General features: G+C 63.4%; 3 protein-coding genes across 3 annotated transcripts in view; 2 read left to right on the forward strand and 1 right to left on the reverse strand.

Moving 5' to 3' along the window:
• AIRE (autoimmune regulator) overlaps positions 1-5,092 on the forward strand; it is a 10,056-nt gene extending 4,964 nt beyond the window's left edge. Inside the window, exons 9-14 of the mRNA XM_026500636.3 lie at positions 621-720; positions 1,243-1,425; positions 2,001-2,119; positions 2,205-2,307; positions 3,978-4,046; positions 5,012-5,092. Of these exons, the coding sequence (XP_026356421.1) occupies positions 621-720; positions 1,243-1,425; positions 2,001-2,119; positions 2,205-2,307; positions 3,978-4,046; positions 5,012-5,092 (655 nt within the window). The remainder of the gene's footprint in view (positions 1-620; positions 721-1,242; positions 1,426-2,000; positions 2,120-2,204; positions 2,308-3,977; positions 4,047-5,011) is intronic.
• A 9,270-nt stretch (positions 5,093-14,362) lies between these two features.
• PFKL (phosphofructokinase, liver type) lies at positions 14,363-39,581 on the forward strand. Its single transcript, XM_026494551.4, has 22 exons — positions 14,363-14,506; positions 20,018-20,091; positions 22,989-23,066; positions 24,816-25,005; positions 25,576-25,741; positions 26,238-26,282; positions 26,535-26,643; positions 28,629-28,724; positions 29,603-29,695; positions 31,334-31,459; positions 31,753-31,817; positions 32,431-32,494; positions 33,759-33,905; positions 34,257-34,327; positions 34,836-34,923; positions 35,651-35,803; positions 37,196-37,360; positions 37,636-37,697; positions 37,955-38,066; positions 38,612-38,711; positions 38,806-38,911; positions 39,145-39,581. The coding sequence occupies exons 1-22, from the start codon at positions 14,422-14,424 to the stop codon at positions 39,290-39,292; spliced, it is 2,343 nt and encodes a 780-aa protein (XP_026350336.1). The 5' UTR covers positions 14,363-14,421; the 3' UTR covers positions 39,293-39,581.
• A 4,993-nt stretch (positions 39,582-44,574) lies between these two features.
• Positions 44,575-54,388, reverse strand: CFAP410 (cilia and flagella associated protein 410). The gene is given in 8 exon segments (XM_026494343.4): positions 44,575-44,750; positions 44,752-44,802; positions 46,900-46,990; positions 47,865-48,036; positions 48,928-49,157; positions 51,489-51,535; positions 52,898-52,916; positions 54,195-54,388. Coding segments are annotated over 8 exon segments (768 nt in total). The 5' UTR covers positions 54,272-54,388; the 3' UTR covers positions 44,575-44,669.
• Positions 54,389-57,611: the final 3,223 nt, after the last annotated feature.

A 57,611-nucleotide genomic window follows, 5' to 3' on the forward strand; every position in this document is an offset into this window, starting at 1 on the left:
TGCCACCAGCTCCCGCGGGTCACCCCAGCTGGAGGGGAAGAGCCTGGGGGGGAGAAGGGACCCCCCCCCATCCTAGCCCTGGCCCTCCTCAGCTCCCTGAGTGACCTTGACCAGGCCGCTTGTCTCTGAGCCCCAGATGCTTGTCACTAAAATGAGAGGTTTGGGCAGGGTCATCACTCAGCTCCGGCCACGGGGCTGTTGTCTTCCTTCTTGCTCTTGACCACGTCCTCTTCTGCTGGGCACCACCCTCCTATGGAAACATGGGTCTGGGAGGGATAAACACCACAGTTCAGAGAGGTCCCACTGATAGGGCAGGGCCCATGAGAGCCACACACAGGCCTCTCCAGGTTAGCAAGTGTCCGGGATTCTCGGGGCTCATCAGAGAAGCTCTCAGAGGGGACACTGACCAGGCTAGCGAGGGCCACCCCACCAGGGGTAAATTTCCCAATATCCTGGGCTCTCCTGCTGACTGGCCACTGTCCTGCCCGGGACTCAGTTTCCCCATCTGTAAAGGGAAAGGGGTGACTTGGAGGAGGAGGCCTCCCCTGCCCTATGTGTTTGGAAGCCTACTGTCCCTTCTGCTCGCCTTGCATGCCTCTGGCTGGTGACCACGCGAGCAGTGGGACCTGGAGGTGCTCCAGCTGCCTCCAGGGAAGAGCCCAGAGGGACCTGCCCCGGGCGGAGGAGCCCCAGCCCCAGGAGCCGCCTGCAGAGACGCCGGTACGCGCAGGCCCCCTCCAGGGCCCTCTGTGCAGCCTCCTGGCTGTTCCTGTCTGTCATAGAACCGTGCACCCCCCACGCCTGGCTGGGCCCCACCAGCTTGGCTTTCTACACTGGGAAGTGGCCCTTGCAGTGGCCCTGTTGCTTGGTGCTGACTTGGGGCCTCAGCTCTGTTGGTCCAGCACAGGGGATGCTCTTTGGCTACTGAGAACATTCTCTAAAAATGTCTGAAGCATTCTGTTGCAGCAAAGACTCGAATGATACAACACATGCCGGGGGTATACAATGAGCGCTCGCTGACAGCCTGCGAGGGCCACAGACACCCCGTCTCAAATGGGAAAGGCTCAAGGACCTTGCTGAGGACACAGAGCCGGGAATTGCACCCAAACCTTTCCAACTCAGTGTGGGGTTCCCTCCACACCAGCTCCCCTGGGGTCCCAGGGTCCCAGCGATCACTGACTCCCTGGATGGTGCTGTGCAAGTCCCCTGTGGCCTCTCCAAGCACTGACCCTCTGGTTCCAGGTCCTTCTGGAACTGAGGTTGGCAGGGGAAGAGGCGAAAGGACTGTCCAGAGAGCCCCCAGCTGGGATAGACTCTGCTGTCCCCTACAAGCACCTGCTGGCTCCGCCTTCGGCAGCCCCCTTGCCGGTGCTGGACCCCTCAGCCCTGCGCCCCCTCCTGTGTGTGGGCCCTGAGGGGCAGCAGGTGAGGGGGTGCTGGGGTCAGGGGGCTGTCTGCTGGGGGCTCAGGGTTTGCAGAGCAGCCGAATGGAGCTCTGACATGCAGGGGGCGGGGGGGGGGGTGGTAGCAATCCGATGGGGGGTCGGGGTCAGGGCTGAGGGAGGCCTTTGCCAAGAGCAGCCGGACTGGCAGTGGAGAGGGCGGCCCAGAGGCTGGCGCTGGGAGGGGCGCACCCAGAACAAGGGTGGAGGGCTGTGAAGAGCTGGGGCAGGGGAAGGAAGCTTCTGGAGGGATTCCGGCTGGAGTGATAGTCGTTACTGATCCTGAAACCCCTACCCCCCAGGCACCACAATAAGGGGGATGGCCCGTCATGTTGGGGAGTCCCGGTTCCCGGGAAGAGTCCCGCCTCTTCCGGGGGCGGTGCGGTTTTGGGGTCCCCTTGACCAGCTGTAAAGGGGGTGTGGGCCCCCAAGGGGGAGCAAGGTCTCTGGGGCTGCAGTCCAAACGTGCCGGGTGTCCCTGAGCTCCCAGGGGCCTGGCAGAGGGCGTGGGCGGTGCGCGCCTCTCCCCCTCACAGTCACCGCGCGGTTCCCCTCCAGGGCCCCGCGGGCGCGCGGTGCGGCGTGTGCGGGGACGGCACGGACGCGCTGCGGTGCGCTCACTGCGCCGCCGCCTTCCACTGGCGCTGCCACTTCCCGGGGGGCGCCGCCCGGCCAGGGTGAGTGCAGGCGGCTGGGGCGGCGGGCCTGGGCGGGACACCGCGGGCCGCCGGCTCCCCCAACACCCTCGCCCGCTGCGCGCAGGGCCGTCCCGCGCTGCCGATCCTGCTCCGGAGATGCCTCCGCGGCCCCCGAGGAGGGGGCGCCAGCCCCGAACCCCGCCCGAGCTGCGCCGGGACCTGCCAAGGTCAGTGCTGCCCGGGGAGGTTCGGACCCCGCGGGGTTGGGGTGGCCAGCACACCTCCAGGGACACTCCAGGTGCCAACTCCGCGGTGTGCACCAGTGAACCCCTTGTTCATTGTTTTTATACAATACAGTTGTTTAAATAGACTCCTTGATAACAGCATCTGTTTGAAAGGGAAACGCACTAAGCAATAGTGGATGAGATGAAAGTTGGATGCGCCTGTTTCGCCATGACCGAGCCCAGCCCCAAGTCCCCCTCTCCCGGTCCCCGCGGTGCACGTGCCCCTGGTGGGGTGGGGGTGAGGCGGAAGCAGCAAGAAGTTTCCACCCTGAGATGAGTCCGCACGCAGGACCGCCCAGTGCGAGCCGGCTCTGGACTGGGCTCCAGTCCTCCTGCAGTGGCTGGCTGGGACCTCTCCAGCCCTGTCCTGCCACAGCCGGAGAGCGCGAGCTCTCTGTGGTCACGTGTCTGCCTCCCCGCTGAGCCGCAGGGGTCCTGGGAACCTGGGGGGTGGGAGTCCTGTGTGCTCCTTCCGGAGCTGTGGAGCTGCGGGCGGGTACCTCTCGCCTGGCCTCTGGCAGCAGGGGCCTTCCTGACCATGTCCCTGCCCCCAGGACAACCGGTGAGGGCCCTGGGAGAGGTGATAAGTCCTACCCCCACCTGTGGCCCACCCTTCTCCCAGCCACACTGCGTACTCCCCCAAACACGATGCATGGGTACCAGGCCAGCCCAGGCACTGGGGGGCCAAGGCCCTGACCGTGAGGGGCTCCCGCGCACCCCCACGGCTTGGCCCACACCCGCCTGTGTGCAGGGTGCAGGGCCGCCTGGAAGCCTCCCGTCACCCCCACCCGTCTGCGCTGTGTGTGTTCCAGCCATCTGGGGGCACCCCTGCTCCCCGCCAGGGGGGGGTCCTTCCCTCCAGAAGATGCTTCCTCATTGACACCTTTTAAAAGCAAAACCCCTTTCTTGTCCTTGTGATGTGAAACGTAATGACCTTGGAGAGAGGCTCGTCCCAGCCCCCTCGGCCCCTCCCCTAGCCCCACCTTCCGCAGGTGCAGTCACAAGAATGTGGGTGCGGCCCTGGACGCTTTCCCGGCCTGCGCACCCCGGAGGCTGTGCCCCCCCTTGCCGCACCTGGGGCAGGGCTGCCTTCCAGGGTCTGTGACTTGCTGTTTTGAGCCACAACCTGCCAGTCTTCTGTGTGGTTTATTCCCTGCCCTGGCCCCTTACCCAGGGGCACCATGGGCCCTGGCAGTGTTTGTTGAATGGTTGGCATCGGACCAGGCACTTTCCTCTCCGGGCCTCAGTTTCCCCATCCATGACAGGGTCCCTTCTAGCTGGTTCTCTAAGCCGCCTGGCTTTCCCCGGAAGGCTGCATGTAGCGTGTGGGGGCAGTCAGGCCCGGGGGCCTCAGGGAACCAGCTTCCAGCGGGGCCAGGGCCCTGGCAGGAGCCCCAGGCGCGCTCGCGCCCACCCTGCCTGAGCCCAGCACCGTGGGAGGAGCAGAGTGTCAGGATTCGGATCCCCGGGCCCTGCCCAGGGCGGCACCCCACTGCCCTGACAGGAGTCCCTGCCCCCAGGCCCCCGTTGCCTCTGCAGGGAGTCCTGCTTCGTTTTGGTTGTCCCTAGCAGGGGTACGGAAGTTGGGCTGACCTCCCTTTCCTGGGCTCCAGGCGGGGGACGGTTCTGCTGGTCAGGAGCCGGTTCTGCACAGGGATGACCTGGAGTCCCTCCTAAGCGAGGTAATGCGTCACCCGCTTGGCCTTCTGCCTGCCCCTCCTCCACCAGCCCCCAAAGCAGCCGGCACCCAAGCCTCCGGAGCGGCCGGGAGCCCTTCTCTCTGGTGCGGGGGCGCCCAGGGCCACAGGCCCATGCTGGCCCCTCCCCGCACATGCAAGGGCCCCAGCACACAAAGGAGCCCAGAGGGCCACGCCCCCCTGCCCTTCCGGCTTCTAGCCCTGCGTGGAGGGCCTAGACCTCAGGGTGGGGGTGGGAGGGTGCAGAACCTCAGCACCAGACTGCTAAAGCCTGACGTCCCCTGAGGGTGGGGCGGGCGTCCCGGAGCCTCTCAGTGGACCGCCTTCAGTGGACCTCTCACGGCCCCCTAACAACCCACAATGTTCCACCCCAAGATGAACAGCTACATTCACTGGGGAGAAAAGGGGGCTTTTAGGGTTCCCGTCTTCTTTTGACAGGCAGTCAGACATGTGTCCTCCTTGGGCCATGGGGCCGTGCCCTGTGAGGGGGGCTGGGCACAGGTGCCTCCCACACAGTGCAGGTGTCTTTGGGGGGAACCCCAGGCCCCATAGCTCGGGCTGGGGTGGCCTCCATTGGAGAGGAGCAGACTCACCAGCCCCTTGTGGTGTGGTCGCCCCATTCTGTTGGAATATTTGGACTCCTCCTGACCCCTCCATCCTGTGGGAGCGTCAGACCCCTGAGCACAGTGCAGGAGAGAGCCCCGGAAGAAGGAGGCAGGATGGCCTCTGTGGCCATGGCCTGTGCTTACAGGATGCTATGACGGAGCACTGGATCAGGAGTCCTCCCTCGACTGGCATGTCTGGTGGTGCCTCGGGCCTCAGCTTCCCTACCTCTGAATAGGAGGGTCAGGATGCTTAGGATTCCAGGTGACCCTGGGGGCCAGGGTGTGCACACCTGTCCCCTGGAGGCTCTGGCAGGTGCCCAAGTCCTCTGCTCTGCTGTCTTGCAGCACTCCTTCGACGGCATCCTACAGTGGGCCATCCAGAGCATGTCCCGCCCCCTGGCCGAAGCGCCCACCTTCCCCTCCTGATCCAGGATGGCCGGGGCCTGTGGGGCAGCTCTGGGGGAGGGGAGGCCCCGTAGATGTGGCCTCGGCTGAAAGCGGACCCCCCTTCCCATCTGCGAATCAAAGATGCCAGTGAGCTCCCACTCGGGCTCATGGAGGCCTGCTCCGGACCCACCAGCAGGACACACTCCCCACCCCTGGAGGCCAGGTCAGGACCAAGGAAGACAGAAAGCTCCGGGTGTTGTCCACACTCCGCTCGTAGCCGTGGCTCGTCTTCCTGGACACACAAAGCGTTGCGTGTACTCGAATAAAAACCACTCCTGTGGGGTTTGACATGCTCTCCAGCAGCCGCGCTGGCGGGAAGGGAGATGTGCACACGCAGGAATGGCCCGAGAAGAGGACAGGGGCTCCTTTCTGTGCAGGCTCCCCTCCACCCACAGTGAGATCCAAGCCTGAGGTCGGGGCCTGCCCCCCTCCCCCGCCCCTCACAGGGCCTCCAGGGCCGAGCTTCCTTCTCTGTGGCCCGTCTGCCCCCACCTTGTTCAGCCGTCTCTCCAGGAGACCTCTGCGGTGGGGCTTCCAGATCGTGCATATTTGCCCAGGCGCGGGGGTCCGAGAGGGATATTCCAGCTGGAGGGACAGATCGCATGCAAGAGACTGGTGACCACTGTGAGGCAGGAAGCGGGACCGGGCCGGGGGCGGGAGAGTGCTGCGGGTGGAGGCGGAGGTGGCCGTTGTAGGGACAGACACCAGGTCAGGTGGTCGGGGTGCAGGGGGCCACAGGGACAGCACCACCCCTTACTCTCCTCACGGCGTATACCACGGTCAGATGCTGGCCCACGGCCGGGGTCCCGGGCCCAAGACCCTGTCTAGGGCCCAGCTGCTGGGTCAGGTGTGGTGGAAGGAGATGTCAGGGCTGTCAGAGCCCCCCACCCGCAGGGACCCCATGGTGGAACGCCCGCCCAGATGGTGGGGGAGGGGCCACAGGCCTTGCCGTGCGTGTGTGGGCAGCAGAGCTGGGACATGTGTGCTGACTTGGGACGGTGGCTTACATCCCCACCCCGGGGCAGCCCAGGCAGGGGGCAACGTCATAGGACTCATGGGGTCTGGCTGGCTCGCTCTGCTCCCCAGATACCTCCAGGGCCCCCTGGCCCACATGCGGGCTTCTTAGGCAGCCCCTTGGGAATGAGGCAGGAAGGGTGGGCCCACCCTGGAGAGCTGCGCTGTAGGGTCGGGCCAGGGCTGGGGAGGCCAGACCAACCCTCAGTGGCTGGGGTTAAGCATCCCGTGACCCTTGGTTGAGTGGCTTGTTCAAATGAGGATGTCCGCCAAGGTGGACATTGGTGTTTTGAGAGCAAGCGGACAGCTGGCCTGGCCAGGCCATGTGGGCAGCGGTGGGACAGACAGGGGGACAGCAGGGCCAGGAGGGGCGCCTGCCACGTGGATGCCCCTGAAGGGGGATCGCATTTCTGAATGGGGACAGAGAGAGATGGGTGTTGGGAGGGAGTGTCCACAAGCAGGCCCAGGCTCGCTCGCCCAGAGCAGGGTGGGAGCACAGAGGGGGAGCCCCCCTGACTCACAGCACCCTGCTTCCCGAGAGCTGTCTCTTCCCCCACCCATGGAGCGCCGCTGGACCCTGAGCCCAGCCAGTCTGGCCTGCACCCTTCACTAACCGGATGGAGTGGGGCGGGGCCTTGCACAGCTGGTGGGGTGACCGTGGGGCAGGGGTTGTGTCGGGGAGCTGATAGGGCAAACCCACGCGATGAGAATACCCTGTCCATCGGCGTCCACATCCCCCCCACCCCACTGAAAGCACCCCACCATGAATCCCTCTGCCACTGTGCACAGACGTGGCTGGCCTCCCTCTCAGCCCAGCGCAGCCCTGGCACCAGTGGGTCTCCCCCGGGGGCTCCGGGGGCTCCGGGGCCTGGAGACCCAGCTCGATCAGAATCCCTCTACAGACGGGTCCACGGAGGCCCCCCCGGGGGCTCAGGGCTCCCACTGGTGGCCCACCCTGGCTCATCTCCTTAAACTCGGGCTTCTCCTCCTGGGGACTTGAGCCCCTGAGGCCCTGAGCCCCCCTCATCCGACCACACTGTGGGCCACACAGCTTCGCGGGCGCCTCTGCCGGGGGGCACTTCCATCCTGGAGAGACGCGAGTCCTGTCTGCGGTGTGCGTGGCCGGAGGTGCAGAAGGACACCCGACCCCCGACCCCAGCCCCAGGGCAGGGACAGCAGAGGCCAGGACGGGGCTTGTGTGCCCATCTTCGGTCGCTCACTACTGGCCATGAGCCTGCATTCCTGTGGCCGTCGTGTGCCTCTGGCATCTCAGACAGGAGTAAACGACCAGAGTGGCCACCGTGTTCTGCGCATCCGGAGTGGACATCCCACCAGCTGTCACGCGTCTGCTTGCTCTGTCTGTCCTTCTGTGGGGTGGTAATCGGTCTTGCTCGTCTGGCACAGGAACGATGTCTGCCTCTGTTACAGCCTGAAGCCCGTGTCTGCCCCGCATGTGAGCGGGTCCGCGCTGCGTTGAGCCGGCCCTCACGCCCCACCACCCACCACCCTGGTTTCCCACTGGGTGCCTCAAACAGCAGACACTCAGTCCTGGGGCGGGACGCCCGTGGTGCAAGCGTCGGCAGGGCTGGGTCCTCCCGAGGGCCCTCTCCTGGGCGTGTGGACGCCGTCCTCTCCCTGTGTCCTCACCTGGTGGTCCCTCTGTGTGTGTCCTCATCTCCTTGTCTCATAGGGACCCCGGTCAGATTGGGTTAGGATGCACCCTCGTGACCTCATTTTAACCAAACACCCCTCTAAGAGCCTGTCTCCAAATGCCATCACATTCTGAGGTGCTGAGGGCCACCATCCATGGCTTGTCACCTGGACCACCCTCGGTGGGAGTCCTGGAGGGGGCTTGGCCCCAGTGCCCCCACCTCGGTGTTTCTGCTCCTCCATGCACCCTGAGGTGCCTCACCTGCTCCCTGGCCACAAATCCCACATTTGGGGCTGTGTTCGGACTTGAGCCCAACCTCTCAGCCCTGCTGCAGTGGTCCCCTCAAGAAGTCTCTTACCGTTGTTAGCGAGTGTCCTGGATACTGTGTCTCTAGCGGGGACACGCCTGGGCTGGAACAGCAACATCAGCTCTTCCAACCCGAAGACGCAGCAAAGGCCTGTGGACAGGCCAGCACTTGGTGGCACGCTCAGTTGTCACTGTCTCGGAGTCATTAACCATTTATGAGCAAGGGGTCTGAGTTTCATTTTGGGCCGGGCCCTGCAGCCCGTCCTGCCCTGTTTGGCAGACTGAATGGGCCGGGCTGGTTCCGGGTCAGGGACACGGCTCACTCATGGGTGAAGAGCTTGGTGCCTGCAGGCGTGCCTGGTGGGCTCAGAAAAAGGCAGTATTTCTGGACACAGTTAGACTCAAGATAGCGAAGCAGGGCTGGGGCTCCCGCCTGTGACCTGAACTGGGCGGGAACTCCCGCCTCATACACGCGCCCTGGGCAGGAACTCTGGAGTCACCCAGCAGTGAACCCGGTGCTTTGGAGACAGTTTTGAGGGACACCCCTCCGGGAGGGTCTCACAGGGGCCGCAGGGATGGGCCGCTCTGCTCCACCTACAGGATTTCTCCAGCTGCCCACCCACAACCCGCTCAAAGGTGCCCGATGACTGGCGAGTCCAGGTGATGTGCCCCAATCAGCCCAGCCAAAGCGCCTCAGGCCCCGGCGGAGACACACCGGCCAGAGGAAGCCCGTTCCCGCGTGTGATGAGGGCAGCTGCACCCTGTCCACGGAAGCCCCTCGTTCTTGCCCCACCGCCTCTCCGTCCCTCAGCGCGCACTCCCTCTGGACCTTTTGTCTAGTTACTTACTCACCGCCTGTCCCTCTAGACCATGTGTACCGGGGGCAGTCTGTGTCATAGACGGTGCCGAGACCAGGCTGCCCAGGGCCGGCGCGGGGCGGTGGGCAAATACTTGCAGAATTAGTGAATACGACTTTGAAAATGAGCCAAACATTCAGTATTCAGGGAATATCTTGAGAAATAGTGTTACAGCCATAGATTGGGATATTATCCAAAAAATAGAAATGCTGAGTACAAGCCTGGTTGGGAAACAGATGAGTATTAATTTAAATTAGATGTATTTACTTACACGTTTATATACTGATATTTGCATATATAATATTTATGTACACACACGTACGTATACAGAGTATGTGTACATATAAAGAGAGAAGGATATAGAGTATGTGTATAGGATATATACAAAAAGAGAACATACGTGTGCGCATGCATGTGTAAGTGTGTGTACACGCACAGGGAGAGAGAAACACCAGGAGGAAACACTGAACAATGACAGGTTGTTATATCAGGGATTATGGATAATTTTTCCTTTGTAAGTTGCTGTCATTCAGATTGCTTTTAAATAACTGTGAGAGTATGATTTCTGAAAGGCACATTCACTTCACGCCGGACACTCGAGCCCAGGGCTGGGAGCCCCCATGTGCGGGTGGACGCCCACCGCTGCCCCGAGCCCATGCCCGCCGATCTCAACAGAGCCTGTGAACAAGCGAGTGAATAAGTGAATGAGAGAGCACCGCCTTGCTCTCCCCATCTCAGCGTGGTGTTTCCTACCGCCGAGGTGGGACTCCCGCTACCCGTTCTCTGAACAGCCCTTGTGATGCCCACGGGAGCTGCCTTTACACAGAGAAGAGGGGCAGCCCCAGGATGAGGCAGAGCCCCTCCTCTCTTCATTCGGCTCCAGACAAGAGATGGGAAGATTCTTCTCTTGAGTCTGACCAGCCTAAAAACAGTGATCCTGGGGCATTGCAAGTGGCCCAGCAAGCTCACCCTACAAGGTTCAATGAGTGTAAGTCACCTGTCACAGAGGTTTCACTGCTTAATCACAGACAGTCAACATTCCCCAGACATTCTTCTAACATGAGGGAGAGCAAGACAAACAAAAAGATACAAAGTCGAGTGGATGAAAGAAGAGACTTGGAAAGGAGGAAAGAATGTTAAAAAAGTAAGTGAAACTAGCAAGATCCTTAGGGAGATGGGTCCTCTAATTTGAAACAAGAACAGGACTCTGTTAAAAGGAACATTCAGAGAATCAAAACCATGCCAGCAGAAGGGGCTCCTGGGTGGCTCAGTCGTTAAGTGTCTGCCTTCGGCTCAGGGCGTGATCCCGGCGTTCTGGGATCGAGCCCCACATCAGGCTCCTCCACTGGGAGACTGCTTCTTCCTCTCCCACTCCCCCTGCTTGTGTTCCCTCTCTCGCTGGCTGTCTCTGTCAAATAAATAAATAATCTTAAACAAACAAACAAACAAACAAGCCATGCCAGCAGAAACAGAGAACTTCACACAACATTGGGTATCAAGGGGAAGAAATCTCTCTGAAAGTAGAGCAGAAACGAGTTAGAAAATAGGAAAGTAACAGGGGCGCCTGGGTGGCACAGCGGTTAAGCGTCTGCCTTCGGCTCAGGGCGTGATCCCGGCATTATGGGATCGAGCCCCACATCAGGCTCCTCTGCTATGAGCCTGCTTCTTCCTCTCCCACTCCCCCTGCTTGTGTTCCCTCTCTCGCTGGCTGTCTCTCTCTCTGTCAAATAAATAAATAAAATCTTTAAAAAAAAAAAAAAAAAAGAAAATAGGAAAGTAACAATACACAGAGGTGAGCAGCCTGGGATCCAAGCTGTAAAGGGCGGGAGCTCCCAGAAGAGGGAAGGGGAGAGCAGAGTGGAAGAAGTCCTTGGTGAAACCATTCAAGAACTCGTCCCGGATGGAAAACACACACTGCTGCCCTGGGAGGACGCAGCATGCCCAGCCCAGCCGTGGGAAGCAGACGTGCTGAGGCACTGCATCATGGAACTCCACACCTGCGAAAGGAAGATTCTACAAGCTTCCAGAGAGAGAATATTGGGTCATGTGCAAAGGTGAGGGGCCAGAGTGGCTTTGACGTCTCAATGGCAACGCTGGAAGCCATGGAACAATGGAATGAATGTCCCTCCACAATTTGCAGGAAGATGCTTCCTAACCTAAAATGCTATATACAGCAAATCTCCATTTGGGTGTCAGGGAAGAGCAATGCCTGTTCAAACGTGGGTAGAGCCTCAAACATGCCTCCCGTGAGCACTTCATCAGGAAGCTCCTGGAGCACATGCCCCACCCAGATTTGGGAACTGGTGTACGTGACATGCACCAAGAACACTGATGGTGACCGAGGTCCTAGCATGACAGGTGTGCACCTGATGGTGATGGCCGCCATCCAGGGGCAGCAGGCCTCCGGGCACAGTTTGAGGGCTGTCATTCCCCAGAAAGACGTCCCTGCCATCATTCCGTCTTCATGGTCTGAGGGCGGACGGCCAGCTGAGTGGCCCAGATTGCTATCTGTGCCTGACTTGGTGTCACTATGACCGATGAGGCTCTTTTTTCCCTCTGTGATAATAGGAAGTATATATTTGTCCTTTTTCTCCCAGATTGCTGACACAAGAGCTCCTAAAGCCCTGGGGATTTCCTGATGTATAGGGCCAAGCGAGCACATTGCGTTACTCAAAACAACCCCTTTCAGCCACACCTGAGAATACGCCAACGAGGTGACTCTTGGAGGTCCGGGGACTGGTCACCAGAACGAACCAGTGATCAGAGTGGAGCTTTCAGCCACCCCGACCTTAGAGAGAGGCGAGGGGCAGGGATTGAGTTAATTACCAATGGTGACGGCTTAATCAATTGTGCTAACATGATGGAGCCCCCATAAAAACCCTAAGCACAGGGGTTTGGAGTGCTCCAGGGTTGGCGGAAACACCCACCTGCCGGGACAGAGGCGAATTCTAACTCCATGAGGACAGAACATTTCTGCACTTCGGACCCTTCTGGACCTTGCCCTATGGACCTCTTCACCTGCTTCGGAGAGCCAGAGGGGGCCCTCAGTCTGCTTGGCAGCAGGAAAACCAGTCCATTCTCCAATTATATGCCTGCCTAACGTCCAGGACCTTGCCCACACCACAGCCCTGCTGACGTGCCTTGCGCATGCCTCCCTGGGAGGGCCTGGCTGTGGCGTAAAAACACGTCAACACAATTTTTGATATCCATTTCCTCCAGAGGGGGAGCGTTACACCGCTCACCTTGAGCATGGGCTGAACTCGGCAACTTGTTTGTAATGAAGGGAACGTGCTGGAAGTGCCGTGTGTGACTCCTGAGGTTAGGTCATCGAAAGCACTGTGGCTTTGCCCTTCAATCTCTTTCTCTGGGGGAAGGCAGCACCATGTTTGAGGACACGGAAGCGGCCACGGCCACGTGTGGGTGCTATCCCAGAAGCAGCCCCCGAGCCCCAGTTGAGCCTACAGATGATCCAGCCACCCTCGTGGGAGATCCTGCACCGGAACCCCCAGCAAAGCCACTCTCTAAGCCCTCAGAAACCATGAGATTGTAAGTGGGTGTTGCTTTACAAGCCTCCACATTTGGGGGTACACGGCAACAGCATCTCACGATGCCCGCTCTCAGGGAGACCCGGAGAGCATTCCGTTGCTGCGAATCCAACAGTGGCAGCAGGGGCCTTTCCTTGCCCGGTGACCTTTGTGTTTGCCACTTGCAGCTAAACCATGTGTTTTTAAGCACACGCACGCACAGGCACACATACACATGTGTAAAACTAGAAGAAAAGCAAGAAAATGGTGAATGACGACACCGGCATATTGGTTACCCCCGAGGGAACATCCGGTGTCTAGTTCACACGCTACCCTGGACACAGCACTTGCTGCGTCCTTACTCTCTGTGGTTAAATAGGATGCACGGTCTGTGTTCACACCGCTCCCTGCTCCCGGCCCCCAGCCCCCCACCCCCTGCCAATCCCAAACCTCTACTCTTTCCCAATATTCCACACAATGGAATGGTGTTTTTTTTGGAAAAAATTTTAAATGTTGTTAATTACCCTCTTTATTCATTATTATCATCATTATTTATGATAAAAAGACCTAGCATAAGTTTTTTTTTTTTTTTTTTAAGATTTTATTTGTTTATTGGAGAGAAAGCATGCACTGGGGTGGGGGGGAGGGGTAGAGGGGAGGGAGAGGGAGAATCCCAAGCAGATTCCAGGCTAAGCATGGCGCCTGACATGGGGCTCAGTCCCACCACCCTGAGATCATGACCTGAGCTAAGACCAAGAGTCAGCTGCTCAGCCGACTGCGCCATGAGGCACCCCAGCCGGAGCTTTCAGGGTTCACTGCAGCACCGTGAGCGGGTGCCCTGCAGGACAGTGGAGCGTACTCATTCACCCTGCAGAACAGACCTCTGCCCCCCTTTGGCTAATACCTCCCGTTTCTCCCACCCCAGCAATGGAATATTTTCAGGCAAACCTTTTATCAGAACATAACACGTATAAAGAACCTGCACAAATCACAGGCGATCAGCATGCTGACTTTGCATAAAGCGAACAGGCCGCGTCTCCGCTCAGCTCGGGAGACAGAACGTTACCCGCATCCTGGGACTCCTCGAGGCTGTCTGGGCCTTCCCAGTCGCCAGTTCTGGGTCCGGGCTCCTGCGGGATGGGCACTTTTCTGGGGAGCCCTTGATTTGTTTCACAGGAATTCTGGGGACCAGCCTCCCTGAGGGCGGGGGCCAGGCTGTTCTGCTGTCCCTGCTTCTGGGGTCCTGGCTCACAAGAGGGGCTCCATCATTCCACCTGACTGACCCATGGACCAGGCAAGGTAGAGGCCATTATCGGGATCCAGGTCCCACCCCCCACGTGACGTTGGTGTGCAAGTTTTCCAAGGGTCCAGCACATACTCCCTGAAGCTGGTTTAAATGAACACGTGGAGGCTGGCTGGTTGTGCTCTAACCCCCCTCGGCATCTTCATCAGGCGGCCGCACCCGCTCGGTGGGCCCTTGGCTAAAACCTGACGGCCCTCTCTGGGTGCTGAGTAAGAGGGAGGGGTACTCGGGCTCCTGCAACCAACTTCTTGAAAAGCAAAGCTAAAACAGACAGGCGGGCCTACAGCTGCAGATACTTGGCGGGGCTCGGCAGGGGAGCGGCCGTCTGTAGCGCACTTGGAGAGCTTGGCTGCAGGTCGGGCTTAGTAGCCCCTGCACTGCTGGCACGGGCTGTCCATTACTGCGCCGCGTTTGCTGAACTGAAACAACGTGGCCCGGTGGGACCGAGGTCGCAGACTCCCTCGCGGTGGGGATGCCGCCCCGTGTCATCGGACCGGGGCCGGGAATCGCCTCGCGGCCGCACTGCCCGCCCCTGCCCGCGCCCCCGACCGGTGACCTCACACGTGGCGCGGGGCGGGGACAGCGGCGCGGGGCGGGCCCGGCGACAGTGCGCGGCCCCGGCGGGAGCGAGCGCGGCCCGTCTCGGCGCCGCCATGGCCACCGTGGACCTGGAGAAGCTGCGAATGTCCGGGGCCGGCAAGGCCATCGGCGTGCTGACCAGCGGCGGAGATGCTCAAGGTGGGCGGGGGCGCGGGGCCCATCGCTGGGCGGCGGGACGGGGGGGGGGGAACGGGGAAATCTGCCTGTCCCTGGGCCCCTCCGGCGCGCCCGCCCCCTCGGCCACGACCCGGGAGCTCGCGGCCGGCCGGCCCTGCGCTCCAGCCTGCGCCCCCAGTGCCGCTCCCCCGGCCGCATGCGGGCCCCTGTCCGCGCCGGTGCCCGCCCCCTCCCCGCCAGACGCGCCCCAGCCGCCGGCGGACGTGCCGCCGGCCACGGCCTCCGTGCCCCGCCCCCGGCCGCCCGGGGGTGTGTCTGCGCGGCCGCGGTGGCGGGACGCGCGCGCGTGGCGGCGTCACACCGGCGCCCTCGCCCCTCCGGTCGGCCCCGGAGCTCCCCGCGCCCCTTTCCGGGCAGCACGTGTCAGGACCCCGTTTCCTGGAGGTCACGCTGAACGGAGGTCGCCCGGGGCTGGGCAGGTTCCTTTCCGTAGGCCCGGGAGCCCTGCTCTTCCTGGTTTAGACACAGCTACCTGGGGCCGTCGTGCATCCCCAACCACCGTCTCCCAGCCTTCAGGCTGCGCCCCTTCCCTGCCCCGTCCTCCCTCCGGGCCGGCAGGGCTGGGAGTGGCAGACGGACCCAGAACAGCCCTTCTGTTTTGAGGCCTAGGTGGGGAAGAGGGCTGGATGGGAGGTGCGCTGGTTGGGGCTTGGGGAACTGTCTTGCGCTTGGACCTGTTCTCACCCCCTTTGTACAGGGGAAGCCAGCTTCCTGGTGGCCTGCTCCCCGGGGGCTCCCGCAGCAGGGGCCTGGCAGAGCTGGGCCAGTGTCTCTCCCCGCAGCCTGGTCTCTTCGTGACTGCTGCTCTCCAGTGCCTCTGGCCTGGGGTGGCCAGCGCAGCCATGCTGCGTACCCTGAGCCCCAGGAGCGACCTCAAGTAGACCAGAAGCAGGCTGCTGCAGGGACAGGTGGGGTTGGCCTCCTTCCAGGTCAGGAAGTGCAGACACACATGTCTGCTTCCATCTCAGGCCCCCGACTCCCCATTCCCCGTTCAGAAGCAGGGAAGAGGTAGGAGGAAGAGGCCTTCACGAGCCCAGGAGGGCCGAAAGAGCTGCTGTCCGCGTGCTGCCCCTGCACAGGGGCCCTCTTGCAATTTGTGCCGTGCCCTCTGGGCCTGGCGTGGCCGGCGGGCAGCGTGCCCTGCTGCACGTCCGCAGCCCCTGGTGGCCAGAGCCCTTGTTCGTGTTGGCTGGGCAGTGGCAGCTCCCTGGAGCACCCAGGGCAAGGGGAGCGGCCTTGGCAGGTGGCCCTGGGGAGGCATCGTCCCAGATCAGACCATGGGGAAGGCCAGGTGTAGGCGAGGGTAGGCACATCCCCAGACTCCCCAGCTCCTGCAGGCACAGCTGTCTCCACCTCACGCCCCCGTGCGCACAGAGGAGACTGCAGCACCTGAAGGGCTGGAGAGGGTGAAGCAGTGCGCACTTAGGAACGGTGCAAAGCCGTGTGGGTGGCATGACCCTGCCCTCTCCTGGCGCAGACCAGGCAGAGGATGGGGGGTCAGGGCGGTGGCTGAAGGGTCAGGAAGGAAGGGGTCTGGCCATCAGGGTGCTGCCAGTGCAGACAGGTGGGCCAGGTAAGAGCAAAACCTGTGTGAGCTGTGGGTCTCCACGTGGCCAGCGTGGCCCTGGAGTCTTGCCCAGAACGGGCTGTGCTTCTTAGATGTGGCTGGAATGTGGCTGAGCCCCGCTGCCTCGCGCCTTTCTCTGCAAGTGTCTTCACTTCCCAGGACCCCTGGCAGTTCAGCTCCTCTCTCTCACGTGGAGACAGGCTAACCTTGGAGCTGCCACGGAGGGTGACTGCACAACCTTCCCAGCTCGGGGCTCAGGGCCGATGCTGGAAGGAAGATGCAGGGCCAGCTGGTATTCTGGGGGAAAGCAGAGCCTTCCTGGTGTGTGATTCCTGCAGGCCCTGGGCTGGCTCGCCCTCTTGCCTGCTCTGCCTCCACGACCTGGCTCCCGAGGGTGGGTTCTCCGTTTAGGGGGCCCCGTTGCCTTCGGAAGAAAGGCTGAGCTCACGGGGACCCGATGACACGTGCCCTCCGGTGCGGGTGCCGGGCTGTGGGGTGCATTTCCTCCCGGATGCTAAGTCTGCATTTGTTGGGATGCGCGAAAACCACCCCCTCACAGAGCGGAGGGCCGACCTGTCATGACCTGCTTGCTGACTTGACCCAAGCACTTCCCTGGGCCGTGGTTTCCCCTTCAGTGAACAAAGGGGAGGGGGCAGAGCAGCCTCTGCAGCCTCACCCTTCCTGTCGTTCCCCCCTCCCCCCCCCAACGGGAAGGCAGCAGGGGGTGGACTTGGTGCAAAAGTAACAGAAGACCATGAAGTGGTGGGACCTGCCCCCCATCCCCACCCGGGCTCCCACTCTTGAGGCTCTGCAGGCGGTGCTGAGCTCACCCCCCGCCCGCACCGCCTGTTGTCCCAGCTGGGCTCCCAGCCTACAATTAAAGTGGTTCCTCTGAGCCCAGTGTCACTGCATGGCCACCACTTTCTCACACATTTGTTTTTCTGGGAGCGGATGAGGAAAAGTCACGTGAGGAACAGCCGCGTGGACTTCAGACAGCCCTTCGGTTGCTGTCTCCGTGGCCCATTGCAGGGTCGAGGGTCGAGGGTCAGAGCTCAGGGGTCGGGGGTGCTGGGGTGGTCGGGCAGCTGGGAGGCCGCAGCTCCTCTCCTGCCTGCTCTCCTGACCCTGCCCAGGGCCTGGGGCTTGTGGCTGCCGCCTAGGGTTTATTTTGAGAAAGAAAAGCAGATTAAAGGACAATGAAAAGGCTCTTTGAAGAAGCAGCTTACCGTGAGCTGTATAGGGGAAGCCAGCCCTCGCTGTCCTGAAATTCACGCTGTCCCACAACATGGTCTGAGGAGGGTAGCATGAGCCTGGGGCCCCTCTGCTGTCTGGGGCCCCTGACAAGCCCGCTGTCGGCTGGGGAGATGGTCATGACCCCGGGGCTGGCCTGCCCTGCGGCACACACAGCTGGGGGCGACCAGACAGACCTCTGGTCGGACGGTGGGCCTGGGTCCCTGGCTACTGCCCTCCCACTCCACCAGTCCCCACCTGTGCCCTCTGTCCTCACCTCCCGGGCCAGAGGTGGGGCTTGGACCTTGAGTCTGCAGTGGTCCAGAGTGGCCTTGCCCCAAGATAGGAGAGAGTGGAAAGCCTGGGCTGGCTGGGGCCCGGGGGCGGGGTGGGGGTGCAGGGGTGGGGGCGGGGGAGGCTTTGCTGCTATCTTATCTCCCTCCCCACCCCCACCGTGGGCTGGGCGCTGGGCTCCTGGGGCGTCGGGCTGGCGCGTGCGCTGCCCTCTGGGCTCCTGCCTGAACTTCATTCTCTGCAACCCGCTTCTCCCCCTTTGGGGGTCACGACACATTTATGATTTCTCCAGCAACGGGATTCTCTTGCTGAAGTCGAGAGTGTAAGCCCCGAGTGGCCAGCTCAGGTCCCGGCTGGCCTCTGTGCTCTGTCCCCGCGACGTCTACTGGGCCTGCCCCTGGAACCCCTGGCATCGGACCTCGGCAGCAGGACCCTTGGCAGCTGGGTGGGGACAAGGAGGGGTCGGGGTCCATCCTGCCACTGCCCTCCCCCATTGGGGCTCCAGCAGGTCCCCTGCACTCCCTGTGGGACCTCAGCTTCTCATCTGCGGGGACAGTGGCACATGCACCATCTGCTCTCCCGGGAGCCCCATGCTTTGAGCCCATGCATGGAGACGCTGTCTGCTGGGCCCCTGCTCAGTGCTCGGTGCAGCCCTGGTTGTCTGTGACCTGCTCTGTCCCCCTGGGCCCTGCCCTCCCAGCCTGCAGACCTGGGAGACTTGTGTCACCAGGGTAGAGGCCCAGAGTCCTCCCGTCGGGGTCCCCAGGTGCAGCACACGCGCGGTGAGGGACCCGGAGGCCATGCGTTCCTGCGGGACACCGGAGCCGATAGGCCCTGCCTCCTCCCCCAGCTCAGGGAGACCAGAGGGCGGGGGGGGGGGGGTGAGGGGGGTGCGGTCAGCCTTCCAGGGAGAAGGCTCCGTAAGCCTGCGACAGAGCACAGGATGTGCATGTGCGCTCCCAGGCCGGGCCTGCCAGGAAGGCAGGCAAGAGGAGCAGGTGGTGGTCCTCTGGGGGAGACAAACGTAGGGCACCTCTGCGATCTGGCCCTCCAGACCCAGCGTCAGAAGATAGGACCCAGCACGGGTGGCACTGGGGCCACTGACCAGGGTACATGACCTGGCGGCGGCTCTGCCGTCTGGCTGCTTGGAGGCTCGCTCCCTGGGCAAGGCCCTCCCGTCAGAAAGCAGCAGCAGGGGACCGCTGTGCAGGCCGCTGGCACGCCGTGTCTCTCACGGGGCCGCCCTGGAGGGCTTGGTTCAGGCCTGTCTCATGAGCACCTACTGTGTGCCATGTCCCCGAGGACAGGGCGGGGACCTCAAGCAGACACCTTTGCCCTCTGTGGGCTGCAGTCTCAGAAGCAGCCGTGAAGAAGGGGGCTGAGGCTCCTCCGGGCTTGGAGCGTTCCCGCACACTGCCCCTTCTCCTGCCCCGCGAGGGCTCGTCTTTCCAGGGTGGCTGCTAGGGCCTGGGGCTGGGCGACCTGCTGGCGTCTGGTGGCTTCTGTTGGCGTGTGTGGGCTGGAGGGCAGGTGCCGGAGCCCACCCGAGCTGCGCTGCCTGAGGCTGCCACTCCCCCCTGTAGCTGCTGGCCCTGGGGGGCACCGTCTTCTGTCCCACAGCGCCCTCCCTTGAGGGTGGGGGAGCACGGGGCTCAGGCCTCGGCCAGAGGGCACTGTCCGCAGTGTGCTTCCTGAGCTGCCCCTGGTGTCGTGGCCTGGGAGTCGGCCGCAGAGGGTGAGAGGTGGGTTTGGAAGGTGCTGCCCCCGCGGGCCCCCCTTTTCTTTTTTTTTTTTTTTAAAGATTTTATTTTTATTTATTTGACAGAGATAGAGACAGCCAGCGAGAGAGGGAACACAAGCAGGGGGAGTGGGAGAGGAAGAAGCAGGCTCACAGCAGAAGAGCCTGATGTGGGGCTCGATCCCATAACGCCGAGATCACGCCCTGAGCCAAAGGCAGACTCTTGACCGCTGTGCCACCCAGGCACCCCGTGGGCCCCCCTTTTCTATCTTGGGCCAAGCACTCAGCTCCTCATTCTCGTCCCCTGTGGGGCCAGGGTGGGGGCTCTGCTGAGCAGCCGGGGCTGCACGGGGAGCAGCGTGGAGCGGATGAGGCCGTAAAGGGCCTGGAACATTTGCACACGCCTGGTCCCAGGCTCAGGCCAACGCAGGCCGGGCGTGGGTGCTCCTGGTTTAACCCTAGGGGCACCTTATTTCTGAATGCTCAGAAGCTGAAGCAGCCCTGTGCTGGTTCACCCTGTGCCTGACCGGTCCCCCGGGGTTGGACCTCGAACTCCTGGCTCGGTGCCCCCTGAGCTGCAGGGGGGTCCCGGGTCCCAACACGTGTGTGCCTCCACTGATGGGTGTTGCCCCACCCCTCGCAGGTATGAATGCGGCTGTCAGAGCTGTGACGCGCATGGGCCTTTATGTGGGAGCCAAAGTCTTCCTCATCTACGAGGTAAGGTACGGGGTGGGGTCGCAGGCCCCCCACATGGCGGCTAGGTGGGCAGTGTGCCGGGGCCCGCGAGGTGGGGAGGGAGGACGGACACCTGACCGCTGCTCATGGTTCAGACAGCAGGGATGGGGACATGGAGGCCGGTCAGGACGTGATGGGCGGGGAGGGGCTGGGCCCCGGCTCTGGCGTGCGGGTGGGGAGCCCACCCTGGGTGCTTGTGGGGCCGGCCACGGCCCTTGAGGTGCAGGACGGGGGGGAAGCTGTGGCCCTCGGAGGCCCAGGACCTCATCCCCTCCCATTGTCCTTCCAGCCCCGTCCTCCTTGGACCCCAGCCCTCCTGCACCGTGCCGCACAGGGGTGATGGTGTCCGAAGTACCCACAATAACAGTGGGGCGACGGCATTCTCGCTGTCTTGTTCTGGCTGAATGCTGCCCCCTTAGCCTTGCCCCCCACCCCATCCCCGTTTCAGATTGAGGCTGACCTCCAGCCTGTGGGTTCCCGCACCCACACGTGGACACCAGCTCACACACACTTGTGCAATGTTGCCATGTGGGTTTTTGGCTGTTGTGTTACTTTGTTTTCACTTCTGACAGTCTGTAGCGAAGCCCAGTCTGCTTCCCCAGCTCCTCTTGCCTGAGGCTGTCCCTGTCCCGTCAGCCTGGCCCCAGGTCAGGCCGGTGTGCACCCGGCCCTTGGCTGCGGGGGATGTGTGACTGGATGAACCAGTGAGCAGGTGGGCAGGCCCCCCTCCCAGCAGGCTTGCAGAGTCTCAGGAGCTGGACAGGTGGGGCCCACACCTGGTAATGGTCTAGAATCTTCTAGGGGACAGGGGAAGAGTCTCCAGGGACTGGCTAGTTCCATGGGCAGGGAGGGGTGGGTCCCGCCCGGGCTCCCTGAGCTTACATACGTGTGCCGGCTGTGTCCTTCACCTCTGGGACCGTGACCTCTGTTTCTTCTGCTAAGCGGGGATGTTAGGGCACATGAGCTATTGCAACATCGTGAGTGAAAGCACTTTTCACAGTCCTGATACCCGGAGGGTCAGGAAGCGGGCCTGCTGACGCAGAATCGGCCCGGGCGCCAGCACCGGACCTCTGCGCTCAGAGGTGACACTGGGAGCTGCCGCAGGGCTGGGCCTGCGTGAGGGGCTGGAGAGGGAGAAGGGTTGGGGGGGTGCAGGGGGACACACCATGGGTAGAAGTATGCAAAGACATTCTAGAAGTTTCCAAGGCTAGGAAAGGAGGGCTGTGCCTGTCAGACTTCTACTCCAGCTGAGCTGACCGGCCACGGCCGGGTCCCCGGGGATGATGGATGGCAGTGGGGCAGGGGCCAGGCCGGCACTGTGCTTGGGCTCTGCGCCCAGTCCTGGGCGTCCGCAGACGGAGAGCTGCCTGTTTGTAGCTGCTTGCTTTGGGCAGTGTCTGCTGTGGGTTTTCAGGTCATTTTCTTGCTTTTTCTGGTGCCTGGGTTGGGGGGAGGGACTGGCTTGTGTCCTAGTAGCAGAAAATTCCTGAGGGAGGCGGGGAGGGGAGAGGGGAGAGGATCCCGACCAGACCTAAGCGGGAGAAAGCGGCCTGGTGGTCCCTCCGGTCCCCCTGCAGCCCCGAGAACCCTCATCTAGTTCCAGTTCCTGGCAGGGTAGGCACCTGCCCTCCCACCTCCACCGCCAGGAGTGGGAGCCTTTGCCCTGCCTGCCCCAGGGCCTTGCCACCCAGGACTCTGCAGGCCCAGGTGATGGACAACAAGGGTGAACTGGCCCAAGGGGCGGAGGCAGAGCGGGGGAGCAGATATCCAGAGCCAAGCCGGGCTCCCGCCCCAGGCAGGACAGTGGCTCATTCACTGCTTCACTGGCGGGGCTGGAAGGGCTGCAAGGAGGAGGCAGCCTTGCTCCTCTGCACGGTGGTGCCATGTCTTTTCACTGTTTATAAATGCACATGCTTTGTGTCCAGACTATATGAAGAACCCCTACAGTTAAGAAAGGGGTAGGCCACATGGTGGGAGAATGGGCAAAATGCTGGAACCCGCCTCCTCCAGAGGCCATCCAGGTGGCCTACGTTTTAGGGAAATTCCAGTTAGAACCACCTGCAGGGACCGACACACCCCCGGGAGGGAGACTGGCATGGCCCAGCACTGTGGGAGGCGAGCGCCCAGAAATCCCAGCCACGTTGCCGGTTGGCAGGGAGGTGGCCATGAGCACATGGGGCACTGTCAGCGGCTCACACACTCAGTGACTGTGGAGCCCCTGCTCGGACACTGTGTGTTCTTAACAGCATTATTTGTAAGCTTCAAGCTGGAGACTGCACAAACGTCCATCAGCAGTGGACAGATCGCAAGCCGGTGGGGCCGCCTGATGACTGTGGCACAGCAGCGGCCACGCACCCCTGCATGTGGCCGCGTGGGGCCCCGCAGACCCCGGGCTGGGCCAGACACAGAGCAGACACTCTGGCGTCTTTTCCACGTCCGGTCAGCACCCTTACGAGGCAGGACAGCAGCTTCCTTGGCGGGAGCCTCCTGGGCCGAGGGCCGCTGGGCGCTGGGCGCTGGGCGCTGGGCTGGTTGTGTTTCTGTCTCAGCGACCTGGCGCGTGTGCCTCGGGGACTCATCAAGCAGGGGCCTGCGAGCTCTGCCATATGCAAGCTCTGTAGTAAATAGGGTCCCAAGCCCTGCAGAAGGTCATCTGAAAGGGCCAGTGGGGGGCCCTGGGCCTCTCCCTCTGATAGCCCGTGACCGCTGGCCAAGCCCAGCTCTGTCACCCAAGGCCCTGGGCGTGGGTGAGCCTCGGCGGTCGGGACCCTTGGGCGGGCTTCCAGCCAGATGGGGTTTGGGCAGAATGTCCAAGTGCCCTGCTCGCAGCCGACAGTGCTGTGGGTGCCTGGCTCACGCCTGTCCCCCTCTGGTTTCAGGGCTATGAGGGTCTCGTGGAAGGAGGCGAGAACATCAAGCAGGCCAATTGGCTCAGTGTCTCCAACATCATCCAGCTGGTAAGGCCCGCGGTGGGGCGGCCCTTCGTGCCTGTGAGCGTGTGTATGCACACACGCACACACGCACACACACACACACACAGAAATACACACAAACACCGTCCCACAGCGGGCGGGCTCCAGGCTGACCCGGCCATGGGCTGCTCCGGGTCATGGGGACACGATGGCTCCAGGATGTCTCTGCTACGAGGTCACTCTCAGTCTTCAGTCGTCAGGATGGGTAGGGAGGACGAGACCCTTTCGGAAAGGTGTGCCACGGCCTCCGAGTGGCCTCTCCCACCCTCCCTCCGCCTGGTTTCCCCTCGGTCATCACGCTGTGCTTTCCAGTGACTGAGGCAGCCGGCAAGCTGGTGTCTTTCTCCAGCTTGCAGGGGGCAGGGGTGGAGCACCTTGCTCGGCCGGGCTTCTTAGGAGACGGGGTCTTGGAACCTCGCCTTCCCCCAGCGCCGGGTCGTGTGGGCACTTGTCACCTGTTTATCCTGGCCACCAGCTGATGCCCTGTTTGTTCAAGTGGCCGGTCATCACTGTAAGCCCCCAATGGGTCAGCGAGAGCAGTGGGGGGTGCCCAGGCACGGCCGACCCTGTGGGTGCTGCCCCCCCCTCCTGCCCAGGGCAGGCGTTCCTGATGGACCCCACTCCCCCAGGCGCCTGTGGGATAGGGCCACTTTGCTGTCCCTGTTCTGGTCAGTCCACTGGGACATGGATGACCCTCCTTCGTGGGCTTCACTAGACCCTCCCCACCGTGTCCTGGAGTGGGGCTGTGACCTGGTCACTACCTTGTCCTCCACCCCAGGGGGTCTAGGGAGGCGTCCCTCAGGCTGCAGACCCCGATCTCACCATTTGCTCTGCTCTACCCCTGTGTCTGAGGATGGTGGTGGCCTCTCTGTTCTGAGCGAGTGGCCCTGGCGAAGGGGCTTTGGGCCATGTCCTAAGCTGGGCCGTGAGGCAGCATGGAAGGTAGGCAGGTGCAGCGGCCCAGAAAGAGCTGGCGTTTGGGGAGGAGTGGGGAGCCCGAGCATGGAGGCAGGAGGAGGAGGAGGGGACAGAGGGGCAGGAGGGGCCCGGGGAGGAGAGCTGAGCATTTTCCTGAGGGCCACCGCGAGGCCCCCTGCCGTCCCCCCTCCCCGGCCCCGGAGGCGCTGTGGGGGGCAGAGGAGGGAGGATTTGGTCCCGGCCTCCAGGGTGGTGCCGCTGCGCCAGGCCCACTAAGTCTGGGGCCCGGGGCCCGGCCTAGCAGGTCTCACGAGCAGCGTGGCGGGACACAGCACTGTGCTGTCCAGGTCTGGCCGGAGCGCAGTGGGCTTGCGGGTGTGTGCCATGGGCCGCGTTCTCAGGGAGCCCCAGACCCAAGCTGGCCGGGGCCGAGCTGCTGAAGGCATGCTTCTCTGGCGGCTCAGGGAGCCGCCTGCGCTGGCGGCTGGCCTGTGTGCGTGCGTGTGCACGTGGGTGTGTATGTGTGCACACACACATGGGTATGTGCGTGCGTGTGCGTGCGTGTACGTGTGCACGCACATGGCAGGTTCCGGAGCCTTCTCTCTGCACCACCTTGTTTGAACTTCCTGAGCCTGACACGAGGGCATTCTTCTCCTCGTTGTAAGTGCAAGGAGGACCCCAAGAGGTGGGGACACCTCCCAGGCATCCAGAGAAGCCCCTGGACTCCTTTCTCTCTCTCGGGTCTGCGAGGTCCTCCGGTCCCGGGGTCCCCCTGGTGCCCCCGCGTACGCCAAGGCTCCCGTCTCGTCCGTGCAGGGTGGCACCGTCATCGGCAGCGCGCGCTGCAAGGCCTTCACCACTCGGGAGGGACGCCTGGCAGCGGCCTACAACCTCGTACAGCGTGGCATCACCAACCTGTGCGTCATCGGCGGGGACGGCAGCCTCACGGGCGCCAACATCTTCCGTAGCGAGTGGGGCAGCCTGCTGGAGGAGCTGGTGGGGGCAGGTGGGTCGGGGGCCCAGCGGGAACAGGCAGGACGAGGTCGTGGGGACCTGAGGATGTGGGATGCGTCTGGCCGCTGGCGGGGAGGAGTGGGCCTGGCCCAGCCCAAGGTCAGGGCATCCCTGGCCGTCTCCCGGAGCGCTAGGCGGGTGTGGCTAGTAGTGAGGACGTTGGTGTTTGAGCCCAAGGCCTCTGGGGACACAGCGTCAGGGACCCCCAGGCAGCTCCGTGCTCCTGGTGGTGGACAGCAGTTCCCGGGTGACATCCTGCACCGCGTGGACACGTCCTATCTGTAATTGAATCCCGGACATGGGTTAAGGACCTTGTCACATTGAAGATGCGGAGTCCCAGTGTTGCCAGTTGGAAACTGACCTCTTGGACCTGGAGAGGAGAGGTGCACTCTCCCAGGCTCCCCGGGAGTCTCTGGGGCTCAGCCTCTGCGGGTGAGCCGCCCCACCCCTGCTGTAGGACCTGGGGACTGAGCCTGGGACCTGCCGGGGCCCCACACCTGGGGACTGGGGGCCAAGGGAGCATGGCCGGCCGACGGGGCCTCAGGGCTGCTTCCTCTCCCAGGCAAGATCTCGGAGAGCACGGCACAGACGTACTCGCATCTGAGCATCGCGGGGCTGGTGGGCTCCATCGACAATGACTTCTGCGGCACTGACATGACCATCGGCACGGACTCGGCCCTGCACCGCATCATGGAGGTCATTGACGCCATCACCACCACTGCCCAGAGGTGAGCAAGGCTGTGAGCACCCCCCGACCAGGCAAGCGGCTCCCAGGGCTGAGGCCGCTGCTGCGCGGGGTCGGCAGGGACCCTAGCTTTGTATGCGGTCTTTGTTAGGCTGCCCGCCGGCCCCGGGGTAGGGGTGCACCCCTCAGGAGTCGCTCAGACTCCTGGCCAGGGACTGCCAGACCCAGGCAAGGTGAGTGGCCCTCAGCCGTGGGAGCAGATCCGTGGAAACCGGCCCAAAGGCTGGGGGTGAACCCGGGGCGGGGGGTGGCCTTTCGTGCAGAGACCCGGCCGCCCTGGGAGTGGGATGGGCTGTCTGTCCCTCGGCTGCTCCTGAGTCTGTTGGGTCGCCAGGGCATTTCCATGGCAGGGCTGGGGCCGTGGGCAGCGTGGCCCTGCTCCCGTGCCCCGAGGCTGCTTGTGCTAGGCCGGCCCGGGCCGTGCAGACAGCTCCCCGGGGTGCAGCACTGACGCCTTCCTCCCCGTTCCGTGTCCACAGCCACCAGAGGACCTTTGTGCTGGAGGTGATGGGACGGCACTGCGGGTAAGGGGGGCTGCCCTGGTCAGTGGAGGAGGGGCTGTTGGGGCGTAGCCGTGGGTTGTGGCCCCTCCACGGAGCCTGGAACGTAGCAGATGCTGACCTCATGCTGTAGAATTGAGAGTTCGGGGTGTGGCGAGGCCTGGTTTTGGGGCTGGATGTGGCTCAGAGCCGTACCTCCCATGAGCCAGGTTTGGATCGTGGTGCAGGGCTGCACCCCACCGCCCACTGTAGCCCCTGACCCTCCTGCTTTTCCAGGTACCTGGCGCTGGTGTCCGCCCTGGCCTCAGGGGCCGACTGGCTGTTCATTCCTGAGGCGCCCCCCGAGGATGGCTGGGAGAACTTCATGTGCGAGCGGCTGGGGGAGGTGAGTGCAGACGGCCTTCTTGCGGGGGTCCCTGGCGCGAGCCGCTTGGACGCACGGGGCCGGTGTCCCCCAGGGCGCATCCTTGGGCAGAGGAGGCAGAGGGGGCCGATGCTTGGGACGGTGCCCTGGGCTTAGCTCCTCGTGGTCAGTGCTGACGTGGGGAGTGGGCAGTGGGTCATGGTCATGCTGGCTTCCCGGGGGCCGAGGCCACTGAGCCTGAGCCAACGGAGGTGTCCCTTGAAGATGGGTGGATGGGACACGGGGCAGTGGCCCCAGAAGATGAGGCCCCCAGCGGGCCGTGGAGGCAGGAGAGGATGGAGAGGCAGCTGGGGGCTGAGGCCTTGTCTGGGGGATGAGCGGAGTGCCTGGAATGCAACTCTGGGCCCCTCAGGGTGGAGTCGGGGTGTTGATGCAGACCAGGCAGACACTGTGCTGGGGACCCCCAAGATGCCCCAGCCAGCACAGGTTGGCCCCCCGGCCAGGCCGGGGCTCAGCGGTGGACAAGAGGGCCCTGAGGTCGGGAGGGGGCCTTCAGATCAAGAGGCTGTGGTCTGGATTTAAGGTGGGGGTCCCTGAGATTGAGCCCCAAAGTTTACACTCAGGCTGGGGCTGCGCCCCCAGGGTAAGCACTGAGGCTGTCCAGAGGCTTGGCGCTTTCTTCAGTTCCGAAGCCCTGGGGCGTCAGTGCCCAGGCCCTCAGGCCTCTCGGGGACAGGTGGGTGGGCTTGGGGCTGGCGCTCAGTGTCCCTGTCCCCATGGGGTGGTGGCAGCATCAGTCCATCCGCTGCCCATGCGCCTGCCCGCCCCTTGCACTGCATCTGTGCCCAGGCCAGCGAGGCCAAGGGCAGGGCCACGTGGAGCCCAGCGGGCAGGGCTGCCCAGAGGCCATGTTCTGTCCTTGGGTGGAGTTCTTTCCTTCAGCGGGGGCCCCGTGGCCTTGACCATGTGGAGCGGGGCTTGGTAGCGTGGTCCCTGGCTGACCTTGGCCTTGGCTCACTTGCTGCGAACCTGGGGCTGGGCCTTTCTGGAAGTGGCCTGCACTCAGGGTCTTTCCTGCTCTGTGTGAGACCCTTGGACGCTCCCTCAGCTTCCCTGAGCCTCAGATTCCTCACCTGTGAGGTGCAGAGGTTACCCACTCTCCGCACCCCCCCCCCCCGGCTCTTCTCCATCTGCAGCCCTGTCTCAGATCATCTGCAGCAGTGTCCCCTCCCCCAGGCAGCCCTCCACTTCCACCTTGCCCTCCCACTGCACTGGGGCTCACAGGAGCTGCTCTGGCCCTCTTTCTCTCTGAGGCTCTTTGGATGCTGCGGGGCAAACACGGCTTGTGGGCCAGAGTGAATAGTTTGAATATTTTTGAATAAATAAATGACTGGAAAGGGCTTTCCCCAGAGAGCTTTGGGTTTGCGATGATTAGTCCTATCCAGGGCTGGTGCAGGTGGTCCCTTCGGCGCCACCTTCGACCCTCCATGGCCTGGGGAGGAGAGGGGGTCTCACTCCAGGGGTGTGGGGCATCCAGGAAGCCCTGGCTGGGGGCCAGCACTGTGAGGTCACCCCATTCTAAGGATAAGGAAACTGAGGCTCGGAGGTGACCTCAGGGTCCCAGGTTAGTCGCTGGCAGGGTGGGCTCGGATAGCTACATCGAGGGCCCCTCTGCCCCTCCGTCCCTGCCGGCAGCCCGAGTCCTGGGGAGGCCGCAGCGCCACGTGGCCTCCTGCCGTGACTGCTTTCACGGGAGCACCTGCACCAAATCCCCGCCGCACCATCTGCCGGTGCCCGCTCCCCTGCCGCACCCCACTCGCCAGCCCTCCTCCAGCCCCTCCCCACCCCCAGGAGGGGCAGCAGGGGCCCCTCCTCTCAGTCCACCCCTCACCCCTGCTCGTGTGGACGGTGGGCCCCTTGGCGTGGACCCCGGGACGTGTGTGGATTGCAGCATCGGGGGCGGGCGACCGCAGGCTGGCGGCTGAGCCCTGCGGTCTCTGACCTAGACTCGGAGCAGGGGGTCCCGACTTAACATCATCATCATCGCCGAGGGCGCCATTGACCGCAACGGGAAGCCCATCTCCTCCCGCTACGTGAAGGATGTGAGTTTTGGGGAGGGGGTTGGGTCACATGGGATGGGTGGGGCCTCGGTGGGGGCGGACACCCCTTTATCTCCAGTCCGCAAGTGCTCTTGCTGGGGCCCATGGACAGCAGGCTCCTGGAGCCTGCTTCCTCGTTCCCGATGATAGCCAGATGTGGGGTGGGCATGCCGGGGGACTCCCCGAGTGGGCTGGGCCCCCTCGTCTGTTGGGAGCCACCTACCCCCCCGGGTTCTAGTCTTTGTTCAGAATATGTTCCCTGCAGGGCAGGCCCACCCCCCATCCCCAAGGCCGAGTCCAGGCCCCACCAACATCATTGTGACAGGGCCCCGCCCCTGCTGTCCCCTTGGTGACAGTGACCCCCACCCAGTGCCGGACTCACAGCCGAATAACTGACTCTGTGGGGAGTCCTTCTTCCTGTGACCTCCACCCACTTGCTGTGCTCCACCCCAGGGCCCTGGGCCCCTGGCCTCCTGATAGGGCACAGCCCCGGGAGCCTCTGTGCCCTTTCTTAGGCTGTCCAGCCTGTGTGTCCCTAGTCAGGAGCCAGCCCGTCCACTGAGTCTGCACCGAGGGCCCAGAGTCATAGGCCTGGCGAAGCCTGACCCGATGGGTTAAACCATGACAAGCGGCGGCAGCCAGGACCCCAGGCTGCAGGGATGCCCACACTCACTCACACGGCCATGCACGTCCACACTCACTCACACGGCTGCACACGTCCACACTCACTGTGGGCCTGAATCCTGAGCTGGCTCTGCAGGGACCCCGGGGGAGCTGACACCCCAGCATCCCTGAGGATGGGGAGGGGCGAGGACCAGGGTGGGGGGCCCGTGGGGTGGGCACTGAACCCACGGGCCCCCTGACTCTCTCCCGACGAGCAGCTGGTTGTCCAGAGGCTGGGTTTCGACACGCGTGTGACTGTGCTGGGCCACGTGCAGAGGGGAGGGACCCCTTCGGCGTTCGACCGCATCCTGGTAGGTGGGGCCTGGCCCTGGCCCTGGGTGTGGCCCTGGGCTTGGGGGTGAGTGTGGTGGGCATTTCCTCGCCGCTGTCGCTCTCACAGAGGAGACCGACGCGTGGCCCATTTCTCTGCGTGGTGGGAAACGCGGGGCGGGGGTCCTGTGTCTTGATGGCATCCATCCCCGCTGCCTCAGCAACCTCGGCTCCCAGCCCCCTGGCAATGGCTTTCAGCAGGTCTCTAGGAAAGGGGGGGCTGCACAGAGGGCAAGGTGCACGGCTCAGCCCTTCTAGGGTCTGACGTCGGTTGGTTTTGAGTCCGGTTCCACAGCTCTTAGGGCCTGGGGGAGGCGCTGGGGCTGCAGAGGCCTGGAGTGTGGCCTCAGCGCCATCACCGTCCTCATCACTGCTGGGTCCCACCTGGTCCTCTGCCAAGTGGGAATCCTGTGCCACCAGTGGAGACAGGGTCTGGGGGTCCGGAAAGGCCCCACGGGGGGTAAAGTGCCCACCCAGGAGGGCTGGTCGCGCTGGGCCTGGGGCCTGCGGCGAGCTGCACCTGCCTTCCCCAGGAGGCCCCCAGGTGGTGTCCCCCCCCAGTCCCACACGGAGCAGCAGGGACACTGGTCCACCCGGCTGGGTGCTTTCTGCCCCCTCATCTGCAGGTGAGGCTGCAGGGGTGCGCTCAGGAGAGCCTCCTGAGGGCCAAGCACTGGCCTTCCACCGAGCCTGGGAGCAGAGGTGTGCGGGGACGGCTCTCAGTCTCCCCTCCCTGCAGGACAGCAGGCTGGGCTGCCAGTCTGTAGAAGCTGGTGGACGGCGCGAGACGCCTGGGTCGGAGACCGAGGATGGGCAGGGAGGCAGCATTCTGTGCTGGTCCCGAGCCCCGTGCCCACAGGGCCACTCCTGCACACGGCGGGCGGCACTGCAGGCGCGGAGCCTGAGCTCAGGGACCCCGGATCTCCCCAACGAGCTGTCTGTGCCGTGCTCCTGAGAGCACGGGAGCTTGCTTCCCCGGGTGTTCCTGACGCGGACCCGAGCAGTCGGTGCCTCCCCTCGCAAGGCGCAGACAGCCTCGGAGCCCAGGAGCACTGTCCGCGGGTGCAGCTGAGGCAGGGTGGCGCCCGCCTTGCTCGCTGGGCAGGCCACTGTGACCGCGGGCCTTGTTTTCTCGTGCACCATCTGTTCCCGTTGGCTGTGCCGGGGTCCGCCTGTGTGATCTGTCCCCAAGGAGGGCCGTTCCTGCGTGTTCTGGCTAGCCTGGCCCCTCAGCCCGTCTCCATAACACGGAGGCCCAAGCGAGAAGCCTTGTTATACCGGAAAGAGCCCTGGAAACAGGCTCCGGCTTCCACCTGCTGCTGTCAGGCTGTGACTGTGGGGGGGACGAGCCTGCCTCCCAGGGCTGTCCGAGCCCCCGGCAGTGCTCTTGTGAGTGGTGGTCATATGATGTCCTTTCTGGTGCCACCTGTTCTAGAAGCTTTGACCAGTGTGTGTGTGTTGGGGGCGGGGCCTTTGAAAGCTGAGGGTGAAGGGACGTTGGGTGCATGGCGTGGGGGCCGGCTCAGTGTGGCCCCAGAGCCGAGAAGGGTCATGCGCTCGTGGCTCAGGGAGGGGCTACACCTGCTTGAGACCGCCGGCCCGCCCCTCTCCCCGCTCAGAGCAGCAAGATGGGCATGGAGGCGGTCATGGCGCTGCTGGAGGCCACACCGGACACGCAGGCCTGCGTGGTCAGCCTCTCGGGGAACCAGTCCGTGCGGCTGCCCCTCATGGAGTGTGTGCAGGTGGTAAGTTCTGCCCTGCCCCAGGGGGCCAGGTGGGGCTCCCAAGAGAGGCAGCCCTGCTCTGCGCTGCTGGGTCCCGTTCCCCACAGGCCCACCTGTCCCTCCAGGGCCTCTCGGGGCCCCACCCAGTGGGCCTGCTGCACAGGTCCCTCCCACCCTGTCTCCCTGGGTCCTGCTGCTCCTGTTACCTGCGGCCACCTCCTGTCGTGGCCTCGGGGTATTGGAGGCTATGGGTCAGGCGGCCGCTGTGAGTGTGCACCAGGCCTCCTGCAGTCTGGGTTTCTTGTTTCGTTTAGACAAAGGAGGTGCAGAAGGCCATGGATGAGAAGAGGTTCGACGAGGCCATCCAGCTCCGCGGCAGGTGAGGGCCTCGCGGGGCCTGGAGCCGGAGCGGAGGTGTGTTCGGCGGGCCCACGGCAGACTCCCGCGTGGCTCGCACACGGCTGTGCCTGGAGATGTGGAGCTGCACGTCTTCTGAGACCCTTCCTGCTGAGTGTGTGGCCAAGCAGCATGGAGTGGAACAGCAGGAATGGGGGCTCAGCGGTCCCTGCGACTGGGAAGCTGGCGGGCTGTGGGCAGGAGCTGCCGTGCAGGGCGGAGCGGAGAGGCCGGCCCGGTGGGGTCGTCAGAAGGAAGCAGTGGGAGCAGGCCTGGCCTGGCGGCGCCGGCGCTGGGGGACTGGACCTGCAGCTCTGACTTCCCTAGCCCTGCCTCCTGCGCCCTCCGGGCCACCGACCCGGCACGGGCTGGGTGTGGGGCACTCGCTTTTGCTGAGGGGGCGAGTGGGCCCCGCGTTCTGCAGGGCTGTTCTGCCGCCCGGCGACGGTGCCCAGCCAGCGATTGTAGCCACAGAGTGGGGTGGCGGGCGGCGCCTGTGCCCAGCTTCTCCGTGGCTGAGCGGCAGGCCATGGGCTGTGCTGAGCGTGTGGCCGTGGGCTGTGGGCTGCATGATGCATGACCGGCTTCCTTTGCAGGAGCTTTGAGAACAACTGGAACATTTACAAGCTGCTTGCACACCAGAAGGTCTCCAAAGAGAAGGTGAGGTGGTGTGAGCCGTGGGACCCTCGGTCACTCACCGTCACCGCCTCGAGCCCGCCCCCGCTGCCGGGGGCTGCCCACCCGCGGGGTCAGGGTGCGCCCAGGAAGCAGGGAGCCCGGAGCTGGCCCAGGGAGCCCGGGGACCCTCCGTCTGTCGGGTCTGAGCTGTGAGCTGAGAGGCATGGCTGTCGCTTGACCAGCCCGCCCAAACAGCCGGCATCTGGGCCCGGGGGGGACCTTGGCCGCTTGCTGAGCCAACAGCTGAAGGAAATCGAGTCAGGCCCACAGGTTTAAGTCAGGACAGAGCAGATCGAGCTCTTATGAAATGTTCTAAAATAGCTGAAAGCCTCGTGAAAGGGGCTTTTTTCAAAATAAGGATGATAGCAGGACTTGTTTCTGAAACCCTGGGGCCAAGGGAAGGGTCCCACTGAGACCGTCCCGGACAGTGGGGTCCTGGCCGCCATTGGTCCCAGGAGCTAGTCAGGGATGGGCCGCACCCCCAGTCCGGCAGAGTGCTCTCCCCTCCTGGAACCGCTGCGGTGTGACCGCGTCTGGGGCGGCAGGGCTGTGTTCCCAGACCCGCTAGAGCCACGCTGCCTGGCAGAGCTGCTGGCCGGCCACATGTCACGGAGCACTCGGGACGCAGCTGCCCAGCACATGCTGGGCTCTGGGGACACGGTCTGGAAAGCGGGTCTGAGAGCCCATGGGGAGTTTCTCATGCTGATCCGAGGTTGAGGTGATATTTTGGTTTGTCACGTTAAACCAAACCTACTACTAAAACTACTGTCACCCGCTTCCTTGCACTTTATTAACGTGGCTCCTAGAGAGCTTCCGCGACATCCGTGGCCCCTTCGCTGTGCATCTGTGCTGCTCACCAGGCACTTGGGGCTCCGGCTGCCCTGAGCCCGGAGTGCGGGGTGATTGCTGGACGCTTCCAGACAGGCGCTGACTCTGGCTGCACCCGCACCGCCAAGCCGCGCTTGGCTGAGGGCCACCAAAGTCCTGCTGACGCCTTTGGCCAAGGCCCTGGCAGGTCATGAGCCGAGCTTGCTCCATGGCTCCTCTGGGTCTTGGCCACACACTCGTGGAAGTTGTAGGGCTGACATATGTCGTTCCTAGGGGAGTCCACTCGCGGGACAGTGCGGGCAGCCTCGAGACCCTGGGCCCGGTTCCGGAAGCTGCGCGCTCACTGACTCCCGTATGGGTCCGCTGGTTGCTCCCTGGCCCCGTGCTCACCTTCCTGTCCCCTTTGTCTTCTCTGAAGACCAACTTCTCCCTGGCCATCCTGAACGTGGGGGCCCCGGCGGCTGGCATGAACGCGGCGGTGCGCTCGGCGGTGCGGTCCGGCATCTCCCAGGGCCACACAGTGTATGTCGTGCATGATGGCTTCGAAGGCCTGGCCAAGGGTCAGGTAGGTGCGGCCATGCCGGCAGCGGGGACGTGGCCCGGCGCCTGCCGTGGTGGCGCGTGTGTGTCGTGGTGTGACCCACCCCCAGCTTGCTCACAGCGAACAAGGACCAGGGGCTCACGGTATGAGGTCCCAGGCGATGGCCCAGGTCAGGTCCACAAAGAAGGCAGATAATAGGCCCTCAGGAGAGGGGCCAGCCCCCGTGGCACCTACAGTGCACTGGTCAGCGCCCGGCACAGCCTCTGTCCCCTCTCGGATGTACTCGCACTGAGCACAGGGCTGTCACCTGAGGAAGAATGGGTGAGTGCCCCTGGCCTGTCCCCCTGAGGCTGCACCCTCCTCCCGCCCCCACAGGTACAAGAAGTTAGTTGGCATGACGTGGCTGGCTGGCTTGGCCGCGGCGGCTCCATGCTGGGGACCAAGAGGTGAGCTGCTGGCCGAGCGCCCTGGCTTGCTGGCCACCGTGGGCAGCTGGGGTGGGAAACCCAGAGAGCAGGCTCAGGAGGGGTGGGAGCTACAAGGGGACACCCACCCCGCGGCCCTGGACTGGGTCCCCGCTTCTGGCTGGTGGCCTGCCCAGAGCGGGCAGCAGACCTCCTGCCTGCCCCTTTGTGGCTGGGAGCTCGCTGAGGTCACCTGTGCAGAGGAAAGCTGCCCGGGTGGCCCCATGCCAGCGGAGAGCATCGTCTCGGGCAGGAAGTGGGCTTCCGGGCGGGCAGGAGGAGAGCACCCCACCCCACCCCTCGCCGGTGCTCAGGCCTCCCCGTCCCACTGCTGGCCCCACATGTCCGCTGGCACTGAGCCTCTGCCACCACCTCTGAAGGGAATCACACCCCGTCCAGGGCCCGCTGTCCCCGCGTCGGCTGCCGTGTGGACGCAGGTCCTTGCGGCCTGGCGTTCTGCCTGCGTTCATCCGGTCTGTGCCCACTGCAGGACGCTGCCCAAGAGCTACATGGAGAAAATCGTGGGAAACATCCGTACCCACAATATCCACGCCCTGCTGGTCATCGGTGGCTTTGAGGTGAGGGCCCTGCAGGGGACCAGGGCGGGGCGAGGACTCCGGAGTGTCTGCTCTGCTGGAAACCCCGTGTGCAGGGAAGTCCACGGGCCAGCCGGACGCATGGGGGCCACGGGGTTCAGTGTAGCTTCACAGAGTTTAATGATGCCGGCAACTGGGTGCTGGTGGGGGGGGCGCAGGGGGATGGAGGGGAGAGGCAGGTGAGGCGCCACGCCTCCTGGTGGGGGTGGGCAGCCTGGGGCGGCGAGTCCCATGGCCGCCTTGTGTGTTCCCTCGCTGCTCTGGCCTGTCCCCTTCCTGTGAGGTGGGGTCCCTGGTGCAGCTTGCGGCGGCGTTCTGAGCATCTCCGTCCACCCCTGGGGTGACACTGGTGCTCGGTCAGCCCCCGTAAATGACACCTCGTTCTTGCCCTTTCCCGGAGCGGGGGGCAGCCCCCTGCCACCTGCCCCAGTGGATGGGGTCACAGCAGGGTGGGCATCCTTCCTGTCCTTGGAGTCCGGCCTCCCTGGCTGACAGCGGCACAGCTAGCTGGGCGGGGTCCACCTGGTCACGGCCCGGGGGCGGGAGCAGGTGGGTCCCGGCACCCCACCCCAGGCACATGGCGGGTCAGCAGGGGAGGAGGGCCGAGGGCGCCTGGCCTGGGAGCCCGCTCCACCTGGTCCTGCCTCCTCCGGGTCCCAGCCCAGTGTGGCGGGCAGCCCTGAGCCCCTGCCCGCCCGTGTACCCCCAGGCCTATGAGGGGGTGCTGCAGCTGGTGGAGGCGCGCGGGCGCTACGAGGAGCTGTGCATTGTCATGTGCGTCATCCCCGCCACCATCAGCAACAACGTCCCGGGCACCGACTATAGCCTGGGTTCCGACACCGCCGTCAACGCCGCCATGGAGGTAGGACGCCAGGCCCCGCTGCCGCACTTGGGTAGGACATGGGCGGGCCTGGGGCGGCCCCGGGAGCAAGGGGCGCAGTGGCGAGCTCCCCGAGGGGCTGCCGCGGGGGGTGAGGCCTTGTGGGTAGCAGGCAGGGCTGTGGCTCTGGGGTCACCGTGGCGTGAGGACCTGGGCTGTCTGGGCCGGAACCGACGCAGCGGGGCTAATGCCCATGTGGACGGCAGGCCACGGTTCTGCCCAGCGAACAGCCACACGTGGACACGGGAGAGCCCAGGCCCCCGGCTGGGACATGGAAGGGTGGGTGCCCGTGTGGGGCTCATTGGGGGCCTCCCCATGGCTCTCCCACCCCGCCTGTGACCCCACGTGAGCCCACTGCCCCCAAGGGGTCAGCACCTCTGTGAGTGGGGGCCTCAGGAGCTGAACCTAGCAGCCTCTGCGTGATGCTAGAGAAAGGAGAAAATACGAGTAGGACAAATGAGACTTCGGGAGACCCCCCCCAATCTGCTGACCCGGAGACCCCATGATCGTACAGCCCCACCCCTCCCATCTCACTGGCTGTGGGCCGCCCGAGGCTCCTCTGAAACTGCCCCTGACCCTCCTGGGCACCAGCACGGCCCTGTTTTCTTTGTCTCGACGGGAAGAACGATGCTGTGTGTAGTTTACAGCTCGAATTCCTGGTGAAGTTGAACTTTTTTCTTTATTGCCAATTTGAGAGTTTTATGGAAAATCACCTTTTCCTGTTTTTGCCCGTTTTTCTCCCGGTGAGTTTGTTGTCTGCGAGTGCTGTTCACATATGTAGGGCATTGATCCTTCGGCAAACAGTGGAGCAGTTTCCTCCACTTGCCGGTTGTCTCTTACTTGGGGTTTAACCTTATGGCTCAGACCCCAGTAACCTGCTGGTCTCATTTCTCTTTTCTCAAGTCTTTAATGCTATAATTTCTTTTCAAACTCTGAACCTTTTGGGTTAGAACTATCCTGTGTCACATCATTGTTGGCATCTGCAGAATGTGGACTTCATGTCACCCGGTCCCCTGTTCCCGCGACCCTGCGGCAGCCAGAGTGTCGCTTGCCCGGTGACAGATGAGAAAATGAAGGCCCAGTGTTTCCCTGGCCTGACCTCAGAGCCTCTTAGCCCCATCCCTGGCCTGCACCCACCAGGTGCTGGAGACACCCTGCTGTCCCGCGGGCACACAGTGGCCCCGGGGGAAGACCCTGAGTCAGAGGGCTCTGTGCGGAGCACACAGGGAGGACCGTGACCCCCTGGGCACGGCGGGGCACGGGGCTGTCCTGGCCTCTGCCCCTCCACTGTCTGCTCCGGGGAGAGTCCTGGGTCCCCGGGCTGCAGTGGCCCCCTGTGGCCCAGGGAAGGCCCTGACCGCCCCCGTCCCGCAGAGCTGTGACCGCATCAAGCAGTCGGCCTCGGGGACTAAGCGCCGTGTGTTCATCGTGGAGACCATGGGGGGCTACTGCGGCTACCTGGCCACGGTGACCGGCATCGCGGTGGGCGCCGACGCCGCCTACGTCTTTGAGGACCCTTTCAATATCCAAGACTTAAAAGTGAGCTGAGCCCCCAGCCCGTCTCCCACTGCAGACCCCCCCAGCGGGGCACACACAGGAGCCGGCCTGGGGCCCACGCGGTCCCCCCACTCCGTGTCTGTGTTGTGGCCACCATGGCCTCCTGCCCCGTCAATGGGGCCCTGCCACGAGCTGCAGCCTGCAGGCTTCCCCGCGGCCCCCGGGTCACATGGGCTCCAGGGTGGGTCAGTCTGGGGGTTTCCTGCCCACACAGCCGGATGACTGCGGCTCACACTGCATGTCCCCCGCGCCCTCAGGCCAACGTGGAGCACATGACGGAGAAGATGAAGACGGAGATCCAGAGGGGCCTTGTGCTCCGGTGAGGCCGCCAGGCGAGCCTGGGCCAGCGGGAGGGGCTCTGCCTGAGCCACGCTGGGGCTTCAGGACCGGGCTGTGGGGCAGCTGGGCGGAGCCAGGCCTGACGGGCCTCGCCAGGGGCGGATGGGGCTGGGCTTTCACCAGGGGCGCCATGCCCTCATCCAGGACCGGTCTGTGGCCTGGCCCGGCGGGGGCTCTGTGTCCAGGACGAGAGCCCAGCCGGCTGCCACTTAACCCAGGCCTGGTCCCTCCTTGCAGAAACGAGAAGTGCCACGAACACTACACCACGGAGTTCCTGTATAACCTGTACTCCTCCGAGGGGAAGGGCGTGTTTGACTGTCGCACCAACGTCCTGGGCCACCTGCAGCAGGTCCGGGGTGGGCAGCGTGGGTTCTGGCCTCTGCCTCCATCTCTAGCTGGGCTGAGGGGTCCGGGAGGAGGTGGCAGGATGAGGGCCCCTTCCTGTGCACGGCCTCATGGGGCACGCGGTCGTGGGGCACCGCCGCCCCATGCTCATCACTCCTCAGTGCAGGTGAGGAGGGCGAGACTCCCGTCCTGCTGAGTCCTCAGCACTAGGAAGGGACAGGCCCGGTCCCCTCCCTTCTTGGCCTCCTGGTGGGCCTGCAGGGAGCCCGAGCTGTGTGGTTTCCCAGCCGGAGGGCTCCGCTCTGGGGGAGTACGTGCTCACCGGTGCTGGGCCGCGCCTGCCGGATGCGGGGGCCCACGGAGGCCAGCCTCTGGAGACGGTTCTCAGGCCGGATTGGGGTGGAGGAGGAGGGGACAGACTGGAAATACGGGGTGGGAAGGGATGGGCTGTCAGATGCTGCCCGGGAGGGCTCAGCTGAGGTCGCAGTGGGGCCAGGCTGCTGGGCTCCTGGCAGCACGCACCTGCCACCTCACCTGTGGCGTTTCCAGGGCGGGGCTCCGACCCCCTTTGACCGGAACTATGGGACCAAGCTCGGGGTGAAGGCCATGCTCTGGATGTCGGAGAAGCTGCGGGCGGTCTACCGCAATGGTGCGTGGCGGGGCGGGGTGGTGGCCCTGGGCCTGACCTCGCCCTCTGCCAGGCCCCGGGGTTCAGGGCTGCCAACGAGAGCCTGTGTCCACAGGGCGTGTGTTTGCCAACGCCCCCGATTCGGCCTGCGTCATCGGCCTGCAGAAGAAGGCGGTGGCCTTCAGCCCCGTCACCGAGCTCAAGAAGGACACGGACTTTGAGTGAGTGCCCCTGAAGAGAGGGGTGGACTGCCCTGAGCTCACAAGGCTGCCCCGTCCCCACGCCCAGGGCCATCCCCGTGCCTCCCTCACCCAGCTGGCCTGTGCCGAGCCTGTCCTGGGGGCAGGCGCGGGAGGGACGGGCCCGCTGCCACCGCCACCGCCACCGCCAGGCTGCACTCCAGGGCGGGGTCCCCAGGGGGCTGCCCCTGAGCCCTGCCCCCGCCCCGCCGCAGGCACCGCATGCCCCGGGAGCAGTGGTGGCTGAACCTGCGGCTCATGCTGAAGATGCTGGCGCATTACCGCATCAGCATGGCCGACTACGTGTCCGGGGAGCTGGAGCACGTCACCCGCCGCAGCCTCAGCATCGACAAGGGCTTCTGAAGCCGCGGCCGCACCCGCCTCTCCCGGCCCCTCTCCTCCCTCCCTGGAGCCTGCGGGCGGGCGGGGGGCTGGGCGGGGGCTGCACGGGGGCTGCGGCCCCCTCGGTCTGGCTGCACCCCCGCTGCCTCCTGGGCTCTCCTCCAACACGGAGCCCCCTGGACACCCACCTCCTGGCCCCGGGGGCGTGGGGGCACCCGTGTGGTGGTGCCCTGCACGCTCCTGTGTGCGCTGGCCACCGTGCAGTGCCGAGCTTGCCACCTTTTCTAGAAATAAAATCACGCTGACTGTGGAGTGCGGCCAGTCTCTGGACACAGGCCCTGTGGAGCCTCCCAGGAGGCTGGGCGGTCGCTGGGAGCCCCCGACCTGCACACACGGGCCTGGCCTCCCCCAGTCTCAGGAGGGTCTCTGAGCCTGGTTCCAGGCTCTGAGTCTAACACTGCCTGGACTGGGGTCTCAGAAACAGCAAAGATCCTGGGGCAAGTGGCTGCTCTCGGCGAGCACTGCAGGGAGACCCTGGTGGGGGGAGGGCGATGGGGGAGGCCGTCAGAAACACCACCCCTGGGAGCCGAGGGCCAGTCCGCCACCAGTTGTGGGGGTGACACAGAGCCTTGCTTGGCAGTGTGGTGGTGACACCAGGGTCCCCAGGAGGACGAGCTGAACCTCAACCCAGCTGCCCTCTCCGAGGGACCCTGTCCGTCCTGCGCTCGCTGCACAGTCCACTTCTGTTCCCACCGTGGTTACCTGGGCACTCGGTCCCAGGCTGCTCCTGGCCTGCGCTCCTGCCCTCAGCACCTGCGGACGCTCAGGGGGAGGGTCTGGGACCCATGAGGTTTTGTGGAGCCCCTGGCCTTGGACGCTCACAGGCCACATCGGGGGCTCCTGGCAGGGGTCTCCTGGTTGGGCCTAGGGACCAGGCTGGGGCCCTCTGTCCCTCCAGCTGTCTTCACGTCTCCAAGAGCTTGCCAGGGTGCCTCGGTCACTCCAGGGGAGCAGCAGGCATGGTGGGGGCCCAGGCCAGGGGACCACACCCTCCTCACTGCGTGCGCCCCAGAGCCTGAGGGCCCCTCTGGTCTACTCTGCCTGCCATGAGTGTGGGCGCTCCTGGGGCAGGGCGAGGAGGGGACAGTTCCCCAAGGAGAGGGTCCCAAGTGTCTGAACCTTGAGACCAGGGACCAGTTCTGAGTCCCAGAAAGCTGAGTGGCGGCCCGAGATAGCTGGAAGCGGCCTCTGCGTTTCCCACCGTGTGTGTGCGTGGGCCTCTGAGCATGACCCCGGAAGGCTCTGGACAAATGCTGGAGGCATCTGTGTCCGACAGTACGGACGCTGTGTGGAGTCTGCTCGGGAGGACACACAGCCAAAGGCTTGATGTGTCTGCCTGTGAGCCCGGTGCGCACAACGTGGATGGAAGGGAGCCCACGGCAGGTCCCTGCTGTGCGGAGATGGGGGCGGGCATGCAGCGGGCCATGCCCGGGACGGGGCTGCTGGCAGGTGGCAGGGGCTCCGGGGTAGGCTGGAGTTCCCAAGGACTCTGTCCCCACAAGGAGACTGTGCTGGTTTCCTGAGAGCCACCGCAAACAGCATGTTCCAACACCCCCATCTGTGACCTCACAGCTCAGGAGTGTGCGCACAGCCGGGTCCTTGGCTCACCAACGGCCGTGACTGAGGCGTCCACCAGTCATGGGCTCCCCTGGACCTCAGGCCCTTCTGAGCTGCCTGGTGGCAGAATTCCGGGGGGCAGCAGTGGGCGTCTGCTGCTTCTAGTCTCTGAGCTCAGGGAAAGAAGGCCCAAGCCCTCTTCAGCCCTAATTGGTTGGTACCTGTAAAGGAGGGCTGAGGGGGCTCCCTGATTAGGCCAGGCCCACCCAGACCAATCTCCCCTCTGATTAACTCAGGGAGCTGGTTAGAGACCTTAAGTACCTCTCTGAAGCTCCTTCACCTTGGCCATATATGCAGGGTATCCATCATATTCACGGAGCCCCCGACTTGGGGGTGGGGGTCATAAGGGGCGTGCACACCAGGGGTCTGGGACCTTGGGGCCACCTGAGAATCCCACAGACAGCAAGTCCCGGCCTCAGTTGCAGGAAAGTGTGTGCCGAGGGGGTTCTCAGAACAGGGTGGGGGGTGAAACCAAACACAGGCCTCGGGAGCGTGGCTGGGGAACGGGGTGCTGTCAGCCCCAGGAACGTGGTGAGCAAGGGAGTGGGCATTGCTCTCTGGCTGCCTGAGGCGGGCGCAGGGTGCTGGGAAGGGCCGGTGGGGTCTGCTGCAGCGTGGGCGCTGGGCAGGTGTCCACACAGTCCAGAGAGCAGAGCCGTAATTCCCCCTGCCTTGTGAAGCAGCCCCACCCCCACGGCTCCCCAGCCCCTGTTCAGCCCCCTGGGCTGAGGCTGGCCTGCTGGGAAGCAGGGGGAGCGCCTGAACCCAGGGCCAGCTCTGCACCTGGACGGCTGTCCCCAAGGTGCAGGGCGGCCCTGGAGGGCAGCTCCCCGAAGCCCCTGTCCCTCGTGTGGAGGAGGGTGCCGTCCCCCCCCAGCTCCCTGAGCCCCTGGCTGCCGGAGGCTCTGGGACCAGGTGACCACAAACGCATCCTTCCTCCGTCATTCCCGCATCCTGTGCCGTTATGCACAGACGATCTCAGGCCCTGGAGAATACGAGTACTTCTAGGAGCTTTGCAGGGAATGAAGCCCATGAGTAAATCTTACTGGGTAACGGGACCCCGAGAAGCACCCGCCAAAGCAGGAGGCCTGTGTCTGGCAGCCTGAACACTTCCTACAATTCTGCTGCTGACAGGGTCTGGGGAGCGCTGGGAAGCGTTTCTGGGAAACCGCCCAGAGGCTCGTGCACACAGGTGTGCTCACGGCAGGAGCCGTAGGAGAGGCTCTCCCGAGGGCCTGCATGCCGGGAGGGGGTGGGCAGCAGCAGGCATCAGGGCGCCGTCCCAGCCCCCCAACCAGGCCCCCCCAGTGTGCTCGGTCTGCCGGCTCAGTAAAGACGCTCACCACGGGGATCCACGGCTGTTGGGCACGTGCGCGCAGCGTAGTGAACCGCAGTGTCCCGGTTTTCCTGCTTGAGGACATCCTGAAGGGAGGGGTGATGTGGACGCTACACCAGCGGCCTGGGTAGTGTTCACAGGTTTCTCCCAACCCTGTCCCCACCCCCGCACCCCCCGCCAGCCCCTGGGGAGGGGAGGGCACAGGTGGGGCTCCCCGGGTGAGAACCGTGGCCACCAGCCCCCGGAGAGTGCCGCCGCGACGGGCAGCTCAGCCCTTTACACACAAGCAGTATTCCTCCTCACACGAAACCTGACAGCCCTGCAGGACTTGAACAGCCAACCTCCCGGGAAACGTCTAAGATCCGGCTACGTGATGTGGGAGCACAGCACCCTGCAAGTGTGGGGTCCATGTGCCCACGCTGGTCACGGCCTGGCCGAGCGCGCACTAGAAATGCAGGGGTGCGGGTGGCGTGGGCCAGCAAAGTCCCCTTGCAGGACGTGGATGCCCAGCTCCGCTCGACTCCGCGCGGCCACTGTGGGGTCCACTCCCAGCCAGGCCAGCGCTCCCTCAGCTGGACAGAACTCCCCAAATGTGTGCTGACAGCCCATTTCACAAGCCCGGGCTGCCCCCAGGCTCTGGCGGGGCCCCCCAGGACCCCGGGCTCCCCAGGGCACCCCTGGAGCCCGTGTGTCTGTTCTTGGAGAATGCCAGCAGCAAAGACCCCTGGTCTAGTCTCTAATTTCCCCAACTGATTTGACTCGAGAACCCCCATGGGGGACCAGTGAGCATTTCTCAGCCCCCTATGGGGGGACGGAGGCCTCCGTGGACGCCTTCTTGGAGCACAAGCACCGGAGAGAACCACCGGCCACCCGGAAGATTGCTTCCCCAGCCTGGTCCTCCTGCACATCGCCCCCAGTCACCAAGATCAAAGGACACCTCGAAGTGCATCTTCCCCCAAACTCAGAGCTCCCTGGACACCCTGTGGGAGCAGAGGCGGGAGGGTCTCTGGCTCAGCAGAGCTGTGGGGTGCTCGGGGCCCAAGGTCCCCAACTGGGGTGCAGCTGGTGATGGTGCAGGCTGGAAGTCGGTGTGAGCCCCGCCAGGTGGGTGGGAAGGGCGGGCATTCTCAATTTGACAGAAGCACCCCCAGCTCGCTCTAACAGAATGCTTTATTGAGAGTCCGACAACTGTCCACATGTGCAGCAGAGAGCGCACGGTGGCTCTGCGGCCACTCCTCCCGGACGCCCCCACGCGGTGACGCCTTGCCTCTGCTCGTGCACCACAGACTGCAGAGAACCAGAGACGCCCCAGACAGAAACCCCCGCCAGGCACCCAGCGGCTGCTTTGGGCCCCGGGCAGTTTGAAACCCACTGGCCTGAGTGCAGCCTCCCCTTCAAGGGGAGCGCCGTCTCCCGGGCACTGTCGCCCCGTCTGGATGCTTGCACACGGCGCGCAAGTCACCCCTCTGCTTGCACAGTGACGGACATGTTACAGAGACTGGGTCCCCATCACCCGGAGTGGGGGCGGAGGGCACCTCCTCTCTTGTCCCAGCCACATCAGCACCAGCGGCTACGGGCTCAGACACCACGCCGCTCCCCGGACCGTGGAGGCATCGTCAGCTGCTGGGGGGGCACTAGGAAGGCCCCCCAGCCTGCAGCACTACCAGTCAGGGCCTGTGCGTCAGAGCAAGGCCCGCGGCCCTCCGCACGGGTGTCTTCCCCCACCCAGCTGCCTCTCCCTCGGCTGCACCTGGATCCGACCGCCCCAGGCCTCTCCCCGCCCTCCCCACAACCCTCTGCACCCTGCGGGCTCTTGAAGCGGCAGAGAGAAGAGGAAGGTGCGTTCTCCAACCCTGCTGGTCCCACAAAATGCCCCCGTGGCAGCCGGCAGCGGTGGGGGCCGGCTGATGCGAAACCGCTCTGAGGGCTGCACCATTCTGGAAGTCGGCCGTGGCGGACAGTCTACCCCACAACTGGGTCAGAGAACTGACAGGGGAAACCCACGTGAGCAACCGCCCTCACCTTCACAACGACATCAAGGTCACGTCTGTCCCCAGGAAACGCCTGCTTCCAGATCGGACTTGGAAAGATATTTATTAGGGACCGTGGCAGCCAAGCCCAGGTTGCCCCCTGCGCAGGCCAGCATGCACCTGGGCCCCGCGGGGGAGGCACCCAGCAAGGTGGCCGACGCCCTTCCTGCTTTTGCTGGGGCGCCCTCCACACTGAGGGCTTGGCTTCCTCAGGCGGGCCTGAGCTTCCTGGGACACAGCCCGCATGTCCGGACTCGGCTGGGGTCCAGAGGAGGCGTGGCTGTGGCAGGGACCCACATCTCCGGGTGCTTGGGCACGGGGTCGCGGGAGGAAGGCGTGGCAGCCCAAGTGGCGGTCACTCCACGTCCTCCTGCAGCTCCTGCCTGTGCAGGGCCTGGAGCCGGCTGACCACAGTCTGGTGCACGGCCTCCAGCCCCCTCGGCGTCCAGCTCCCGCAGCAGCAGCAGGACGGCGGTCAGCACGTTGCTCTGGGGGCAGAGAGTCACTGGCTGAGCGCCCCCACCCTGACGGGGATATCATGGCGAGTGGCCTGCCAGGCAACCCAGGGCAGAACGGACAGAGACTCAGGCAGACGGAGCTGCAGCTGAATGCAGGGACTGCCCAGAGAGGCTAAGCAACTGGCCCTCCGTCACACAGCAGGGATGAGAAGGGGCTGAGTGGCCCAGGACAGCGCTCAGGAACATGCGATCATACACACACACACACACACACACACACACACGTGCATGCGCTTATGCGTGTTAATGCATGTGCATGGGGTTTTTGTCTGCACTGGAGCAAGAGAGGACTGTGCACGTGGGAGCCACTCGAGCTGGCTCTTCTCGTGAGGTGACAGGAGAGCTGGGTGTGAGCTGGGGCACACAGCAGCAATGTGACATCTGCTCAGAAGGTCACACCGGGGCTTGGCAACAGAGCCCCTGCCCACCCCCACAAGCGCTAACCCCCAAGGGTACTGCTCCCCCCCACACCCCTACACCGGGGTGGCCTCCCTGGCCATCTACATCCTCCCACTCAGGCTTGCAGGACTTCCGTGGGAGGACTGAGCCACATTCCACATTCAATGTAGAGCCAGGGCCTTCCTTTCTGTGGCTGGAAGCAGCTGTGCCCGCTCCAGTGGGTTCGACGATTTTCGGTTTGCGTGTATGGCAGGCACCGAGCTGGATCAGTGACTCAATTCTCGGGGCCACCCCCCCACCCCTGGTGCTCTGCAGAGGAGGGAGCTTCGGGCCTCGCCCTGCCGGCAGAGGCTGACCTGCTCCAGGGGCTGTGTAGGGGGGCGCCTCCTGAAAGGTGCTGGGGAAGCATGTGCACGGACCTTGCAGGGGACGGTGACCTGTGCAGGGAACGGGCCACAGGCCCAGTTACCCGCGCCGAGACTGGCCTGCAGCCTGCAGTCACTTCCGTCAGCAGCTCTCGGGGGACGCTTTTCCCAGAGGGCAGGCTGGCCCTCCCCAAGGACAGGGCCTCCGTCCATCCCCCTCCGTGCCTCCCACAAGCTTTTCAAGTTCCTCAAGGGGGTGCTGGCAGCTCCCAGGCCCAACTGTGGAGCCCTTCCCACGTGAGTCTCACTGGTCCCATGGCTCTAGTCGGGCCCTGCAGCCGGGGGTTGGGAGCAGGCTTTGTGGGTCACGGGCCTCCCTCACCGACGCCGGCTCTGCTCAGGCCGCCCCCCTCCCATCAGGAGGCAAAGTCCCCACTGGGCCAAGCTAATGGTGGTGACACCGTTCTTCTGGCCAACGACTGGCTCACACTCAGGACGTAAGCAATTCCAGCTGATGAAGCCAGTCCTGCTGGCTGGGGGGTCCACAGGGAATCTGCTCTTCCTGTTCCATGAGATCACACATGGGAAGAAACGGCCCCTGTCCTCTTGGGTGTGAGGCAGGATCAGACAGCCAACCCAGTGACCAGGAGGGAACAAGCCCCAGGACAGACCAGAATATGACATAGGAGGCAGACACTTGGAAAGGTCCAGCATCTTTGACAGAGCTGCCCACATAACCCACTTCTTGAACCTGTTACTCCTTAGGGACCAACAGGAGCCACAGTGCCACGGAAACTGCCCCGCCACGACAGGGAGGCCTCCCCGGCAGCAGCGCCCCACTGCAGCGTCAGGTGCCCCCGGAGCCACCTTCCCGCCCCCGGGCCAGATGCCGGGAGGACCCAGGCTTCCTCCTGCAGCTCAGCCTGCTCGGCCTGCACGGTCCAGCCCCCACGTGCTGCGCCGAGCTGCTTGTGGGCTGCGGGGTGGGGGGTGTCTCCTCTCTCCCCAGGCCGCTACTGCTCTGTACCCAGGGCGGACCCAGGCCCGTGCTGCGCCGAGTTGCCTGCAGGCTGCGGGGTGGGGGGTGTCTCCTCTCTCCCCGGGCCGTTACTTCTCTGCTGGCGCGGACGCCTCCTCTAGTGCATCACTTCCAGTGCAGGTCAGAGCCAGCTTCCCACCCTCTGGGGCCCGGCTCGGTAAGTCCCTGGGTGTCCGCAGCCTGTCCCCCCGACCCGCACTCTCCACGTTCTGGGCAGAGGGAGTGGCGGCCGCCTCCAGCCAGGGCTGTCTGCATCACACTCACCCTGTTCTTGGGACTGCTCGCGGCGTCCCTCTGGGAGAAGGAAGGAAACCGGTCCCGGGAATGTGGCTTCAGACCGAGCTGGCTCTGGACGCTGCAGGTAGGAGGGGGAGCACAGGGCGGGTGAGGCCTGACCTGCTCGGGGCCCCGTCTCTGACCCCAGAGCCTCAAAGCACAGTGAGGAAGGCAAACCGCCGCTTGGTGACGATGCTTCTGGAGGAAGGGAGCACTGCACAAGCAGGCGGGATGAGGGATTTCTGGCCTAGCACATCTCTCTCTGGCCCCCCAGGGGCCCCCTCGCTGCAACTGTGCTCCCACCAGGGTTGGGGGCACTGAACACACAAATGGGAACGCAGAGCGGTGGGCAGCACCCGGACGGCCTCCTGCACTGGCGGCAAACAGAACAGCTGGCTTGGCCGCCAAGCAGATGCAGCCTCACAGCTCCACTGGGCTCGACTATTTCTACAACATTCCCTGTGCTCCACAGCCGCTCAGAAACATCCATGAGAGTCTGCAGCCTGCCCCCAGAGGCTGCTTCAGCCACGTCTGCAGTGCTGTGGGCAGGGAGGGCCCCTCCTCGGGGCCACACACTCCTCCCTGCCCCATGGCAGCTCAACTGGCCACGGCCACGTGGCTTTCCCAAGGGGGACTGCAGTGCTGGGCCCAGCAGTGCCCACAGGCCCGCTGGCCCACGTCACCCGCCCCACCTCCAGCCATGTGGGCCAGCTCCATACCCACACAAGCCCCAGCTCCTGCTCTAGCCACAAGGGCCAGCTCCATACCCACACAAGCCCCGGGCCCTGAGCCTTCCAGACGCAGAGCTGAAAGCGGGCTGGGGGTGACTGAGAGCCACAGACGGCAAAGAACCACCGTGGGCAGCTCCTTTCCCTCCATCCCCAGGAAGGTCCACCGACTCCACAGGAGGACCCCAGGGACAGGCCGTCAGCCCCCGCCCCTGCCAAGCTCACCTGGTCTCCTCCTCGCCACAGCTCAGCGAGGCCTGCTGGGTCCCAGCAGCGGTGTCCATGGCGCTCAGGGCGTAGGACAGCTCAGGCCCGCCGTTCCCCGTGCCCTCTCCGCTGGGGGCTGTGACCTCCTCTCCCTCCATCAATGCGCGGGACAGCTCCTCCTCGGTCACAGCTTCAGAGTGGGGGGGGCAACAGCATGAGAGCAGACTCGCCCCCACAGAAGCCCCCCGGACCGCGGTTCTGCCATCGCGGTCACACCCGGCACATCTGCTGTAGACGAAAGGCGTGCGTCTGTCCGCAAGGCTGGCCAGCCCCTTGAGAGCAGGGCCGGGATCCGCCTGTCACCTCCCTGTCCTGGCACATGCTGAACATATCTGAATTCCAGCCCCCACTACAAGCAAGTGTTCATAAAATGCCGAATTAAGGCTAGTGTTAAAAAGGAACAGAGTACACAATGTGAGTCTGTTTCACTCCCATATGGCTTCATTTCTCTGTGCTAACTTACATTACACCTGTTTTCTGGGGGAAAGAGCTGTGCACGCGTGACCAGGGCCAGGGACTGGCGCAGCGATGCCAGTGGCCTCGCAGAACCCAGCACAGCCCCTGGAGAACAGGTGGGGAAGGAGTGGGTCAGAGCTGCAGGAAGGCGCCCTTGGGCCTCCAACAGGAAGAGGCAAACAGCAGGGGACCAGCGCTGGGAGGGCAGGGGGCCACGGGGGCGCCCTGACCTGCGCAGGGCCACAGGGGCCAGCACGGACGTTGCCAGCCCGCCCGGACCCGCTCACACGCTCACCAGGCCACTCGAAGTGTCTGGAGCAGAGTCCTGAGCAGGAACAAAGCAGAGGCGGCAACCGTGTGTCCAGACAGGAGGCGGGTGAGGAGTGCGAGGCCCACCCGAGATCCCGCGCCCTGCGTGGGGCCGTGCCCGGGGCATCACTATCCGGTCACACTCTTGAAACGAGGAGCAGCCCGGGGACTCCCCGCGCAGAAACCATAGGGCGGGCGCCCCTGCGCATCTGGAAGGACCAGGAACGCGCAGGGTGTGGGCGGCGCTGACGCCTACCCTGATTGTCCAGTTTCTGCAGGTGCGGCAGGTTGCGCAGGACGGTCATGCGGTAGAGGTGGGGGTCGGTGCCACAGCACGGGTTCTCCGCCAGCCAGAGCACGCGCAGGCGCGGCAGGCCCTTGAGGTAGAAGAGCTCCGCCAGGCTGGGGATGCGGTTCTTCCGCAGATAGAGCTCGCTCAGCTGCCGGCACTGGCTCACCGGCTCCAGCGTGGACACGCTGTTGACGCTGCACGGGGACGGCACAGTTAGCACCCTGCCGCTGAGGGCGGCACCCCTCCACACCACGCCTCTCGGCTCAGCTGCGAACACGGGGGAAGAGCACCCCGGGTCGGGCCCATTCTGCCGTCTCCTTGGAAGGGGGTCAGAACCGGCAGGAGCGAGTCAAGGTCAACAAGACCCCCCTCCCCCCCGCCCCGGGGCCAAGGAGACAGTGTAAGGACGGAAAGCCCCTCAGGAGGGAAACATGAGCTGCGTCCTGGCCTCCTGCTCAGCTCGGGCCTCGTGGGGTCAACTGGAAATTGGAGGTCTCAGTTTCCCTCGCGGGATGGGAAACCAGCCACCAAGGAACGTCCCTGTGCCCCGACGTCGGCAGTGGCCGGAAGAACCCACAGCAAGCAAGCTCCACGTCAGGCAGAACTGAGCGCCCAACCTCCCCAACCCCACGCTTAGGGAGAAACAGACTATGTGGGTTTAAATTTTGCTCCTCAGAACTGTGAACACTCCAAGACAGAAAATCGTCCGGGCCTCCAGGCAGAGACCCTCCAGGTTTACACGGACACAAGCAGAAACCGTCCCACCTCCACGAAGGCAGAAGGACCGCAAACGCGTGCTCAGCTCGAGGGCAGGTGCCCAGGACTGCGATGCCCGGTGGGAGCCCGCACAGGCCGGGACAGTCCTCCTCTGCAGCCCTGAGGACACTGAGGCCCCCTGCACGCTGGAGGGCATGGCGGGGGGGGGGGGCACTCCAAGCAACACTGCCCGAGGGGCCAGACCTATCTAGACCATTCTTTGCTGGAGGCTGCACTGGTGTGGGCAGCCACGTCCGAATTCCTCCCTAGGGACGGCACTGCAGCGGTGGCCCCACTTACTAATGCGGTTGCCAGTCTGCAGCACTGCGCTCGGCACGCAGCTTGCTTCACTCGAGAGCCGGGCATGCAGTGGGCACCCAGAGCAGGACTTAGGCTTTGCCATCTCCAAGTCTGAGGAAGCTGTCCGAGGCACAGGCTGGGGTGTAACGTGAAGGCCCGAGCCTGCGCCCAGCCTGCTGTCCTCTGGCTGGTCCACTGGGCTAACTGTCGCTGCATGAGTATGTGTCCCCCCAAACTCCTATGGGGAAACCTAACCCCTAAGGTGATGGGGTTTGGAGGGGCCGGGGAGCCCTCATCCTGCACCAGTGTCCTCACGGAAGAGCCCCCGAGCTCCCTCGCCCTTCCCCCACGCAAGGCCCCAGTGGGAAGAGGGCTCCCCAGACACTGAAAATGCCAACACCTTCACCTTCGACTTGCAGCTCCAGGTACTCGAGACACAACGTCTACCGTCCACAGGCTGCCCGGTCTGCAGGATTCTGTGACAGCGGCCAGAACAGAAGGAAACAGCCCACCTACAGGCGAGGCTCTGAGACCCAAGGGAAGTGACTGCACCCCAGGAAAGGACTTGGCGCCCTGCGTTCACGCAGCGATCTACACGGGTTCCAACGCAGCCAGCCACACGGGCACGGGGCACCTGAGCTCCGTCAACAACACTGGGCCTCCCGTCCTTTCTCTGAGCTGTGAGCATGACAGATCCTGCAGCGCGGGGAGGCCCAGCGACTTGCCCCAAATCACTCCAAGCAGGGCGGAGCCAGGGCTCTGGCTACACCTATTTTCAGGAATGAAAGGCAATCCTTTTACTCGTCAGGGAAGGCTCTCTGGGCTCAAATCTCAGCGTCACTGATAATCCTAACAAGTCAGTGACACACAGACAGCTGACACGTGCATGCTCGCCAAGCGCTCTGTTTCCCTGCCTGCACCCACTCCTCGCTGCCCGCATGTGGGCAGGTGCTGGTACTATGTCCGTATTACAGAGAGGGAAACCGAGGCCCAGAGAGCTGAGCCTTACCCAAGGTGGAAGAGCCAGCAAATGGCAAGCAGTGGCGACTCCCAGGTTCCCTCCTTCAGTCCCCAGGGGGCAGGAGGGAGTTCAAGGGCAGAGGACGATGCTCCCTCCCCCGACTCTCCAAACTGTCCAGCTGCCAGAAATCCTAACGGCCGCATTTGGTTCGTGCACGGTTTCCCGAGTCTGTTAAGATGCCAACGCCCCCGGCAGAGGTAGCTATCATCAACGAAAGACCATGGGACACAGAGACATGGGCAGAGCTCCTGGCAGCGCCACAACCAGACAGCAGAAGTGGTGGGGGCGCTGGGGGCAGACATGGCCGCCATCACGTGGGGGCTGTTACCCACGATCGCAGTGGGAGTGGGCAAGGACACAGCAGCGTGCTCGAGCGGGACAGCCAGGCACCCCTGCAGACGGGCAGGCAGACCAGCCCCGTGACAGAGCACAGCAGGCACACACGTACCTGAGGGTGATCACTTCCAGGCTGGGCATCTCCCGGCAGATGGAGACCTAGGAAGGAAGGAGGCTGATGGGGCGCACTCCGCCGGGCACTCCCTGCCAGCCCAGCGCAGACCCGGGGTGCGCCACACACGGCCCCGCCTCCCCCGCCGAAGCAGAGCCGCGCCCGCGCCTCACTGGGGCTGCCACACACAAGAGCACGCGGGCTCCGCATGATACTCAGCTTACTGCACTGTCCTCGGGTTCCCGCCACCCGAAGCAGAAACATGCGCACTCTCTCGCTGCCATCAAACGCAGCCGGAATCCCTACCCTCGATGCCCTCAGAAGACGTTCAGGTAAGGGGACCTCTGTGGCCGCTAGGCTGGACAGAGAACCTTTGTCTTGCTGTCCCTGAGGCACAGGAGAGGGCTTGGCCAACAGAGCTGGGCCAAAAGAGAGACGGGATTGAGACTGGATCTCATACCATTTTAATACTGTCAATTCAGGGGAACAGACCAACAAGGTGCTTGGCTTGGTCCACAATGGCTCCCTAACCTGTGAGGCCCATGGCGGGGCCGTCCCCAAGTGTCTCTGCACCTGCCACGCCAGGCATCGAGCCAGACGAGGCCCTTGACCTCAACAGGCTCACGCTCTCCTCAGAATGCTTCACACGTGCAAAGGATTTGTTTTCTGTTACGGTGGCACTTTTGCTTTTTTAGGGTTGTTTTTGGCTGCTTGGACAGGCTGCATTTTGGTTACAGCAGGAGGTGGAGTCAAGCCCAGTGTCTCAGCAGCATTTCTGGCTCTGGTTTCAAGGAAAGGTACAGTTCGAGTGACAAAAGTAAAGAAAGAAAGAAGACAGGTACACGATCCCTGTCTAAGTCAGGGACATTCATTCTAGGAGCGAGAGAAAGGGAAAGAAATCTGTTCACAGACCCACAGCTCAGTGCAGGGCTCTTCTCCCTGACCCCCATCCTGGGCCCCATCCCCTCCTGCCACGCCCTGGAGGTGGCGGGGAGCACACCACTGGATCCCAGCAAGAGCAGGAGCTGGAAGTGAGCAGCCTCAGTGACCCGCAGCCCAGGAACCCGTGAGAAAAGCCTCCCAGCACAGCACACTTCTCCTGAAGTAAGGCTGGCCCTCTGGCATCCCTCCCCAGCTGAACTTTGGATCTGCTCCCTCCTCCGTGACACCTGGGACATGCAGCCTTTCGTTGGCAGGAGAACACTTGAAGGAACTCGGAAAGAAACCTGGGCATTTGGAATATCTCTTTCCTTCGTCGTTCCACATTACAGAACTGCTAAATGAACCAAGTACCAGATTAGCGGCTGAACTGAATGTGCGCAGTTCTGCAAATTTAGCGATCCTCTTGGGGGGGCAGGATACAACTTTGGGACCAGAGAGCATTAGGAGATGACCAGTGTAATACTTACATCTGTGAGGCGGCTGCCCCTAGGGAAAGGAAAGACATACGTACTTTAATTTTGTTAAAGTTGAGTAAAAAAATATTAGAAACAAAAATTCCAAAAATTAATGACAAACGTCTACAAACTAAAACTCTATGATATCAATGACAAAGTCAGGGACAGCCTGTCCAGATGACAGACAAAGGTGTCAAAACTTGTTGCAGGACTATTTGCAACAAAACTCTCTATGCTCAGGGCTCGAGGGACGCTTCTCAGACTGCGGAGTGGGAGAGCCAGTCCACTTGGAGGACACAAAGATCCACTCATTCCCAGGCTGTGGCGAGGCGCGACAATGTCCCTCACTGATGTAAGTGAACAAGCAAGTCCTTGTGAGGGGCCAAGTTCAAAGGCTGAACATGCAGCTCACGAAACAAACGCTGGAGAGCCTGCATCAGGGCCCTTGTCTCTCCCTGATCAGACAAAGCCTGGCCGCCTCATGCAAAACAAAGAGCAGCTTTATTGGGAACAAGTGTCAGGGCCAAATGTCAGAAGTGCCACAGGCAGAGCTCTCTGCAGTCCATCTGCCGACACTTCCCGGGAGGAAGGCCGGGCTCAGGACTGAGCTCCCCACACCCCAGCTCCACTGCCCAGTGTACAGGGATGCGTGAAGCCTTGAGTCCCCAGTGAACACCTGTAGATCTTTCAGGAGTTCCTGAAGTGCGTCCGTCCTTCCTTGGCCCAGCGAGACCTGGCCGCAGACCCACAAGCTCCTGTATCCTGTCCTGTCGCCTCCCCCAGACAGTGAGGCACCTGGGGACAGCCCCTCCCCGGCAGGACTCAGTTACAGAAATGTTACTCTGGAGTCTCAGTTCTCTATCTTCCCCACTAGGACCCGTGCTAATCACCTCCATCTCCCACCTTATTAGTAGGCTTGGCTCCCAATGACCCGCAATGTCAGAAAACAGACCCTTCCAGAAGGGAACCGTTTGCCTCACTAATGCTATCTAGAAGGCCGACAGGGAGACTTCTAGACAATCCCCACTGTTTCAAGCAAAGACAGCATGTTTGGAGCCTGCGTCTGAAACACAACCCAGAGCGGGTAAACATTCTGGAATGATCTTTGGCAATGGCCACCTGGGTTTGTGCAGCACGTCCCGCCGGCTGTGGGGCCCTGGCGCCTGCTCCCTTCCACCCCGAACCGCCCTGTGGCTCCTCCGCAGGCCCTTCCCGCCCCCCAGCCCAGAGCGGAGGTGCGGGTCCGGGGCCGCTCCACCCGGGCGCGAGCGCCGGGCGGCGGGGACGGCCCCGGCCTCTGGGTCCTTACCAGCAGTTGAGCTTCCGCACGCTGTGCAGCTCCGAGGCCTTGGCCCGGGACAGGACCATCTTCCGAGTCAGCTTCATGGCGGAGCGCCGCTGGGAACCGAGGCCCCCGCCCGGCCCCGCCCCCGCCCCAGACCCCGACACGGACCCAGACCCACCGCCAGCTAGGCAGGAGGCTCTCCGCTCCTCGGCGGCCGTCTCCAGGGGGCGGTGCCCGCGTCGTCAGGGGCGGGTCCTGCGAGCCCATTGGTCACCCGTGAGGGGCCGGAGCGGCGCGAGCGCAGTGAGGCCACTAAAGCTTGCGCTCCGAGCGTTGGCTCCGCCCCTCCTGCTCCGCCCCGCCCCGCCCCGCCCCTCGGGCTGTGCGCCTAGTCCTGCGCATGTGCAGCGTGGGGACCGGCCTCGACGCGGTTCTCCTGCGACGGGGTGAGGAACTTCTTCCCGACCGAGCTCCCGAGCCCCCGAGCCCCCGAGCCCCCGAGCCCCCGCAGTCCCGAGCTCCCCAGCCCCGATCCCTCGAGGACCCCAGCCCCCAGCCTTTGAGCCCCCGAGCACCGAACCCCCAAGCCTGGAGGATAGAGGTGACAGTTTCTTGACTCCCTGAGTAACCGCGATTTAAACTGTTGGATAAACTATCGGGGACAGTCCTAGGGCTGTGTGGATTCCCTCCCTCCCCTTGAACATTTAAGGAAAGGTGGCCTTTCAAGTATTAAGCCTTTTAGAAATCAAAGGTTATCAGGGGTGCAGATTACATTGACAAGCATTTGGGATCTCGGAGCTGGTAGACGTGACAAGACCCCGCTTGAGTCGTCCTCCTCTGATAGCTTTTCCACTAAGCCCCTTCCCGCCTGTGGCCTGCCCAGCCCAGTCTCAGCAAAGCCTGCTGAGTTGCCCCCACCCCTGATGTCTGATCACCCCCACTAGCTGATTAAGTTCCTCATCCCCCAAGTGGGGTCTGATCATCCTGGCGTGCCTTTAGCAAGACGCCCTCCCCGTGACATCTCAGTACTTTTCCATCCACTGGCCCCCCAACCCTGCTCCTTGGCTGTAAACCCCACTTGTCCTCTTTGTATTTGGAGTCGAAGCCAGCCTCTCTCCCTTATTGCAGTAGTCTTGAGTAAAGTCTGCCTTACCATTTGAAGGGGTGTCAGAATAATGTTTTCTTGAACAGAGGTCAGACAGAGGTTTCTTTCCCAGGGCACTTGAGATTGGTGGAGGATCAGGCTGGACAAGGGCCCTGTGGCATGATGAGACGTGGAGACTGAGTGGGGGAGAGCAGGATTTTACTGCAGGATCTCCTGTCCCGCTCAGCCCTGCCCCTTGGATTACAAAGACAACATGGGGAATTCCACACACAGTAGTTTAACAGTTGCTGCTGCTTTGAGTTGTGTCCTCGTGCTGTATTTTGCCAGGCCACCGGCCATGGCATGCCATGAGTGGTTTATCAGTCAGATTCTTGTCCTGAGCTCTCTTACCAAGGCATGGGTGAGGGGGCCCCCCAAAACAGTGTGAGTCTCCTCAGGCAACAGAGAACTTTGGTGTTCTTCGAGGAGAAAGAAGACTCACAAACAGGGCCAGTCAGAGCTCTCAAACCGACACTGGCTTTGGTAGCAGCCCCTGGGGACCGTCCAGGTCTCAGGGCAGGACAGAACATCTCTCATGGTGGAATCCTGCAGTCACAAGGTTTGGGTAGTGGCCTGCAGGGGCACTGTGGGGCCATCCCATGGAAGAAACAGTTCAGGAATAGGATGGTCAGGAGGCTGGGGAATGAAGGAGGGTGCTCAGGGTGGCCATGATTGAGTCAGTGTAAGATTTGGGAGCATAGGGGTTTCAGAGCAGCGCATTCTGAGTTCTTAGCCTTCGAGCAGGCAGAGAATGATGTAACCAATGAAGCTTGACCTAAGAGAAATGTAGACACGAGTTCAGCCTCACTGAGAGTGGCAGGAAGCTTCCAGGAGGCCCGGGCTATGGGAGCTTGCAGAGGGCTTTTGGCTGTCCCAACTTGAAAGCCACATCAGGTGACAGGGACAAAGCAGGGGCTGCCAGGAGCTGTGAAGAGCAGGCTGAGCCAAGAGGTGTGTAGAAGCACCCAGAGAGTCTGCCCACGCTGTGGACGATGGTGCTGCCGCCAGACAGAAGCAAGTGTCCGCAGAAACTGGTTCTGGGGAAGATTGAGCGGGCTCGCGGCTGTATGTTGTATCTTGTGGCTGTGAGCCAGTGGCTGACGGGAAGGGGGCTTGGGAGTTGCTGGCCCTGCTGGCCCCCACCTGGCTGAGGTGGCTCCTCCCCCTCCTACCCGGACCAGTATGGTCCATGCAAAGGGACCAGTCCAGGTGGGGTGTGAGCCATGCCAGGTAGGGCTGTGAGACAGACCCCGGCTCTCAGGACAGGGCTGCACCTGGAGAGTTTTCTGTAGCTGATAGGGGTGATGGGGGAAAGAGGTGTGGAGACCCTGCGAGTCTGCCTGGAGTAGGTCAAGGCCCTCAGGTTCAGGGTGTGTGGATTTCCCTGCACCAATCACTGGGGAACAGGAAGCACTCGTCCCTGAGTCCAGGCAGCCTGGGCCTCTGGCAGGAGACCTCTCAGCTGAAGGGGAGGAGCGGCACCTGTCGGGCACCCTCACAGAGGGAAAGGGGGCGAACTGTGCTTACAGCTCTCTAGCCTCTGGGGGCCTCTTCAGCCCCTGCCACCTCTGTTTGGCTGTTCAAAAGGGTGACTGGGGTGTGAGCCAGTTGACAATCCCGGTGACTCAGGTGACACTTGTAAGGTGAAGATTTGATAAGTAGAAGTGTGGTGGTTTGGGTTGTGTCATGGTGCATTCCCAGAATTCCCTTCCCTGTGTAGCTCGAGGCAGGACTGGACTCCAAGACATTCACATGCACTTTGGAAGGTGGAAGAGGAGCAGAGAAGGCCGTCCTGTGCAGAAATGGAGAGAGATGGATGGATGCAGAAGAATGGGGTTGAGGGTCAGGGGTCTTCCCCGAAGTGTGTCTCTTCTTCCCGACAGCGGCCCTACCCGCCACCAGCATCCTTTGTTGCAAACTCACAGTGGCAGAGCTCTGAAGGGGCCACTGCTTTCCACGGACCTCTCCATCCACCCCCCTTGTGGTCCCACTTGCAGAGCTGGACCTGCCCAGCTCCCCAGCTTCCCTGCAAACTCCCTCCTTGGCACCTGCCTCCCTGGGGAGGGCTGCTTATTGCCCCCCCCCACTGCATTTCTCCGGCTTTCCCTGGATTTCCATGTCCCTAGCTCCCTTCCACAATTGTGTAAAGTTGTGACACATTTCATATTTCCTCATGCTCATAGGGCTTTTGCTTCTTGGAATGAACCTGACAGGCAGAAATGCAACACAAACTTGCTTAAACCGAAAACGAAACGTTGGTTCATGTGACCAAGAAGCCAAGGGGAGTGGCTTCAAGC

The sequence above is a fragment of the Ursus arctos genome, unplaced genomic scaffold (genome assembly GCF_023065955.2).
Source record: "Ursus arctos isolate Adak ecotype North America unplaced genomic scaffold, UrsArc2.0 scaffold_4, whole genome shotgun sequence".
Taxonomy (NCBI): Eukaryota; Metazoa; Chordata; class Mammalia; order Carnivora; family Ursidae; genus Ursus; species Ursus arctos.

What these genes read in the sequence shown, in the direction of transcription:
- PFKL (XM_026494551.4), top strand. Translation starts at nt 14,422, where the DNA reads ATGGCCACCGTGGACCTGGAGAAGCTGCGAATGTCCGGGGCCGGCAAG. An exon ending in GGAGGAGCTGGTGGGGGCAG is followed by an intron (nt 25,006 to 25,575) that starts GTGGGTCGGGGG and finishes TTCCTCTCCCAG; the next exon opens with GCAAGATCTCGGAGAGCACG. An exon ending in TCCTGGGCCACCTGCAGCAG is followed by an intron (nt 38,067 to 38,611) that starts GTCCGGGGTGGG and finishes TGGCGTTTCCAG; the next exon opens with GGCGGGGCTCCGACCCCCTT.